Raw genomic sequence first — 72089 nt, forward strand, 5'->3', positions numbered from 1 at the left:
TACACTACCTCCCCTACACATGAAACTACCATACAAGCGTGTGGGTTGCTCTTGGCTTTTCGCCTCTTCGGGAAGTCAAACAATGATGTACTACTGCAATGGAGTGATGTCGCTTGAAGGTACATCGGTATTTCCCCAAAGAGGAAGGGATGATGCAGCACAGCGGTGGTAGGTCAGCAAAACCTTAACATCCCCCTTTAGGTTAGAAACACGATACGATTCCATAAGACTATACCAGGCATCTTTCAAATTTTCTCCTTGTCTTTGTTTGAAGTAAAGAACTTCAAAATCTGGTGACAAAGGAGGAATAGGGATAATAGCCATCGGGACTAGAGACAAGAGATCGGTGAAAAAGAGGGGCAAATAAAATGACAAATTTTTGTGAAGTGGGGGACAGGAAAACGAGAGGAAAATAATGTAAATTGCAAGGAGATGAGATTTGTGATTAGGAACCTGGTTATGTTGAAGATCCTCCCTGGCAACGGCGCTAGAAAGCACATTGACAGGAGACTCTCTTGAGGTGATCCTCCCCGGCAACAGCGCCAGAAATTCCTTTTGATGTCGCTTGAAGCTACGTCGGTATTTCCCCAAAGAGGAAGGGATGATGCAGCACAGCGGTGGTAGGTATTTCCCTCAGATATGAAACCAAGGTTATCAAACTAGTAGGAGAACCAAGAAGAACAACATAAACAGCCCCTGCACACAAAGAACAACACCTTGCAACCCGACGTTTTAAAGGGGATGTCAATCCCTTTTGGGGTACGGCGCCTCAAGATAGGCAAAGGACGTGAGGTAAATTTGTAGATGGGATAAATAGATCGCGGAACAAATAAATTGAAGCAAGGTATTTTTGTATTTTTTGGTTTAATAGATCTGAAAATAAACACAAGGAAAAAGTAGATCGCAAGGAAAATATATGAGAAAGAAGACCCGGGGGCAGTAGGTTTCACTAGTGGCTTCTTTCGAGAAAAATAGCAAACGGTGGGTGAACAAATTACTGTTGGGCAATTGATAGAACTTCAAATAATCATGACGATATCTAGGAAATGATCATTACATAGGCATCACGTCCAAGATTAGTAGACCGACTCCTGCTTGCATCTACTACTATTACTCCACACATCGATCGCTATCCAGCATGCATCTAGTGTATTAAGTTCATGGAAAAACGGAGTAATGTAATAAGAACGATGACATGATGTAGACAACATCCTTTTATCTATTGTGGCAGATATGGATCCCGTCTTTTTATCCTTAGTAGCAACAATACATACATGTCGGTTCCCTTTCCGTCACTAGGATCAAGCACCGTAAGATCGAACCCACTACCGGGCACCTCTTCCCATTGCAAGATAAATAGATCAAGTTGGCCAAACAAAACCCAAATATGGGAGAAGAAATATGAGGCTATAAGAGATCACACATATAAGAGATCAAAGAACTCAAATAACTTTCATGGATATAAAAAGATATAACTGATCATAAACTCGACGTTCATCATATCCCATCAAACACAACGCCAAAAGACTTACATCTTATGGATCTCCAAGAGACCATTGTATTGATAATCAAGAGAGAGAGAGGAAGCCATCTAGCTACTAACTACGGACCCGAAGGTCTACAAAGAACTACTCACGCATCATCAGAGAGGCACCAATGGAAGTGGTGAACCCCTCCGTGATGGTGTCTAGATTAGATCTCGTGGTTCTGGACTCTGCGGCGGCTCGATGAAAATTTCGTCAACTCCCCTAGGGTTTCTGGAATATTGGGGTATTTATAGAGAAAAGAGTCGGTCCATGGCCCGAGGTGGGCACAACCCTCCAGGGCGCGCTTGGGCCTCCTGGCGCGCCCTAGTGGGTTGTCTCCTCCTCGGGACTCCCCCCAGGTCCAACCAGGGCCTGTTGTGTTCCTTCTGGCCCACAAAAAATTATTGTAAATTGACGTGGCATTTGGACTCCATCTGATATTGATTTCTTGTGAAGTAAAAAACAGGCAGAAAACATCAACTGGAACTTGGCACTATGTCAATAGGTTAGTTCCAAAAAATGATATAAAATGACTATATAATGATTATAAAACATCCAAGATTGATAATAAAACAGCATGGAATAATCAAAAATTATAGATACGTTGGATACGTCTCAGCATCCCCAAGCTTAACTCCTGCTCGTCCTCGAGTAGCTAAGTGATAAAACAGAATTTTTGATCTGGAGTGTTGTTTATCATGTCATATCATATTCTTTTCTTCATAGCATGGACATTTGGACTTTTATGTGATTCAAAGCAATAGTCTAGTTTTGACATAATAATTTAGATACTCAAGCATATCAACAAGCAACCATGTCTTTCAAAATATCAATGCTAAAACAAGTTATCCCTAGCCCATCATGCTCAAACATTGATCCATTCATGAAACACACTCGAATATTAGCTACACCCAATACTTAAGTACGATCATATTGTCCCCTAGTTGGTGCTTTTATAAGAGAGGATGGAGACTCAATTTCAAAAATAAAAATTGCATAAACTAATAGAAAGACCCTTCGCAGAGGGAAGTAGGGATTTGTAGAGGTGCCAGAGCTCAAAGAAAAAAAAGATAAAAACATTTTGGGAGGTTTATCCATCCCACCAATGAAAATGACTTGGAGCATCCCGACACTTTCCATGCTAGATATATCATAGGTGGTTCCCAAACAGAAAATAAAGTTTATTCATTTTTCCACCATAACTTTCACTTTCCATGGCTACACGTATCCACGGGTGCCCTCCATACCAACACTTTCCAAGGAATATATTATTTGACAACATAAAGTAAATTCATTTTTTCATTTCGGCACTGGGCATCCCTAATACCTTTGCCTTACTCTCGTGCAATGACAAGTGAATAAACACTCGTCGTGAGAATAACATATCTAGCATGGAAAATATTAGCTACCGGTTACCATTCGCGAGCGAAACAAACACACAAAAGAGAAGTTCATTTTGAAAATTAGATATGGCACATGCAAATTTGCTTAGAATGGCAAAATAATACTGCAGATAGGTAGATATAGTGGATTCATGTGGCAAAACTGGTTTAAAGGATTTTGGATGCACAAGTAGAGGTCATACTTGGTGCAAAATGAAGGCTAGCAAAAATATTGAGAAGCGAGCAACCAAGAAATGAATAATCTCATAAGCAAGCATTAAGCATAATTAACACCGAATAATGCACCAGAAGTAGGATATAATTTTCATTGCATTTTTTTTGACTTTCGTGCATGCATAGGGAATCACAAACCTTAACACCAATATTCTTACTAGAGCACAATTACTCACCAACATGACTCACATATCACATCATCATATCTCAAAACTATTACTAAGAATAAAGTTTATTTTGTCCAATGATCTTCATGACATATATTTTTTCTTTCTTTATCCTTCTTGGATATCTACCACTTTGGGACTAACTTTCATGTGTTGCTTTTCATAAGCTCAAACAAATATTAATGAAGATCATGAGCATAACATATTTTATTTCTCTCAAAATAATTTAAGTGAAGCAAGAGAGAATTTCTTAAGAATTTTCTAACTCTCAAATAAATCTAAGTGAAGCAAGATAGCATTTCTTCAAAAGTGCTAAGCGCACCGTGATCCAAAAGATATAAGTGAAGCACTAGAGCAAGTCCATTGCTCAAAAAAATTTAAGTGAAGCATAGAGAGCAATTCTAACAAGTTATGACATAAATTTTGGCTTCTCAAATAGGTGTGTACAGAAAGGATTGATGACTTAAAACACAAAATAAAACAAGGAAAGACACATATGATACAAGATGATCCAAGCAAAACACATATCATGTGACGAGTAAAAATATAGTCTCGAGTAAAATACCGATGGTCGTTAGAAGAAAGAGGGGATGCCACTAGGGGGAATCCCCAAGCTTAGTTGGTTGCTCATTCTTGGATAATATCTTGGGATGCCAGGGCATCCCCAAGCTTAGGCTCTTCTATCCTTCTTTCATCCATCGTAAGATAACCCAAAACTTCAAAAACTTCAATCACACAAAACTCAACAAAACCCTTGTGAGATCCGTTAGTAAAAGAAAGCAAACCACTACAATAAGTGTTGTGTCAAACCAATTCTTATTTTGTTTTTGTATTATATCTACTGTATTCCAACTTTTCTATGGCAAAAACTCATCAAAGAAAACCATTGAGCCATCAAAATAAGCACACAACACAAAGAAAATAGAATCTGTCAAAACAGAAAAGTCTGTGGTAATCTGAAACTTTCAAATAATTCTGTAACTCCAAAATTTCTACCAAATTAGAACGACAAGCATAATTTGTATATTAAATTTCTGCAAAAAGAATCAGGGCAGAGCTCTTTTCTGTGATTTATGATAATTATTTTTGTGAGTGCAAAGTTTCTGTCTTTTTCAGCAAGATCAAACAACTATCACCCCAGAAGATCCTAAAGGCTTTACTTGGCACGAACACTAATTTAAACACAAAAAACACAATCATAACATTAGCATAATTGTGCTAACACTCAAGAACAGAAAGCAAAAGGCAAAAGTAATTTTTATTCATTGGGTTGCCTCCCAACAAGCGCTATAGTTTTATGCCCTTAGCTAGGCATAAAGCAAGGATCTAAGTTTTGTCAGGTATAGGCTTTTGTAAGGGTTTTCTCAAACCCGCAGGCTCTTTAGGCTTCCCAATTCCCCTGAAAAGAAACCATCTTAAGATCCAAAATATCCAATTGCTTGTTGCAAAGAGAAATCAAGGTATTCATGCGATTGATACTACCATTGAGGTGCTTGAGGGGTTCATTATATTTCTATATTTCGACCATATGTTTATGTAAATCACCAAGTTTGTCCAACATTTGAACTCCCTCAGGGGTAAAGGAAAACCCCTTCTTTTGAGGATGAATTCCCAAAATTCCTTCTAAGATTTCATAGGTAGCGCTTGCATCAAGCTCAATAAATTTTCCTTTAGTGGCAAACTTAAGAAGTTGTCTATGATGCAAAGCTAATGCTATGTAAAAATTACGAAGCAAAACCTTAGCATCCCCCTTTAGGTTAGAAACACGATACGATTACATAAGCCTATACCCGACATCTTTCAAATTTTCTCCTTCCCTTTGTTTGAAGTAAAGAACTTCAAAATCTGGTGACAAAGGAGGAGTAGGGATGGTAGCCATCGGGACTAGAGACAAGAGATCGGTGAAAAAGAGGGGCGAATAAAATGGCTAATTTTTGTGAAGTGGGGGAGAGGAAAACGAGAGTCAAATAATGTAAATTGCAAGGAGATGAGATTTGTGATTAGAACCTGGTTATGTTGAAGATCCTCCCCGGCAACGACGCCAAAAAGCACGTTGACGGGAGACTCTCTTGAAGTGATCCTCCCCGGCAACAGTGCCAAAAATTCCTTTTCATGTCGCTTGAAGCTACGTCAGTATTTCCCCAAAGAGGAAGGGATGATGCAGCATAGCGGTGGTAGGTATTTCCCTCAGATATGAAACCAAGGTTATCAAACCAGTAGGAGAACCAAGCAACACAACATAAACAACCCCTGCACACAAAGAACAACACCTCGCAACCCGACGTGTTAAAGGAGTTGTCAATCCCTTTCGAGGTATGGAGCCTCAAGATAGGAAAAGGATGTGAGGTAAATTTGTAGATGGGATAAATAGATCGCGGAACAATTAAATTGCAGCAAGGTATTTTCGTATTTTTTGGTTTAATGGATCTGAAAATAAACGCAAGGAAAAAGTAGATCGCAAGGCAAATAAATGAGAAAGAAGACCCGGGGGACGTAGGTTTCACTAGTGGCTTCTCTCGAGAAAAATAGCAAACGGTGGGTGAACAATTTACTGTTGGGCAATTGATAGAACTTAAAATAATCATGACGATATCCAGGCAATGATCATTACATAGGCATCACGTCCAAGATTAGTAGACCGACTCCTGCCTGCATCTACTACGATTACTCCACACATCGACCGCTATCCAGCATGCATCTAGTGTATTAAGTTCATAGAAAAATGGAGTAATGCAATAAGAACGTTGACATGATGTAAACAAGATGCCTTTATCTATTGCTACAGATATGGATCCCGTCTTTTTCTCCTTAGTCACAACAATACATACGTGTCGGTTCCCTTTCTGTCACTGGGATCAAGCACCGTAAGATCAAACCCACTACCGGGCACCTCTTCCAATTGCAAGATAAATAGATCAAGTTGGCCAAACAAAACCCAAATATCGAAGAAGAAATACGAGGCTATAAGAGATCACACATATAAGAGATCAAAGAACTCAAATAACTTTCATAGATATAAAAAGACATAACTGATCTATATAACCATATTTTCCTCTCTCATAATAATTAAACATAGTATCATAAGAAAACTCAACAATATAGCTATCACATAACATATTCTCAACACGATCCACATGCATGTGAAATTGACACTCTTCCAAAATAGTGGGATTAACATTAACTAAAGTCATGACCTCTCCAAACCCACTTTTATCAAAAATTTCATAAGATTGAACATTCTCCAAAGTAGTGGGATATAAAGTTGACACTCTTCCAAAGCCACTTTTAATATTATTTCAAACACTATTATCAAACTCATATTCATCACGGGGCTTAAATAAATTTTCAAGATCATAAGAAGAAGCACCCCAATCATGATCATTGCAATAAGTAGTGGACATAGCAAAATTAGCATCCCAAGCTTGGGGTTTTGCATATTATTAGCACAATTGACATTAATAGAATTTATAGTAAATAATTGCAATCATGCTTTTCATTCAAAGATCTATCATGAATCACTTCATAAATTTCTTCATTACAATTTTCAGATTCACGTATCTCAAGAAAAACTTCATAAAGATAATCTAGTGTACTAAAATCACTAGCAATTTGTTCATGATAATTGGATCTCTTGAAAAGATTAGCAAGTGGATGAGGATCCATATCAAGAGATATTTAGCAAGCAAAGATGCAAGCAACGATACATACGTGTTGGTTCCCTTTCTGTCACTGGGATCAAGCACCGTAAGATCGAACCCACTACCGGGCACCTCTTCCCATTCCAAGATAAATAGATCAAGTTGGCCAAACAAAACCCAAATATTGAAGAACAAATACGAGGCTATAAGAGATCACACATATAACAGATCAAAGAACTCAAATAACTTTCATGGATATAAAAAGATATAACTGATCATAAACTCGAAGTTCATCAGATCCCAACAAACACACCACCAAAAGACTTACATCATATGGATCTTCAAGAGACCATTGTATTGATAATCAAGAGAGAGAGAGAGAGAGAGGAAGCCATCTAGCTACTAACTACGGACCCGAAGGTCTACAAAGAACTACTCATGCATCATTGGAGAGGCACCAATGGAAGTGGTGAACCCCTCCGTGATGGTGTCTAGATTGGATCTCGTGGTTCTGGACTCGGCGGCGCCTGGATGAAAATCTCGTCGACTCTCCTAGGGTTTCTGGAGCATTGCGGTATTTATAGAGAAAAGAGTCGGTCCAGGGAGCACCCGAGGTAGGCACAACCCACTAGGGCGCGCCTGGGCCTCCTAGCATGCCCTGGTGGGTTGTCCCCACCTCGGGACTCCCCCAGGTGCAACCAAGGCCCGTTGTGTTCCTTATGGCCCATAAAAAATCATCGTAAATTAGCGTGGCATTTGGACTCCATATGATATTGATTTCCTGCGATGTAAAAAACATGCAGAAAATAGCAACTGACACTTGGCACTATATCAATATGTTAGTACCCAAAAATATATAAAATGACTATATAATGATTGTAAAACATCCAAGATTGATAATAAAACAGCATGGAATAATAAAAAATTATACATATGTTGGAGACGTATCATGGAGTACTACTAGCATGATTCTGGACATTTGACACCGAATGAACTGTTGCATGTCCACCGCGTGCGGGAGGGAGATCATGTTGCGAAAGCTTCTCCTAGTCCTGCGAGCCACCACGCTCATGGGCGAGGGAGAGGGTGTTGTAATCAAACTTCTCCTTTGTACTGTACGAGTTGACGCGACACATAAAAGCAGCGCACTCAATATATTTCAATAATTTGCATTTACAGATGCATTAATTACAACGCATGCATGCATGTCGTGACTTTCCTTTTGATACTATACTTGCATGTGTTGATTTAATGCACTTTGAAGTAGTATGAATATGTGATGTAATGCGCCGACCCTAAAGCGAGAGATGGTTGTGCATGAGGAGGGCGAGATCATGCCGACGGAACAGGACCCAGCGATGGAGCTCTCTCTGGTCTCTATGGACCTCACCTTGCTCCACTGCGCTTGTGCCTCCGCCCCTTGAAGCCTCCAGTGTATGAGTTTTGAATACACCTCGTCCGTTCGGCTCATCTAGCAAGGTATGTGTTTCTTGATTGGTGTGCTGTTTGATTGATTTGTGCAGTGCAAGGGAGGGCACCTGGCCTGCGTTGACTGCCGCAGCGAGCGTCCCGTGAACCAGCGGCAATGCAAGAAGTGCGAGCGTGGCGACGGCTTCGATGTGCGGAACACGATGATGGAGGCCGTCCTCTCCTCGGTGAGGGGGGAGTGCTCGCACGAAGGTTGTGGGCTCTACGTCACTTACCACAAGCTCCCCGATCACCAGAGCGTGTGTCTACTCGCGCCCTGCAAATGCCCCGTGCCTGTTTGTGGCTACAAAGGGCCGCCGCCGGCGCTCTCCCACCACATCAGCACCGTGGATCCCATGCCCGCGCACAGGATCCAGTACGGTGAGGTGCTACAGCTACAAATGCCAGTGTCGGAGCCAGGACCCTTGCTGTTCGCAGAGGAGAACGACTACGCATTTTTCTTGGTCGGCAGCATGCTCGACATCGGCGCGTATATAGTCATGCCGGTCGTCTACATCAGAGTAGAGGGTCCCCACTGCCGCACTATGCAGCCAAGCTGTGGGCGAACGGCCCGTCGGGGGATCCCAAAGGCAGGACCGATACCGTCAAGGTGGAAATCAAGGTGACAAGCAGCAAGGATACCGGCTAGGTCGACGTGCAGGAGCTGACCTTCTTCACAGTTCCGCCCAAGTTGCTGGCCGAGGCTGGGTTGTCGAGGACGGTGTCCCTCCACATTCAGATTGACAAGCTCACCTCCTAAATGATTCTAAAGTGTCTTTTGCTTATCTTAGTAATATGCTAATATAGGGGTTAGCTCGGTCTACTTTAGCTTAAGAGAAGGTGGGTTTTGGTGGCGACACAGCAATTACTTCGACATCAAATCAGTAGTTAAAGTAATTTCCAATAGTCGAACGGATACTTTGTGTCTGTTGGATATAAAGATACTTTGGGTAAGAAGTATAAGCAGCTTATATGCTTGTTTGTTCAGGAAGTGTTGCATCCTTGTGTGAGTTGATGCCACACATCAAAGTAGTACTACTACTAGTATTACTCACTCGACTGCGCAACAAGAATATGAAGCTTCGTGTTGTGTTGGTGCCGTGTGCGGCCCACACATTAACCAAAACCTCGCGCCTCCAGCATAGCCTCCGCATTTTAAACTTCTCAATCTCAAGGACAAGGAGCAACAGGAACCTATGATAGAGCCAATCGGATGGGTGAGAACAGTACAATTCGTAGCTACAGATGCGTGTGTGAGAGAGGACGAGTGCGTGAGGTGCATGATGTCTACTACACAACCTTCTCTTGTAAACGTTGTTGGGCCTCCAAGTGCAGAGGTTTGTAGGACAGTAGCAAATTTCCCTCAAGTGGATGACCTAATGTTTATCAATCCGTGGGAGGCGTAGGATGAAGATGGTCTCTCTCAAACAACCCTGCAACCAAATAACAAAGAGTCTCTTGTGTCCCCAACACACCCAATACAATGGTAGATTGTAGAGGTGCACTAGTTCGGCGAAGAGATGGTGATACAACTGCAATATGGATGGTAGATATGAGTATTTGTAATCTGAAAATATAAAAACAGCAAGGTAACTAATGATAAAAGTGAGCGTAAACGGTACTGCAATGGTAGGAAACAAGGCATAGGGTTCATACTTTCACTAGTGCAAGTTCTCTCAACAATAATAACATAGATAGATCATATAACAATCCCTCAACATGCAACAAAGAGTCACTCCAAAGCCACTAATAGCAGAGAACAAACGAAGAGATTATGGTAGGGTACGAAACCACCTCAAAGTTATTCTTTCAGATCAATCTATTCAAGAGTTCATACTAGAATAACACCTTAAGACACAAATCAACCAAAACCCTAATGTCACCTAGATACTCCATTGTCACCTCAAGCATCCGTGGGCATGATTATACGATATGCATCACACAATCTCAGATTCATCTATCCAACCAACACAAAGTACTTCAAAGAGTGCCCCAAAGTTTCTACCGGAGAGTCAAGACGAAAACGTGTGCCAACCCCTATGCATAGGCTCATGGGCGGAACCCGCAAGTTGATCACCAAAACATACATCAAGTGGATCACATGATATCCCATTGTCACCACAGATAAACACGACAAGACATACATCAAGTGTTCTCAAATCCTTAAAGACTCAATCTGATAAGATAACTGCAAAGGGAAAACTCAATTCATCACAAGAGAGTAGAGGGGGAGAAACATCATAAGATCCAACTATAATAGCAAAGCTCGCGATACATCAAGATCGTGCCACAGAGAGAACACGAGAGAGAGAGATCAAACACATAGCTACTGGTACATACCCTCAGCCCTGAGGGTGAACTACTCCCTTCTCGTCATGGATAGCACCGGGATGATGAAGATGGCCACCGGTGAGGGATCCCCCCTCTGGCAGGGTGCCAGAACGGGCTCCTGAGAGGTTTTTGGTGGCTACAGAGGCTTGCGATGGCGGAACTCCCGATCTATCTTCTTTTTCGATGTTTTTAGGGTACGTGGATTTATATAGGTGAAAGAAGTCAGTCGGGGGAGCCTCGAGGGGCCCAAGAGACAGGGGGCGTGCCTAGGGGGTGGGCGTGCCCTCCTATCTCCTGGCTTCCTCGAACCTTCCCTGGCTTGAACTCCAATTCTCCCGGATCATATCTTTTCCAAAAATCACGCTCCCGAAGGTTTCATTCCGTTTGGACTCCGTTTGATATTCCTTTTTTTAATACTGAAACAGGCAATAAAACAGCAATTTGGACTGGGCCTCCGGTTAATAGGTTAGTCCCAAAAGTAATATAATAGTGCATAATAAAGCCCGTAATCATTCAAAACAGATAACAAAATAGCATGAATGCTTCATAAATTATAGATACGTTGGAGACGTATCAGCATCCCCAAGCTTAATTCCTGGTCGTCCTCGAGTAGGTAAATGATAAGAGAAAGAATTTATGAAGTGTGAATGCTAGCAGGTGCACAAGTTTGATCAATTATAATTTCAATCACCTTTTCTAGCATGATTATATGTCATAACAGTAGTTCATCTCATAAAACTTCTTACGATCAAGTAACAAGCTATTCACTTGTTAAAGCATAGACCATAAACTTTCTTGAAAACTAGCAAACTTCATTCTTAATCATCAAACAATTGTAATTCATCTTATTTTTAGGAAGGGTCTATGTCAGAGCTTTGATTTAGCAAACTCCACATACTCAACTATCATATAGTCTTCTACAATTGCTAACACTCACACAATACTAATGGTTATGGAGTTTCAATCAGACACTGAGAAAGATAGAGGCTTATAGTGTTGCCTCCCAACGTATTCACCTTTGGGTGATGTCAACAATAATAGTTCATGCTAACTTACATCCAATTGGATATATATATCATGATCTTTCCAACACGAGGTGCTTGCCAAAGGATAAAATGAAAAAGGGAAAGGTAAAGATCACCTTGACTCTTGCATAAAGTAAAAGACATAAGGTAAAAGATAGGCCCTTCGCAGAGGGAAGAAGAGGTTGTCATGCGCTTTTAGGGTTGGATACACAAAATCTTAATGCGAAAGAACATCACTTTATATAGCCACCTGTATATGGACCTTTATTATGTAGTCCGTCGCTTTTATTGCTTCCATAACAAGATCGTACAAAGCTTATTTTCTCCACACTAATAAGTCATGCATATTTAGAGAGCAATTTTTATTGCTTGCACCGATGACAACTTACTTGAAGGATCTTACTCAATCCATAGGTAGGTATGGTGGACTCTCATGGCAAAAACTAGGTTTAAGGATAATCGGAAGCACAAGTAGTATCTCTACTTGGTGCAAGAAATTTTGGCTAGCATGAGGGGGAAAGGCAAGCTCAACATGTTTGAATGATCCATCACAATATACTTTAACTGAGATGTGAGAAAACATAACCCATTACGTTATCTTCCTTATCCAACATGAACTCTTTAGCATGTCATACTTAATGAGTTCTCACAATTATAAAATATGTCTAGGATAGTATATTTATATGTGAAATCTCTCTTCCTTCAATATTATTTCATGAAATGTTCAAATGACCAATACAATGCTTGCTAACCTTCAATAAATTTACAACCTCTACTTCTTAGATGTGAAGTCATTACTCCCAACGGGGTAAGCATATGAAACATATATAATTTTAGATTTATGATATTCAACTCATTCAACCATTTACTCGTCGGATATAAGTGAAGTACACGAGTAAATGACAAACTACTCCAAAAAGATATATGTGAAGATCAATGAGTAGCTTAATAATTATGCAACTATGTGAGGACTCTCTCTCATTAAAGAATTTCAGATCTTGGTATTGTATTCAAACAGCAATCAAAACAAAATGAAATGATATTGCAAGGATAGCACAACTCATGTGAAGAAGCAAAAACTTAGGCTCAACTGATACTAACCGATAGTTGTTGAAGAAGAAAAGTGGGATGCCTACCGGGGCATCCCCAAGCTTAGATGCTTGAGACTTCTTGAAATATTATCTTGGGGTGCCTTGGGAATCCCCAAGCTTGAGTGTTTACATCTCCTTAATTCCTCTCATATCATGGTTTCTCTACTTTTTATCAAAAGCTTCATCCACAACAAACTCAACAAGAACTCGTGAGATAGGTTAGTATAAACCAATGCAAAACCTTATCATTTTATACTGTAACAAATCACTAAAATTATTATTCAACATTGCATACTAAATGCCTCTGCATATTTAATATTCCTATCCTTAAATAGAATCATTAAACAAGCAAACATATGCAAACAATGCAACCATAACAGCAATCTTCAAAACAGTATAGTCTGTAAAGAATGCAAGATTCATCATACTTCCCTAACTCCAAAAATTATAAGAAAAATACTACGCTTTATAAGATTTGTCATAGATCATTATGCAAAAAGTTTCAACATTATATAATTCTCTGACTTTTCTAGGGAATTTTTGCAACAGCGGTAAACTTTCTGTTTTCAAACAGCAACATGTATACTAGCAAAATAAGCATGGTAAAGGCTATCCTTGAAATTTTTATTCAAAATAAAGATGAAAAACATTATTATAAATAACAGAAAGCAAATACTAAAAAAATAAAATGACGCTCCAAGCAAAACACATATCATGTGGCGAATAAAAATATAGCTCCAAGTAAAGTTACCGATGAACGAAGACGAAAGAGGGGATGCCATCCGGGGCATCCCCAAGCTTAGTTGCTTGGTTGTCCTTGAATATTACCTTGGGGTGCCTTAGGAATCCCCAAGCTTAGGCTCTTGCCACTCCTTATTCCATAGTCCATCGAATCTTTACATAAAACTTGAAAACTTCAACCACACAAAACTTAACACAAAACTCGTAAGCTCCGTTAATAAAAGAAAACAAACCACCACTTTAAGGTACAGTAATTAACTCATTATTTATTTATATTGATGTAATATATACTTTATTCCAACTTACCTATGGTTCATACCCTCCGATACTACTCATAGATTCATCAAAATAAGCGAACAACACAATGAAAACAGAATCTGTCAAAAACAGAACAGTCTATAGTAATCTGTATCAAACGTATACTTATGGAACTCCAACAATTCTGAAATAAATTGGTGGACCTGAGAAATTTTTCTATTAATCATATGCAAAAATAATCAACCTAAAATCACTCTTCAATAAAACATGGCAGCTAATCTCGTGAGCACTAAAGTGTCTGTTTTTTACAGCAAGATCATATAGACTTCACCCAAGTCTTCCCAAAGGTTCTACTTGGCACAAACACTAATTAAAACATGAAACCACATCTAACCAGAGGCTAGATGAATTATTTATTACTAAACAGGGACAAAAAAGTAAGAAACAAAAATAAATTGGGTTGCCACCCGACAAGCGCTATCGTTTAACGCCCCTAGCTAGGCATGATGATTTCAATGATGCTCACATAAAAGATAAGAATTTAAACATAAAGAGAGCATCATGAAGAATATGACTAGCACATTTAAGTCTAACCCACTTCCTATGCATAGAGATTTTGTGAGCAAACAACTTATGGGAACAATGATCAACTAGCATAGGAAGGTAAAACAAGCATAAGTTCAAAAATTGAAGCACATAGAGAGGAAACTTGACATTATTGCAATCACTACAAGCATATATTCCTCCCTCATAATAATTTTCAGTAGCATCATGAATGAATTCAACAATATAACCAGCACCTAAAGCATTCTTTTTATGATCTACAAGCATAGACAAATTATTACTCTCCACATAGGCAAAATTCTTCTCATTCGGAATAGTCGGAGTATCAGAAGAGACTTGAACACTATAAATTGTTTCCACATTACAAGAGTAATGTTCAGAAAAATGGTAATCATAATCATGACAAGTTTTATAAATATAATCATCACTACTTTTTATAGCATAAGTTTCATCACAATAATCATCATAAGTAGCAACTTTGTTCTCATCATAATCGATTGAAACCTCTCCCAAGATAGTGGAATCACTAAATAAAGTTGACACTCTTCCAAATCCACTTTCATATTCGTCACAATAAGATTCAACATCCTCCAAAATAGTGGGATCACTACTTCCTAAAGTTGACACTCTTCCAAACCCACTTTCATCAATATAATCATAAGTAAGAGGCATGTTATCATCATAACAACTTTGCATATCAAAACTTGGGAGGATAAAAATACCATCTTCATTAAACGTAGCATCCCCAAGCTTGGGAGAAACATTAATTTCAGCAAATATATTCTCAAATATTTCATCCTCATCAAACATAGCTTCCCCAAGCTCGGGCCTTTTCATATCGTAGGCATAATTACTCTCATCATTGATAGTATGGATAGCACCAATAGTATAGTAATTATCATCATCACAATGAGTAGTAGGAGCAACATCATTTGTGAGGGATAACTTTTTGCCTTTGCTTCTCAATTTTTTCTTTATCTTCCTCACATCATGTGTGGGTTCAACCCTCTTCTTTGAGCTCCTTATTGATGAGATTGGTTGAATAGAAGGCTCCTCCTCAATACCTGATTCATCATAAGAAGTAATAGGAGGATAATGGGAAGTCTCTTCCCTTTCATTAGTATTCTCTCCATCTTCTATTTGTTTTCTTTTCTTTAGGTAATTGGCAATATAAGGATTTTCAATGCAATTCACCGTACAATACATATAAATCTTCTCTAGATCAAAATCAAAGAGTTTCTCAAGGGCAAATTCTGGAAGATTCTTAGTTAAACGTTTCAAATCTTCATAACCCAAAAGCAAACTAAGTTCATTATAATGTGCAAGGGAAATCAAATCATCACAATTTTTGGACATATGTGATCATGAAATAATTTGCATCGGAGATGTAAATGAGCACGTTCATTGCAAAATTCACAAGTACGGTAAAGGAAATGTAAATTTTCAGCATTCTTATCTAGCCTTTCTTGCAACAATTTAGTTTCTAAATGCCTATGCCTCTTGCAATATCCATTTTCCCTATTTGGTATGCCCATGCAAACCCAATGTTCTCCACAAAAATCAACATGCTTATAAGAGACATTTTTATCATAACTAGTGCAATCATCATTAGTACTATGGATATTCAAGGAATTCATACTAACAACATTGCAATCATGCTCATCGTTCAAAGATTTAGTATCAAATATTTTATAGACTCCTTCTTCTAGCACTTGAGCACACTTTTCCTTTTCATCATACTTACGAAAGATATTAAAAAGATGAACTGTAATAGGAAAACTCAATTCCATTTTTTGTAGTTTTCTTTTATAGACTAAACTAGTGATAAAACAAGAAGCAAAAAGATTCGATTGCAAGATCTAAAGACATACCTTCAAGCACTCACCTCCCCGGCAACGGCGCCAGAAAAGACCTTGATGTCTTCTACACAACCTTCTTCTTGTAGACATTGTTGGGCCTCCAAGTGCAGAGGTTTGTAGGACAGTAGCAAATTTCCCTCAAGTGGATGACCTAAGGTTTATCAATCCGTGGGAGGCGTAGGATGAAGATGGTCTCTCTCAAACAACGCTGCAACCAAATAACAAAGAGTCTCTTGTGTCCCCAACACACCCGATACAATGGTAGATTGTATAGGTGCACTAGTTTGGCGAAGAGATGGTGATACAAGTGCAATATGGATGGTAGATATGAGTATTTGTAATCTGAAAATATAAAAACAGCAAGGTAACTAATGATAAAAGTGAGCGTAAACGGTATTACAATGGTAGGAAACAAGGCATAGGGTTCATACTTTCACTAGTGCAAGTTCTCTCAACAATAATAACATAGATAGATCATATAACAATCCCTCAACATGCAACAAAGAGTCACTCCAAAGCCACTAATGGCGGAGAACAAACAAAGAGATTATGGTAGGGTACGAAACCATCTCAAAGTTATTCTTTCGGATCAATCTATTCAAGAGTTCGTACTAGAATAACACCTTAAGACACAAATCAACCAAAACCCTAATGTCACCTAGATACTCCATTGTCACCTCAAGCATCCGTGGGCATGATTATACGATATGCATCACACAATATCAGATTCATCTATCCAACCAACACAAAGTACTTCAAAGAGTGCCCCAAAGTTTCTACCGGAGAGTCAAGACGAAAATGTGTGCCAACCCGTATGCATAGGGCCATGGGCGGAACCCGCGAGTTGATCACCAAAACATACATCAAGTGGATCACGTGATATCCCATTGTCACCACAGATAAACACGGCAAGACATACATCAAGTGTTCTCAAATCCTTAAAGACTCAATCCAATAAGATAACTTCCAAGGGAAAACTCAATTCATCACAAGAGAGTAGAGGGGGAGAAACATCATAAGATCCAACTATAATAGCAAAGCTTGCGATACATCAAGATCGTGCCATAGAGAGAACACGAGAGAGAGAGAGAGAGAGATCAAACACATAGCTACTGGTACATACCCTCAGCCCCGAGGGTGAACTACTCCCTCCTCATCATGGATAGCGCCGGGATGATGAAGATGGCCACCGGTGAGGGATCCCCCCGCCGGCAGGGTGCCAGAACGGGCTCCCGAGAGGTTTTTGGTGGCTATAGAGGCTTGCGGCGGCGGAACTCCCGATCTATCTTCTTTTTTGATGTTTTTAGGGTACATGGACTTATATAGGCGAAAGAAGTCGGTCGGGAGAGCCTCGAGGGGCCCAGGAGACCGGGGGCGTGCCCAGCGGGGTGGGCGTGCCCTCCTATCTCCTGGCTTCCTCGAACCTTCCCTGGCTTGAACTCCAAGTCCCCCGGATCATATCTTTTTCAAAAATCACGCTCCCGAAGGTTTCATTCCGTTTGGACTACGTTTGATATTCCTTTTCTTCGAAATACTGAAACAGGCAATAAAACAGCAATATGGGTTGTGCCTTCAGTTAATAGGTTAGTCCCAAAAGTAATATAAAAGTGTATAATAAAGCTCGTAATCATTCAAAACAGATAATAAAATAGCATGAATGCTTCATAATTTATAGATACATTGGAGATGTATCAGTGCACCTCTTCTCTTTGTAGACTCAGAGTACAAGTGTATGTGGGTGGCATCAACATAGGGAGCTAGATATGGTGCATGCGAGTTGTCCCGGGAGACTAGGTATGTGCGTGGGAAAGAGGCAGAGAGATGATATGTGTCGATGTAATGCGTGTGAAAAAATACTAGTCTATAGCTCGCCATGAGGCTATTCCTGTCGAACACCCCAATAACCATAAGATATGTATCTGAGGGTGCCAGTTATTGCACCTACATAGCAGTAGAAAAATAAGTACCATGGCATGTTATACAAAACAGCTACACCACGGCCGAGAACAAGTGCCCATGTTACGCCATCCGGGTATAGTGCCGCACTTTGAAACTAGAACCGTCAATAAATTTTGAGCTTGCGTCTCGTCACATTCCAAATTACTACTCCTATTCACACCGATCACACCGATACAGGAGTAGTATTTAATTGCAAACCTATTCATACCAATCACAACCTAAACCGTTTCCCACTTAGGAGCGTATTAGTGCTCGGTTATAAATACTGTACTATGCCAAAATGACTAAACATTCCTTCCTCAACTCCTCATCCACAAAAGCAAACAAGTCATTCAGCATCGTTCTCTTGCGTCTGCCATGGACAGATTGAGTTCTCGGTCGAGAGATTACCACCAGGGAGAGGCGAGCGTGGAAGCGGAAGCACGAAAGATGTCCCGCTTATCTGTGAAAGCAGCTGACATGTCCCGCTGCACCACCGAAGCAGCACGGAGCTCCAGCCGCGCCGTCGATGCAGCAGACTGGTCCGGTCGCACCGCGGAAGCAGCAGAGATGTCCTGTTGTGCTGCAAATGTAGCAGAGATGTCCTCTTGCACCGCGGCAGCCTGGGAAAATCTCTCGTGGGTAGGCGAGGACTCTTACAGGCACATGCATGCGATCCTCCATAGCCAGATGGATCAGATCTCCCGATGGATGAAGCTGCAGGACGAGTTGAATGCCTCGTTTGAACAACTTCGGGCCGAGTGCGACCTGCTGAGGGCGAAGATCACCGGAAGGGCGAAGTAGGCTGAGGAGGTTGTTGCCTTCTTGAAGAGGACGGGCGTCATCATCAAGAAACTTATGGATGAGAATGCCATGCTCCGCATCGAGCGTGAAAGGTTGGTGGAGGAATTCGCAGTTGCTGCTGAGCAGCGTATTAAGGACATGAAACTGATGAAAGAGATCATCGCCGCTCGCCGCGAGAACTAGTCTCCGCGACCTGCAGCGCATCAATAAAGTAGAGATCAGCGAGCCAGATCATTGTATGTGTCTTCCTTCTTCTTTTTCCCTTGTGTATTTCGGGCGTAGCCACTTGTGGCTTTTTAAATTATCTTCCTAGATATGTAAGACAATTATTATCCACTGTCATCGTCCTTATATTCATCATGCTTGCTATAAGTCGCAGTCGATGCTATATAGATCCGTCGGATCTTACATCAAGATCCATGCAAAACTTTATTTTCAGATTTTCTCTTTTCTCTCTTAAATCTCAGTCCAGTGAGACATAGCCACGCCGTGAAACAGGGGCTCGAGCACCATTAATGGAGACATTGGGAGGGAGGTGCACGGTGGATAGAGGTTAAAGGGTTGTCCTCCCGATGAGCATGTGCAGGGGTCTGATCACATGCCTCCCGTACTCAAATAGCTACCCCGCACGGCACCTCCTAGCCAATAAAAAAGGGGACGCGTGGCGGCACGTGATTGGTAAGTAGAACGCCCATAGTTTCAATAATACTTGTGTTTCCGATTGTAACGTGACAACACTTGTTCCAAAATAACTTTGTTGATTGTTAATGTGTGCGCCTTCGCAAGTCGAACAGCAAAATTACCACAGCATGTTGGTGCCATGTCATGACACCAAGCCAAGTTACATGATTTTCATGTGTGTTTTGGATTTACAGGAATTAAAAAACCAAGTTTCTCAATGTTTCCGGCTGATCCATGATGCCCAGATGTTTGAATTTCATTCTCATTTCTTGCATGGGACATACAAATTTACCCGAGGACACACATGTGATTTTTCAACCAACTTTGGTGCACTGGAGCATGTGCTTGTAGTTCAAATTTGAATTATGCACATTAAATGACAAGAAACTCAATTAATGTATAAAAAAGGCCAAAGAAACTTGGAATAATTCCAAAATTTAACACGACACTCATATAGTTCTATGTTGCCTCTGTAAAGAAAATCAAGGGGGCAGTGTATTTCATTTTGCACACAAAGGTGGCACATTCCCTCTCAGAACCACAAGCTTTCTTGAGAGAAGCTCCGGTTTGCAAGAAGCTTATACCAAAACTTGTTCCAATTCGGCCAAAAAATTGAACACAACGTGATAGTACCATGCCAAGTTTCATGATTTTCGGGCATGTTTTGGATTTACAAGAATTTTAAAACCAAGTTTCTCAATGTTCTCGGCCGAGCCATGACGCCCAAATGTTTGAATTTCATTCCCATTTCTTGCATGGGATCTAGAAATTCACCCGAGGACACACATGTTATTTTTCAACCAACTTTGGTGCACTGGAGCATGTGCTTGTAGTTGAAAATTGAATTGTGCACATTAAATGACCAGAAACTCAATTAATGTATGAACAAGGCCAAAAGAACCCGGACTAATTCAAAATTTAACATGATAGTCATATAGTTCTATGTTGCCTCTATAAAGAAATTCAGGGGGGCTAGCGTATATCGTTTCGCACACAAAGGTGACACGTTCCCTCTTAGAACCACGAGCCTTCTTGAGAGAAGCTCCGGTTTGCAAGAATCTTATACCAAAACTTGTTCCAATTTGTCCAAGTTTTTTTCCACAGCATGTTAGTGGCTCGTCATGACACCATGCCAAGTTTCATGATTTCTAGGTGAGTTTTGGATTTACAGGAATTAAAAAACCAAGTTTCTCAATGTTTCCGGCCGAGCCATGACACCCAGATGTTTGAATTTCATTCCCATTTCTTGCATGGGACCTAGAAATTTACCCGAGGACACACATGTAATTTTCAATCAACTTTGGTGCACTGGAGCATGTGCTTGTAGTTCAAATTTGAATTATGCATGTTAAATGTCCAGAAACTCAATTAATGTATAAAAAAGGCCAAACAAACATGGAATAATTCAAAATTTTAACACGACACTCATATAGTTCTATGTTGCCTCTGTAAAGAAATCAAGGGGGCAGCGATTATCGTTTCGCACACAAAGGTGGCACATTCCCTCTCAGAACCACGAGCCTTCTTGAGAGAAGCTCCGGTTTGCAAGAAGCTTATACCAAAACTTTTTCCAATTTGGCCAAGTTTTTTTATCACAACATGATAGTACCATGACATGAAACCATGCCAAGTTTCATGATTTTCAGGCGTGTTTTGGATTTACAAGAATTTTATAACCAAGTTTCTCAGTGTTCTTGGCCAAGCCACGATGCCCAGATGTTTGATTTTCATGCCCATCTTGCGTGGGACCTAGAAATTCACCCAAGGACACACATGTTATTTTTCAACCAACTTTGGTGCACTGGAGCATGTGCTTGTAGTTCAAATTTGAATTATGCACATTAAATGTCCAAAAACTCAATAAAGTATAAAAAAAGGTCGAACAAACTCAGAATAATTCCAAAATTTAACACGACACTCATATAGTTCTATGTTGCCTCTATAAAGAAAATCAATGGAAGGGGCAACATACATCATTTCGCACACAAAGGTGGCACCTTCCCTCTCAGAACCACAAGCCTTCTTGAGAGAAGCTCTGGTTTGCATGAAGCTTATACCAAAATTGGTCCTATTCGGGCAAAAATTTACCACAGCATGATAGTACCATGACATGATACCAAGCTAAGTTTCATGATTTTCAGGTGTGTTTTGGACTTACAAGAATTTTATAACCAAGTTTCTCAATGTTCTCGGTCGAGCCACGATGCCGAGATGTTCGATTTTCATTCCCATTTCTTGCATGGGACCTAGAAATTCTCCGAAGGGCACACATGTTATTTTTCAACCAACTTTGGTGCACTGGAGCATGTGCTTGAAGTTCAAAGTTGAATTATGCACATTAAATGACGGGAAACTCAATTACTGTATAAACAAGGCCAAATGAACCCGGACTAATCCCAAAATTTAACACGACAGTCATATAGTTCTATGTTGCCTCTATAAAGAATATCAAGGGGGGCAGCGTATATTGTTTCGCACACAAAGGTGGCACGTTCCCTCTCAGAACCACGAGCCTTCTTGAGAGAAGCTCCGGTCTGCAAGGAGCTTATACCAAAACTTGGTCCAATTCGGCCAAGTTTTTTGCAACAACATGTTTGTGCCATGACATGAAACCATGCCAAGTTTCATGATTTCCACGTGAGTTTTGAATTTACAGGAATTTAAAAACCAAGTTACTCATTGTTCTCGACCGAGTCACGACGCCCAGATGTTTGAATTTCATTCCCATTTCTTCCATGGGACCTAGTCAAGGACACACGTGTGATTTTTCAACCAACTTTGGTGCACCGCAACATGTGCTTGCAGTTTAAATTTGAATTATGCTCTTTAAATGTCCAGAAACTCAATTAATGTATAAAAAGGCCAAACGAACCCGAAATAATTCCAAAATTTAACAAAATGTAAACTCTGGTTCACGGAAGCATCTGTAATCATATAAAAAGGGCCATGACTCTTTCTTGTGGTGGGAATTGATTTTTTTGTTGTTGTTAAGGGAAGTGCGAATTGATTTGGTACTATACATGGTAATCTTGTTCTCCCGATTTTATTTACTTTTTTCTTGTTGTTTTTTCAATGGCATTTATAGCAATATAGTAAAAGGGACATGACTCTCTTGTGTCTTGTATGAATTATTTTTTTTTACAAATTAAGTTTGTTCTGTCGAACATGGGTTCCGCGCCTTGTTATCTCGAAATTTCAAGCTCGAGAATCTTTTGTCTCTTCTGCTGTGAAACACCCACCTCTTCATCCTGCGCCACGCCTTGTTATCCCAAATTTTCGATTCGCGTGAAAACTCCCTCCTCATCCGAAATCGGTCCCTCAGCCCAGACACGCGAAATCCCCCTTTTACTCCTCAGCCGGAAAATGCCGCCTTGACGTCGCGTGGTCAAAACCAGTGGGGGTATGTTCATAACTTCCCTACATTTCGGACAAGCGCATCCCTAAGCCATGGCTCCCCCCTATCTTCCCCCTCGCCCCCCCCCCCACATTCATACATTGAGGCCACCAAAACCAGCGAAACCCCACGCTCCTCCGTCGGCCTCCCGACCGTCGCCCAGCTGGAGACTCTTCCCGCACAACATCGTCCACCGCAACAGCTTGTCGTCCCTCATCCACTGCACCGGATGAGCATCCATCATCGTTCTCGTCGTTCGCCGGATCAGCCGCCCCGTCCTCCACCTCCAAGGAGCTGCCCCGACGTCCGCCTCGTCTATCGCGCCACCTCCACCCCCACAGCACCGTCTTAAACTGCCCGACCGGAACCGCAACACCCTCACCATTCCTCCAATGAAGCCGAGGCCTACTCGGTGCCACCAAGGAGGTTCTGCACTAACCGCTGCATTTTATGTTTTATTTGATTTTCTTCATCAGCGGCAACTTCCACGCTGACACTAGCTGCTGCTGCTTCGGTTCTCGCTCGCGCTGCTGTTGTTGCTCCGGGTCTCGCTCGTGCTGCGGCTCCGTTCTTGCTGTCAATCGCGTTGCTGCGCTGCTCTTGCTTTCATTCATGTTGCTGCTATGCTCTGCTATTACTGTCGGTCGCGTTTCTGCTCCACTCTTGCTCTCGTTCGTGTTGTTGCTCTGCTCTTGCTCTCGCTCGCACTGCTGCTGCTGCTGCACGACCTCTGGCAGCTACACGAGTTGCTGCTTTAGCACTCTCTCGGTGTGCTGCTGCACGAGTTGCTCTCTGCTAGTGCGTTCCCTACTCGAGCGGCTGCTGATTTAGATGACTGGTTCTTTGCTACTAGTGCTCGAATGCGCTAAACATCTATTGCAATGCTTTGCTACTAGTTCAATTAGTTTCGAAAGTAAAATTCAGTTTCGACTGTAAAGTTCAGTTTCTTCAATTAAGTTTAGAATGAACAATATTTACAACATTTGTCGGAGCGGCCGTGGCATGGCTGATGCATTTTACATCTAGCACTTTTTGTTGATCTATTTTGTATCATCTATTGCTGATGATATTAGAGTCCCACATCAGATTAACATTGTATGTCTTGTCCTGCTTCAGCCTCGCCGTCGTACACCTCATTGGAGCTGCTCCAACGAAGAAACCATCCATCACAGCCGAGCAGTACCCTCGCTGCCGTATCCAGAGGCCTCAGATCTTCTTCCCCACCTCTGACAGTAAAACCAGCATCACCATCCTCCACGTCCAACCCAATGATGTTGAGGTCGACAAGGCTATGCCAAAGAGGTTGTACACTCGTCGCATCACTTTGTTACTCTGCATTCATGTCGATCCCTCAGGGATCCTTTGGTTCAAAGCAGTTGCAAATATAGAAATAAATGAATCATGGTCACAAAGTTAACAGGGAGAAAACTAAATGATCATTTGAACCACAATTTTAATCGGTTTAGCAAGATAGCCATTATATGATACTAATGTGGACCAAATGTAAGCTCACAAAATATTTGGAGGTCAGGCTTCATCCTGTTGAAGACTGCCTACTAGAATCGCCACTGGTTCAAAGAAAAAGTGAAGGAAAACATAGGAATTGGAAACTTTACTATGGTACTACTATTCATGCATTAGGTTAGAAGGAATGAGCAAAGCAAAACTGGACGATTTTTTCCTTTGGTGTCTCTTTCAAACAAAAAATGTAGGAATTTTAATATCCACTTGGACGTCCTTTTCAAATTAGTATGCATGGAGAACAGGACTAATTGCATTACTAGCATATTAAGATTCTTATTATTTTTTTCATTTTCACATGGTTTGACTTTAATTTGACAATGTTTCTCCATTCCTGTGTTCTTCCAATTCATGTGAACCAAACACCCAAGTTAACAGAAATCCTATGTTTGCAAATGCTCTTTTTTTTGCACGTGCATTCCTATCCTATTCCTGTGTTTTTCCTGTTCCTACGTTTAGATAATCCTCCAATTCTAAGGAGCCCTTACAGATTTACTTTATTGTCATATAGGTGTCAAAGAAAACTCTGTGTGTTATGTCCTGCTCCTACCGTGTCGTCATCCACCCCACCTGAGGTGCACCATTGACGGAAGCAATCACTACAGCAGAGATTCCCCCTGCAGACTTCCTTTCGCTGCCTCAGATCATCTTCCCCGTTGTCGGCAGCCATGCCAACTGCATTACCATCATTGACTGAGCAGATGAACCCGAGGACTACACAGTTCCGGAAGAGAGGTCGCACTCTTTCGTGTCTACTTACGTTATACATCCGTTATTATTACCTGCTACTTTATTGTCCTATTCACCTCTTAGACTCCGAGTCAGGTCCAAACTAATGTTCAAAATTGAGTTTTAAAATGCCTGTGGGGCACATATCGAGGTAGCAATGAATAGTATATGTCTACTATCTGATTCATCCAGGGTCTTCTATGTGGTTCATGTTGGGTGGGCAACAAACAGTAGATGATCCATCGTCTATCTTTTTAAACTGAAGCTATAATCTACCCGCTATCATTGGTTTTGGATCTATCCACTCGTTTGCTACCATCTGTCTTGATTTCTGCATGCACCCTTTAGGCCTTACATAATCTAACTATGTTTTTTTATTATGCATGCAGTTATTGTACACAATCCTACTGAACATGTAGATAAAAAGAGAAGACCGTTGCGTGGGAATATAATGTCATGCAGATGCCGCTCCATGGTGGGCGAAGTGCCCCCTCCCGCCATTCCAGATTGTATTCTAGAGGAAGATAACTGTTCAGAGGGGGATTCAGAGGGAGCCGACCACTCCTATTTCCCCCCTGAGGTGTTTGCTCTAACATGGCATGCTGATGTTGGTCATATCATGCATATGGCGCCTCGCATTGGTTACATTATACATCTTATGTGTCATCAGCTTAGTTTAGATTTGCTTTGTGTGAATGCCACCTGTTAGGTTTCTATATCATACTCCCACCCTTCCTAAATATTTATCTTTTTAGAGATTTCAACGAGTGACTACATACGGAGCAAAATGAGTGAATCTACACTCTAAAATATGTCCATATACATCCGTATGTGGTAGTCCATTTGAAATCTCTAAAAAGACAAATATTTAGGAACGAAGGGAGTATATGGGAATTATGCAATGCCATATTCTTTAGCCAGGCACCATATACGTGAATCATGAAATGACATCCTGTTTAGCCAGTCATCGTATATGTGAATTCTATTGTGCCATATTTATTTTTCATAATGTATTCCAATTGTCAACAATGTTTATACATTCATCTACTCTTCATGTGCATCAGCCATTTGAGTCGGTCATGGGAAAATCTGGAGTGACAACAAGGTCTTCTGAGAAGTCAGTGCTACCTGTCGATGCAGATTTCGTGTTGGTTACAGATAGCTCCTTAGAGGAGGATTCAGAGACAGATGACCAGTCGCATCCCCCCTGAGCTGCATGCTCTAACTTGGCAGGGTTATATTGCTCATATCATGCATATGGTGTCTCGCATTGCCATGCCATCTGCTTAGATTGGACATGCTTTGTGTAAATGCCTCTTGTTTTCTTTATATACCAGATATGCAAATTATGCAATGCCATGTTTTTCAGCAAGTTATCATATTTGTGAATTATGCACCGCCATGTAGCCAAGCATCATATATGTGAATTATCTCATGCCATCCTTTTTTTTACATTACGTATTCCATTTGTCGACAATCTATGTATATTGAACTACTCTTCATGTGAATCAGCCATTTGAGCCGGTTATGGAAAATCAGGAGTGAAAACAAGGTCTTCAGAGCAGGCAATTGTACCTGTTGAAGCATATATCTCGATGGTTACAAGTAGCTCCTCGGAGGAGGATTCAGAGACAGTTGACCAGTCCTATATCCCACCTGAGGTGTATGCTCTAATTTTCAATGTTTATATTTCTCATATCATGCATATGGTGTCTTGCATTGCTTAGTTTGGACATCATATGCACAATAGTCAATTCCATCTGCTTAGTTTAGAGATCATACATGTGAGTGCTAGCTGCTTAGTATATGAATCAATTATGTCAATTATATCATGCCATCCTATATACTTAGACAATATGTATGTAAATTATTTCATACCAAACTATTTTAGAAATACATCATATAGTTATGTCATGTCATCTTGTTTAGATACTCATCATATGTTGAATTATGCCATTATATCCTGTTAAGCTATCCTTCATATATCTGAAATTGTGTCATGCTATCCTATTTAGTTAGCCATCATATATGTGAAAATGTGTCATGCTGTCCTATTTGGTTAGACAACATATATGTGAATTACCACATCTGTCTATCATATAATGTCTGTATGTTCAATTTCTTTTCTTGTTTATCAGCATGTTTTAATTGGAGGGGGTGATGGCAATATCTAAGGGAGCAAAACCCTGTTCTTCACAAAAGATGGTGCTACCTGTCGATGCAGATAGAACCATGGTTGTACTGGCCCACGAACTCGCCCCACCACACATAATTGAGACTCTTCCAGATTGCACACTTACACCGTTGGACAGAGAACCAGCTACAACCCATCTAACCCCAACCCCAGCGGATAGTAACCCACTTCTAGATGACACAACACCATATCCACCGCAGAGTCCCCCCACATGAGCAGTTTGTAAAGCAACTGCAGTGCCCAAAGCACGAAGACCACCATAGTGAACCCAATCTCCACCTTTAAAGCAGAAGAGCAACTATTCTCAGGTCAGATTCCATAGCTATGGTCCATACTCCTTTCTCTTGCATCATTGTATTTACTGATACCAAGTAATTTCCAATTTGAAGGATCCAATTGAAACTACAATGGCGCAACAGGTATGTTTTAAACCTATTTCTTTAACTGGTTGCTGTTCTAACTTCTTGCTCTATGTTGATTTTAGCTTTAGTTGTATAAACAGTTATGTTCTCATGTGATGCACATTACAAGTATTGACAGTGTTGTGTAGTTTCTCACACTTATATTTTGTCTATGTTGTTGTATCTTAAAAATATATGATTTAAACTGTGTCTCTATCTTGATTTGGCAACATAAACTAGAATGATATGGACAATACAGTGACCATAGTATATATATATATATATATATATATATATATGTTTGTTTCATGTTGTTATCCTGTCCACCCAACTACTAAACTGGTTTACCAAAATGAGTTTCGTATACTACATGCTAAACCTATGATGTTTCTGCTTGTTTCTCATGTAGAATGCGAACAGAATATTGGAGAAGAGCACCCCACTATGCGCTGGTAGAGAAAGTAATGCAAATAAGGTTCAATATAGTGAGACGACCCTGTTGGTCTCCAAGAAAGGTGATAAAAACGATCTTATAGACAGTGAGACAACCCCACAGTCATGCGTTGATGTAGTGTTCGAGTTACTGGCCAGTACCGCTGGCACAAACTCTTCGAACTCGCTGCCTGAATCACTTCGGCTTCTTCCGTCTCAGCTATAAGCTGAAAGGCATCAGTCAGTTGTGCTACATCAAGTAGCCGAAGGACTGAGGAAGTCCCTGCAGAATTCAGAAGCATACTTTCTGGTGCAACAGCAAGTGCTGGAGGATTTAAGCGCCAAACAAGAGAAAGTTAATAAGCTTGCTGAGCATCTTGCGAGCATTATGGGTACCCAGGATATTGTTTATTGAGCTCTTCTGAAGTGGTTTTTGTTCTGGACTTGTTTTGTTGCGGCGTTTATTTTCACTGGTCGTCAACTTTGACAACCGGTGTATGCGATATGCTGCTTTGTTCCCTATATTTGCACTGGTGGCGAACTTTGATGCCTAGTGGATGTAATATGTGTAATAGTCGTGATATCGCAGCGTAAGTTGCTTGCTTATTTATTTCCTTGTTGTCTTGTTTGTTTATTTTCTTGTAGTCAGTGCAGTTCTTTTTCCACGGTTTGCTAGTGGCCGCAATAACCTATTTTTAAAAACCAGCCCACAATAACCATGGGCTACATATTTACAGTAGTGACCCTAAGCCACCTACGGGCCGTAGGAACAATGGGCCTTCTATGGGCTGTAGAAACAATGGGCTTCTACGGGCGTAGAAACAATGGGCCTTCTACGGGCCGTATCATCAATGGGCCTTCTATGGGCTGTATGACCGATTGGCCAAATATGGGCCAGTAACAAACCGCGTTATGGGCCATAAATAGGCTAGAGTTGGAATCACCTGTTCATGGGCCGACCATAACGGGTCGTCATTAATCGGCTGTATTTGATGACGCTATGAAAATGGCCCAACGGATTAACTGGCCACAAATGGGCCGACTGTAACCGGGGGCTGAATTTGGCCCACAAGCAGAAAGGGACAGTAACGTGCCGTATGTAACCGAATGCTGGAAATGAGCCCAAGAATAAATGGACCCTAAGAAGGCCGAAAGATAACATGGGCTGGAAACAGCCCAATGGAATAATGGGCCGTTAATGGGTACAAAGTGATACACTATTCATTACGGGCCAGTTTCACCACAGGTCGTTAATGGGCCAAGAGTTACAAAGGGCCCCATATGGGCCGAAAGAATCATGGGCCATACATGGGCCGGAAGTAAAAACGGGATGGAATCACACTACTAGAAAAAGGGTTGTTAGTGGCGCACCTGTTTTTGCTATTAATGGCGCACTACAGGTGCGCCATTATTAACACGCCACTAGTAACAAATAGTAATGGCGCACCTCTAGTGCACCACTAGTATCCCAGATAATAGTGGCACACCACATAGTGCGCCATTACTATGTCCACTAGTGCGCCATTACTATGCCTCCTAGGGGGACATATTTACCTTGTGCTCTGGGTTACTAATGGCGCACTTTTAGATAATGCGCCACTGGTGTGTTTATTTCAGTGCGCCACTAAAGTGCAATATGGTGCGCCACTACTATGAATATTAGGATTTTTTTTTCTTTTCTGATATTTGCACAAGTTACAAAATACATTACAGAACAGAATATAAACAACACAACAAATAAAATAGCAGATTTATCGAATACAATATAAGATTAGTCTCCGAATACAATTCATCATATTAGTCTCCGAATTCAAAATACCGAACAAAGTTAGAACATTACAAGTCTTGAGACCGCGAGTAGCGAGTTTGTCTTCACATTACAAGTCAATATCGATCATCTAAACTACCATCACATAGAAGAGAGTTGTGGTCACGATGAGCATCATCGCGATGAAACTGGTCTTCATCCGGTTCCTCCACGCTCCCTCCTCTCTCCCGCTAGATAGCGTGCGTATCTAGCTTCCGCCTCCGCCCTAGTGGTGTACCCTTTGTAACTGTTACCGCTGAAATGGTGAACCTGTCTCTGACACTCCTCCCAGTCGCCGTAGACTCCGGGAACCTTACCCTTGTACACGACATACGACGGCATCTCAATGCACTAGACAAACAAAATGTTAGTAGCAATTCACAGACAATACATAAGCAATATAGAAGTATGCAACAAAAGGATCGGAAGAGAAAAGCAACACATTAATAGCACGATTCATGGTCCTACTAATAAATAGCATCGATTACATATAAGTTGAACAACTGTCCAAACTAAAGAGACATACAAGTTCATTAAAGTTTAACTACAACATGAGATAATCAATATTTCAGAACTACATAGCATCATTACTTTCGACTCGACTCAGGGACCAGAGCGTGGATGAAGCCGTCATCTATTGTAATGGTCATGAAATCGCGGTCGTTATCAGCCTGCATTGGTAGCGTTGTTTCTATTTCACTTTTGGATGGTTGATATCTAAGGTAGAACTACCCCGAGGTACGAAGGACATCTTGATGGATGATTTCTGCAAACTCCGACTAGATGCGAAAGAATTCTTGTCTGATGTCCGCGTCCTGGATTCCCGATAAGCTTGTGGCCCAATCTTTGAGATTAGTTGGTAGCAGAAGGTGATTATGGTCCCGTACGATCGCCCGCATGTGATGGAGGGCGTAGTAGGAATCCTTCTGACCGCCAGGCGGCTGCTTGACACAGGGGAACATCGTTACGTGGGTGAACACGTGCCTGCCGTACCTACGAATTGGCCTCCTGAAGTTGCCTCCAGATTTGGCATAGCTGGGGAGACATCATCATGAACTTTCTTGATATTTGTGTAGTCTTTCTTCGACTGATGGTCTGAGTCGAAATATGTGGCCATGGAATATATCGGGCTTAAGAGGATGAGTGTGCAATGTGTGTCACTTCACAAAACACGGAATGTTAGAAAAAAAAGAACGATCGAAATCTAAGAAATCATATGTTACGGGGCGGTGAGGGGATGACTTACTCGGGAAAGTAAGGCACGAGGAAGTTATCCTTATTTGGGTTCGCCAGAATGACGCCTTCGAGGTATGAACTCGTGACTTGCCGGTCCCCAGCGCTGCCCAAGATCTTGGCACGCATGTAGAAGGGATCGACTATCACGATGTCCGGGGTCTTGTCTCCAATGATCCGCATCTCCATACTAAGCGAAAATAGCCGAATGAAGGTGTAATGCAGCAGATGAAGGTTAAACATAGCGAAGATGTCATCAAACTACAGGATGATCATACCCCCGATGGTGCTATCGACAAAGCCCTTGCCCTCTGGCACCTTGGCCGCGAAAACCGGGTATGCCACATCATTCTCGAAGAGACGCCGCTTCTCCAAAGAAAGAACACTATCATGCAGACTCCGCATAGCACCGGTTCCAGCATTGAGCAGATTAGTCGGTAGCATCGGCCTACCCGCCACATGCACCCTCCTCGAGATATCCTTTGGTGAAGGTGGCCCGTCCTGAGCACGGATCGTACTCGGTGTTGGCTGGCTCGCACCCTTGTTATTCTTTCTTTTCTGTTCCTTCTGCTTCTTCTGCTGTAATGGGATCGAGTTCTGCTCAGAGACCGCCTTCTTGAGTGTGTTGGGGCTGATAATATTTCGCACCTCGGCTATCTGAGGCTCGGTGAAGGCGGCAGCTGGAGGCGTCTCCTGAGAACTGAACTCTAGACGACGCCAGTTGCAATTGGGTTTCTCCGCGGTACCAGCTAGATCGCGATCGTCTTTTGCGGGGTTGGGTTCTTGAGAAGGAGGCCCCAAGAATTTGTCACCGTACCCATGTTCATTGAAGTACTTATCAATGTTGGTAAATGCACTATCGTCGTTGTCCGGATCCTGTGCCATATGCATGTCTGGATTAGCTAACGGCGGTAGCGTTGCAGCGGTCTTGCCATGGCTTGGTGCCGGCACGACTGGCGGTGTTGTTTGTGGGGTGGTGTCCCCCGCCCCCGAACGAATATGGCTCTTCGGAAAAAGCAGGGGCCAGCTTAAGCAGGCGGTGAGGGTCATCACATCATCTTCGTCAACCCCATGGGGTCGAAACGGAGGTAACAAGTCATCGTAGCCCCGCAGCACCCGAACCAGTTGAACCCTATACACGGTGGGTGGCATCGGATTACCGTGGAACACGCGGTTGCCCGGTTGAACGATTCTGGCCTTGGCAACATCGATCAACCCACTGCCCATGAAGTGCAGGAGAGTGCATGGAATGTCAGCGGCGCCCTGCTAAAACATGTAGGGCGTCAGGGATGCCCAGTCAAAGGTAAGGAGATGAAGTCATCGGCCGAGAGTTTTAGTTACCGTGATGGCGTTGAGCTCGGCTAATGTCGAGGCACCGCCAACGGCGGGCGTGCAAGTGACGGAGGGGCCGCTTGCTGCCGAGGTGTCGGCCGGCGTATTCTTCCCACACCCGGGTGCATTAAGCTCCAATGCCGGCGCCGGCGCCGGAGACACCAATACCGCCTCCACCGGAGACACCAATGGCACCGTTGGCGCGTTGTGTGGGTTGCTGCCCATGAAGCTGGGAATCAGGGGTGGCCCCTGTTGGCCGCCCGCAATCCATGCCTGCAGCCCCTCAATCAAGTTAGGCACAATGGCGGTGATCGTCGTTCCTAGTTGGTCTCGCACTTTCTCTTCGACTATCTTCGGAATCCGTGCCACTTGTGCCTTGAGTTCTTGAATCTCGCACTCCTGGCTTTCCGAGCTGGTCTTTCTCTCCTTTCGCCCAGCATTATAGTATTCCGACCATTTCGTGGACAAGCTTTGCCGGCCACACGACCAGCTGACGGCGGCTTACTAAACTTATCCTTGTGTTTCATTATGTTGAACGCCCTATTTAAAGTGGTGTCCCAAGGGGAGCTCTAAGATGATCCCGTGCTACTACTTTCAGTGTCCTGCGGAAGGAACGTGAACCATTTAGAAATTTGGCTTCATTAATTAGAATGCAACCATATGGAGCTAATTACGCGGGGGTGTATTCCTTACCAGAACAAGCTCAAGTGCCTTGGTCTTCGGATCCGTGGTAAGCTCCTTTGTTACCGGGTCCACCTTGTACCGGGCCCTGACATAGTTCCTGGTCTGCTTCTCACGGTATTTATCGAAGAGGGGCGGTAGGCCTTGCTCGGCATGCTCCCCGTCCTCCTTGTCCCATATAGGTTCCGTCACTCTGTAACCGCCGGGACCGAGTTTGTGGACCCCTAAGTTCAAGTCCCACATATCTTTCCCCCACTAACTTGATTCCGCGGATGCGTTGCTCTCGCACTTGATCTTGAACTCGCGGTAGTCAGCTTTGCTGATCGAAGGATTTGTCTCCCTGATCTTCTCATAACTATCACTTCTTAGAATCCTTCTCCTCGCTGCGGCTCTCCAAGTAGCCAGGGCCGTGCTCATCTTCGTGAGGGCGGCACTGTTCACTTTATTCCCTAAGAGGCATGTGTTTGCGAAGTCACCGGGGAACTTGTATCATTTGTGCAGCTTCGTGAAGAGGAGGTTGCACAAATTCCCTCAGTCACGATGCCTTAGGTTCTCGGTGTTGATCGAGATGGTGCTCCGGAGAATGCACCCCAGTTGTCCCGAGTACCCACTGACTAATTCTTTGGGAGCCGTTGGATACCCACTGGAGAACACTTCAGTAAATTCCTCCTTGACGGTGCCGAGCACGTTCGGGCGCCGGTCCTTCCGTTGCCTCTTCGGTTGGCTGCCATCTGTGCATGCGTTGCCATCATCAGTGGTGGCATCCTTGGCGGCACCATCAGTGGTGTCATCCCCGACGCCAATAGGGGTGGTGTAGTCGGGATCGGCGTCTTCCGCGGCGTCCTCGTAGCGGTGAGGTTCTTCCTCCATCTCCTGGGACAGCTCCCAGAATTGCTTGCCTGAACCGCCGGCCTCATCGTTGTCGTCCATGTTCGCTCTAAATAGGAAAAAAGCTACTAGAGTTATTTCTTAAATGCAGTCTAGTTTGTTAACTGAATACCTGTAGTATAATTCAAAATAAAGGCTACTAGCGTTGACAAGCATTTCCTTTCTGCTTGTCTAGAAAATATTTAACATGAGTACACTACTAGAGTTAACAAATTGGGCATCTTCTAGGTCAAACTATAAATGTTGATTATTTTTTGTTTCGGTTGAGAATCGGGCACCTTCTAGGTCAAAAAAATTGGGCATGACCTTTGCTAATTTTCTTGACCTAGGAGTGCCCCATTCTCAACTGAAACAGAAATTAATCAACATTTCAGGAGAAAGGGGTCATTTCAAAAGATCACAAGTTCAGAAGATCTACAGTAGCAGCAGCATCACTAGTTGACAAAATTCAGTGAGATTGACCACAGAAAGATTGCATCCTTTGTTATTGACCATAGAAAGATTGCATCACAGTTTACAAAGTTAAGAAGATCTACAGTAGCAGCAACATCATTATGACATATCAGGGCTTTATAAAACATTTGCAAAACAAGATTGCATCCTTTGTTATTGGTTTCCTTGCAATGAGATTGACCACAAAAAGGTCAATTTCCAATTTCTGAAGTCACTACAAATAAAGAAATCAAGGTCATTTGAAAATACAACACTGTATCCTTACATTGCATCACACGAACAGAATAAGTCATACAAATGAGTGCTTCAACATAATTGATGGAAACTACACAGGCAGTACAAACAACCTACAACATGCTGTCTAGATGCTTATAGTCACAGTAGTCTTAAGCTACTAACCCTCTCTTCTCAAGCTAAAACTGAAGAAGATTGTATGTACAAGGACCACTACATAGATTTAGAGAACAAACATGACGAGAATATACAGGAGACTGAAAAAAACACCATGGACAGAGGAGTGTGTGTGTGGTTAAAGAGAACAAAAAGAAAAGCAAATGGGTCAGAGAATCCATCCTTGTTTGCTTGCTTGCTTGCCTACCTCAACTGGCCCTATCTAAGCTAGCTGAAGAGAGCAACATTGTACTAGTGTAGTGACCATGTCGCAGTTTACTTAATTACCTTGCTTAGAGTAAGAATTTACCACATACTGCTATGAATTATAAAAACTAAGTGTAAAACAGCTAGCCAACACTTAGTTTCTTGACCACTATACTAGCATTATTATGTCAGTTGAGAGCAAAATGTCATTGGTGCAGTCTGAACTGATTAAAGAACAGTTTGGTTTTGGTTCGTGTAACATAATTTACATGGGACAATGGGGCTTGATGAATGTTGTAATATTTGGCTCTTGACAGAGAAACTTATGTACATATAAAGCGTATGCTTCATGCTTGTATTCCCCGTGACCGGGAGAAATAGCTCGCCTCAGCCTATCCATCGCTTCATGTTTAAAGCGTGAAGTATGGTTCGCCCTAAAACTGGCAATTTGTGCTACAAGTGGGAGTTAAGGTGGATACAACCACTTCAGAATGTCCCTTGTCTGCTTCTGCTATAACAGTTAGCAACACCAACCCATCCTAAAACCGATACCAAATACTCCAACCAGTTGGTGCAGCCATCATGCTGTGATGACCGCAAGCGCCACCTACAGCTACAGCTCCTAAACTGGTAGTATCATGGGCACCTGTCAAATTTGAAAACATTTATGAAAAAATATGAATATGAAAACATTTATGAATATGAAAAAATATCATCAAATTTGTTATTTGAAAATATTTTTTTGGATTTTTAGTTGCATCTAATAATTTTTTAGAAAACATTTATGAATATGAAAAAATATCATCAAATTTAAAAAAATATTCATGAATTCAAAAAGTGCCCATGAAATTTTAAAATATTCATAAGTTCAAAAAATATTAACAAATTCAATACTTTTTGTGAGTTAGAAAAATGTTCGTATTTTCAAAAAAATGTTTGCCAATTTAAGCAGGAAAAGGAACACTGAAAAATAAAATACCAGAATAAACATAAATAAAAATTTGTATATCAATGGCGCACCTCCTAGGGGTGTGCCATAAATACCTTCATAGCAATGGCGCACCTTCCCCTACGCCATTACTAACTTTTTTTTGGATTTTTAGTTGCATTTAATAATTTTTTAGAAAATGACAATCAAATTTGAAAACATTTATGAATGTGAAAAAATATCATCAAATTTGAAAACATTTATGAAAAAATATGAATATGAAAACATTTATGAGTATGAAAAAATATCATCAAATTTGTTATTTCAAAATATATTTTTTGGATTTTTAATTGCATCAAATATTTTTTTAGAAAACATTTATGAATATGAAAAAATACTCATGAATTCAAAAAGTGCCCATTTCCATATGTCGAAATACAATCGAGAAATGAAGGCTACAATTTAAATACAATCGATCTTAGCTATCTTTTCACAATCTTCTTGCCCTTCTTTTTCGCAAATGGAGTTCTTCTCTTGAACGGACGTCCTTTAGGTATGGTGGTCCTGCTTCTTCTTGTGGTGTATGCTGGTACTTCATCGTTGTCGTCATGTTCCATCTTCGGGTCGCCGTACTTGTCGAAGTCTTGCTCATTGGAAACTCCATCCATTCCGATGATCTTCCTTTTGCCTCTCCTCACAACAACACGATTGGGCTTTGACGGGTCGGTAATGAAGAAGCATTGGTCTACTTGGGAAGCCAGTACCCATGGCTCATTTTTCGCAGTGATGTTTGCACCCGCGGTCTTGGATTTGGCTTCGGGTATAACCATGGTGGTGAAATACCGGTCTTCTTTTAGGACGGTCTTGGCCCATCTGACACAGAACATCGGGGCCTTCTCTCCAGCATAGCTCAGCTCCTAGATCTCCTTCATCCTTCCGTAGTATCTGTCCTTGTTGTTACTGGTGTAGGATTCCATCGTTACCCCAGAGTTCTGATAACCATCGCTCTTCATGTCCTTTTCCTCAGTGTAGAATGTGTAGCCGTTGATATCGTACGCCTCATAGGTCATCGGGTTGTGCTCGGCGCCTTGTGACAAGGTGAATATGAGTTTTTCTTCCGTGGAAGAATCCTCATGTAAAGGGTACGACAGAAGCTTCTCCTTGAACCAACGCATGAAACATGAGTTTTGCTCTTTGATTATATCTCCGTCCATCCTCTATTGGCCTCGGTCATTGTACGTCTTCTCAATAAAGGTTTTGTGATCTACCACCCAAGGATCGACCAGTCTATGTGTTGTAGCGCGACTAGGTTTGCTCTTTGAAAGTCGGCGAGTGGACCCTTGAAGTCGACATGCATTTCGCGGCGACCCTCGCGGTGACCCCATCCAGCGAGCCTGCCGAGGTTCCTGTTGACGGGCAGACCAACGGGGTTCTCGATGCCTAGATAATTCATGCAATAGGAGAAGCACTCTTCAGTCAGAAATCCCTTGGCTATGCTTCCCTCTGGACGTGACATGTTGCGAACGTATCCTTTGATGTCACCATTCATCCTTTTGAACGACATCATGCTGTGCAGGAACGTCGACCCGAGTTGGATGATATCCTCCACGATATGGACCAGCAGATGCACCATAACGTTGAAAAATGCTGGCGGGAAGTACATCTCAAGCTCGCATAGTATCACCATGATCTCTTCCTGTAGCCTTTTGAGTTGCCTCACGCCAACCGACTTCCGAGAGATGACGTCAAAAAAGTTGCATAGGCCAAATAGCGTTTCACGGACATGCGCTTCCATGATCCCACGGGTTGCAACTGGAAGTATCTGCGTCATCAGGACGTGACAGTCGTGAGACTTCATCCCGCTGAACTTCTGCTTCGCTGAGTCTAGGTATCTGCTTATCTTCCCCGCGTAACCGTAAGGAAGTTTTACTCCTGCGAGGCAGGTGAAAAACTGCTCGATCTCCTCCTAGCTTAGAGTGAAGCATGCGGGAGGGCAGTCATTTCCGATCTTCTTGGCCTTTTTGCCTTTGCGACGTCTTTCCGTGTCCTTCGCCTCATCATCATCATTAGCATGAAGCTCCTCCCTGATGCCCATTGATTTCAAGTCTGCCCTTGCTTTTGGCCCATCTTTCGTCCTCTCTGGCATGTTGAGTAGGGTACCAAGCAGACTCTCGCACACGTTCTTCGTGATATGCATGACATCAAGGCTGTGAGGCACACGGAGGATCTTCCAGTACGGCAAGTCCCAGAAAACAGACCTCGTTTTCCATACCTTCAACAGCGGCTCTGGCGCATTTCGCTTCTTTCCCGGCGATGGGCACTCTTTCCAATTTTTCAACAGCTTGTCTATTTCCTCGCCGCTCCTCATACGCGGGCGTCTTCAAGGTTCGGTTTCACCATCGAACAGATCCTTGCATTTTCTTCATGAGTCATCGTCGCGAAGCCACCTTCGATGTCCCATGAACACGGTTTTCAAAGACCTGGGATCTCTATCTAGCTGGCGATACGTTGTGTCATCCATGCACCTGACGCATCCAGAAAATCCGTGGACCACCTGCCCCGCGACATATCCGTAACCGAGATAGTCGTGCACCGTTGTGAGCAGTGCGGCTCTCATAGGGAAATATTATTTCTCTGCAGCGTCCCACGTATTCGCTGGCATTTTCCACAGCGTGTCTAGCTCCTCTTTCAGCAGCCCCAGATACAGATTGATGTCGTTCCCTGGTTGTTTCGGCCCTTCAATTAGCATACTCGAGTGAATGTACTTCCTCTTCATGCACAACTATGGGGGAAGGTTGCACATACACACAAACACAGGCCAGGTGCTATGTGTGCTTCTCTGGCTGCCAAATGGATTGACTCCATCGGTGCTCGCGCCCAGCATGATGTTCCTTGGATCGTCCCCAAATTCTGGGTGTTCGAAGTTCAACGCTTGCCACTGCCTCGCATCCTTAGGGTGACTCAGCATCTTGTCTTTTTATTTATCTCCGGATCATTTCCGTCATCTTCTCGCATCTTCTCCTCCCGATCCGCGTGCCAACGCAGGAGCTTTGCTACCTTAGAGTCCGCGAAATACCGCTGCAGACAACGAGTGATCGGAAAGAACCACACCACTTTTCGAGGAGCTTTCTTCCTCTTCTTGTATCGAGTGACACCGCACACCAGACATATGGTAGACTCCGCGTGCTCGTCCTGATAAATGATGCAATTGTTCATGCACACATGGTAATTCACGTGCGGTAAATCCAGAGGACACACGATTTTCTTCGGCTCCTCGAAACTGTTCGGCCACTTGTTCCCCTTGGGAAGACGTTCGTGCCAGAATGACATGTTCTTGTAGAAGCAGGCGTCAGTCATTTTGTGTTTTACCTTCATCTCCAGAGCCATGAGCATTACTTTCAGGCGGGTATCCTCGGGCCTGCATCCTTCATACAATGGAGTAACCTCGTCTATCTCCAGTTGATCCAGCTTGGCTTTCTCTCGGGCGGCAGCTCTTGTGTTATCCGTCTGCTTGAGAAGCAGCTCTTGAATATGAGGGTCCTACACCCAGCCCATCGATGGTCCATCGTTGTCTGCTCTGGCATCTTCATCTTCATGATCATGCCCTTCGTCTTGATCTTCCTCATCATCATGTCCAACATCTTCTACATGATGACTGTGTACTGCATCTACTTCATGATCATGTCCTGGAGATTCTTCGTCTTCTCGCCCGCCCTCGCCGCGGTTGTCTTGCTGCCCTTCCTCATTTCTTGCCCGCCCCCATGGACGACTTCATAATCATCTTCATCACCTTGCCACCAATATCCATCCATGAAACCATGCAAGAGCAGGTGGTCCCGCACCTCTATGGAATCCGGGTACATAAGGCTCTTTAGCTTGCATCTTCGACACGGACATCTTATCTCCATCTCGTTCTTTTGAAGCATCTCGGCCTTCTCGGAGCTTAAAAACCTATTCACAATGCCTTCGGTCATCGTGCGGACCATGGTCGCCTGCGGGGTAGAGCAAAACGATATTTTAGAACCAAAAAAAAATTGGCATGACTTTGCCTAAAAATAGGACCAAAAAGAATGCATAGTGCCAAATTCTCGCTGAAACGGAAATGAATCAACATTCCGGCAAAATATTGGCAACTATCGCATTTCAAATACCGGTTCCTGCAAACACAAACATATGTATATCTAGGCCATAAAAAGTGCATGTGCATGTTGTTGGAGGGAGAAAAAAGTAGATCTAGAACATAAACAAAGCTTTCTCCTTACTTACCTATCAAAAAAAGGAAATTTAACCACTTAATTTGGGTGAATCTATGATGCAAATGAGGTGAGGAGGAGGAGGCAGCCGAGACAAGATTGGAGGTGGAGGTGGAGAGAATGAAGTGGGGAAGTGAGTGTGGTAGGTGGCTGTCCAAAATATCTAGCTGCTGTCAGGTTACCAATGGCACACCTCCTAAGAATGCGCCATTAGTAACCCTGGTTACTAATGGCGCACCTAGTATGTGGTGCGCCATTACTAGTTTTGAAAAAAAATAAAAAAAATAATTGTTAGTAGTGCCGCACCGTGGTTGTGGTGCGCCATTACTAGTTTTAACTAGTAATGGCGCACTATCCCCAGGTGCGCCATTACTAGTTTTGAAAAAAAGAGTGAAAAAAATTGTTAGTAGTGGCGCACAGAGTGTGTGGTGCGCCATTACTAGTTAAAACTAGTAATGGCGCACTATCGCCTGGTGCGCCATTACTAGTTTTGAAAAAAAATTGTTAGTAGTGGCGCACCGTGTGTGTGGTGCACCATTAGTGATATGGACATTAATGGTGTACCTATACACGGTGCACCGCTGCTATATAGCAGTGGCGCACCACATACGTGGTGCGCCATTAATGTCCATATTAGCTATAGCCGTTTTCCTAGTAGTGACATATTGGACGACCCAGATGATGCTACTAGGACTAATTCGAATAGGCCTTAACGGGCCCTGGGTTAGTGGGATGTAAATGGGCTATATGCGAACAGGCCGTTAACAGGCTTTCTGTGGGCCGGCCCGCTACCTTTTGACCAAGTCAAACGGGTCGGCCTTTTCCCAGGAATGGGCCTCTGTTGGGTCGAGCCACGTGTCGACGTATCATAGGCGTCTTTGGTCCAATGAGTTTATGACATCTGTCCCAACGGTGAGCCCACATGTGGTTCCTCCGGCCAATGACAAATTTACACATGGAAAATCCCCATTGGTCGTGGCTGTTAGCGGGTTATCGGATCCAAAACCGGACCCGATAGCTTAACGGCAACCCGTTATGGTGGATGCCACATGTCAGTCACCCTTGACGAAAGCACTTCCATGACACACGATTTATTGTCATGGAAGTGGACACTTCTGTGATGATAATTTTGGTAATGTCATGGAACACTTCTACCACAGCATAGGTATGACTATCTTGATTCTGTCATAAAATCATCATGGATGTAGATGCATGTCAAAAAGTGACCTATTGTGACAAACACGTATCATCACGGAAGTGTATTTTTTTGTAGTGTTCTTTTAGGTTTCGTGCTTGACAAATTAAACGCTAGTTTTATTCCGCTTTTGTTCATGCCTAAACTGTAATTATTTTAAAGCGCTTATTCACCCCCTCTAGGCGACATCCACGATCTTTCAATTGGTATTAGAGCCTCGTCTCTATTTATTACTCTCAACAGCCTAGAGAGTAAAGATGCCGACTAGGGGATTAGGATTCTGACACTCTTAGTTCTGATGGCACACATTTTGATGTTTGGGTAATTCGCATGGTTAATCTCTTTAGGATCATGGACCCAAATTTAGAGCAAATTTTAGATATGGGTTTTGATCCTCCAAATGATCCTCAGAGATTATCTCTAGAGGATGAGAAAAACTCTTATCTCAATACTCAAGATTCTAATGTGCTTTTAGATGCTTTGAGCAATGTAGTTATATTTCAATTCGTGATGTTTCGGGATGCTCATGAGTTGTGGGCAATGCTTGAAGATAAATAAGGTGTGTCCAAGATTTGTGGGAATGGTTGTTCTCCCTCCACCTCCATTCGTATACTGTTCTCAACTTTTTTTACCTCACCTACATGTGGATTTCAACAAGGTAATGATATGGTAAGTAGTGTTGGTCACTTCAATGATGATAGTAGGCTTATTGTTGATGATCCTTCATCAATATCTAATTGTGATAATCCTTTGGACTTCAACACTTCGAGCTCTCTAGATGTTTCACATGCTTGTGTTGATAGTCCTTGCATATCATGTACAAATTTGTTGACTAAATCTCATGATGATATGCTTGCTATGTCTTGTTGCCATGATAAAAATGCCTCTATTCCCTCAAGTTGTTGTGCTAACAATGTAGATGAAACCCAATGCTCCATGGAACAAGGTGTGGTCTTGAATTGTTCTTCACGGGATCCAACATCATCATCTATTCTTTCTCACTTTTGCCTTATGGCTAAGGCTTCAAAGGTATCTCTGATATGTATCCAACGTATCTATAATTTTTTATTGTTCCATGCTATTATATTACCTCTTTTGGATGTTTATGGGCTTTATTTTACACATTATTATCATTTTTGGGACTAACCTACTAACCGGAGACCCAACCCGTATTGCAGTTTTTTTTGCCTATTCCTGTATTTCGAAGAAAAGGAATATCAAACGGAGTCCAAACAGAATGAAACCTTCGGGAGCGTGATTTTTGGAACGAACGTGATCCAGAGGACTTGGAGTGCAAGTCAAGAAGCAGCCGAGGCGGCCACGAGAGGGTAGGGTGCCCCCCCCTACAGGGCGCACCCCCTGTCTCATGGGCCCCTCGGGCGGCCACCGACGTACTTCTTCCTCCTATATAAGCCTACATACCCCGAAAACATCCAAGGAGCACCCGAAACACAATTTCCACCGCCGTAACCTACTGTACCCGCGAGATCCCATCTTGGAGCCTTCGCCGGTGCTCCGCCGGAGGGATAATCGACCATGGAGGGCATCTACATCAACACCATAGCCCCTCCGATGAGTTGTGAGTAGTTTACCATAGACCTTCGGGTCCATAGTTATTAGCTAGATGACTTCTTGTCTCTTTTTGGATCTCAATACAATGTTCTCCCCCTATATTGTGGAGATCTATTTGATGTAAACTCTTTTTGCTGTGTTTGGTGAGATCCGATGAATTGTGGGTTTACGATCAAGTTTATCTATGAATAATATTTGAATCTTCTCTGAATTCTTTTATGTATGATTTAGTTATCTTTGCAAGTCTCTTCGAATTATTGGTTTGGTTTGGCCTATTAGATTGATCTTTCTTGACATGGGTTAAGTGCTTAGCTTTGGGTTCAATCTTGCGCATTCCTTACCCATTGACAGAAAGGGTTGCAAGGCACGTATTGTATTGTTGCCATCGAGGATAAAAAGATGGGTTTTATATCATATTGCATGAGTTTATCCCTCTACATCATGTCATCTTGCTTAATGCATTACTCTGTTCTTTATGAACTTAGTACTCTAGATGCAGGCAGGAGTCGATCGATGTGTGGAGTAATAGTAGTAGATGCAGGCAGGAGTCGGTCTACTTGTTGCGGACGTGATGCCTATATACATGATCATTCCTAGATAATCTCATAATTATTCTCTTTTCTATCAATTGCTCGACAGTAATTTGTTCACCCACCGTAATACTTATGCTATCTTGAGAGAAGCCTCTAGTGAAACCTATGGCTCCGGGGTCTATCTCTTATCATATTTGCTTCCAATCTACTTTTATTTGCATCTTTACTTTTTGCATCTATATTATAAAATACCAAAAATATATTTATCTTATCATACTATCTCTATTAGATCTCACTTTCGCAAGTGGCCGTGAAGGGATTGACAACCCCTTTATTGTGTTGGTTGCGAGTTCTTTATTTGTCTGTGTAGGTGCGTGGGACTTTTGAGGAGCCTCCTACTGGATTGATACCTTGGTTCTCAAAAACTAAGGGAAATACTTACGCTACTGTGCTGCAGCACCCTTTCCTCTTCTAGGAAAACCAACGCAAGCTCAAGACATAGTAAGAAGGATTTCTGGCGCCATTGCCGGGGAGGTCTTCGCTCGAGTCAAGACATACCAAGTACCCATCACAAACCCATCTCCCTCACATTTACATTATTTTCCATTTGCCTCTCATTTTCCTCTCCCCCACTTCACCTTTGCCGTTTTATTCACCCTCTCTTTCCCAATCTCCTCCTCTCTTTTCGCTTGCCTTTTTCTGTTTGCTTGTTTGTTGGATTACTTGTTGCCATGGCGCAAGATAATACCAAATTGTGTGATTTCTCGAATACCAATAATAATGATTTCCTTAGTACTCCAATTTCTCCTCTTAATGATGTTGAGTCTTGTGAAATCAATACTGCTTTGCTGAATCTTGTTATGAAAGATCAATTCGTCGGCCTTCCTAGTGAAGATGACGCTACTCATCTAAACAACTTTGTTGATTTGTGTGATATGCAAAAGAAGAAAGATACAGATAATGATATTGTTAAATTGAAGTTATTTCTGTTTTCGCTTAGAGATCGTGCTAAAGCTTGGTTTTCATCTTTGCCTAAAAATAGTATTGATTCTTGGAACAAGTGCAAAGATGCTTTTATCTCTTAGTATTTTCCTCCCGCTAAGATCATCACTCTTAGGAACGATATTATGAATTTTAAACAACTTGATCATGAGCATGTTGCCCAATCTTGGGAAAGAATGAAATTGATGATTCGCAATTGCCCTACTCATGGTCTGAATTTATGGATGATCATACAAAAATTTTATGCCGGTTTGAACTTTGCTTCTAGTAATCTCTTAGAATCGGCCGCGGGAGGCATGTTTATGGAAATCACGTTAGGAGATGCTACAAAACTTCTTCATAATATTATGGCAAATTATTCTCAATGGCACACCGAAATATCTTCTAGTAAAAAAGTGCATGCTATAGAAGAAATCAATGTTTTGAGTGGAAAGATGGATGAACTTATGATCTTGTTTGCTACTAAAAATACTCCTCTTGATCCCAATGATATGCCTTTGTATACTTTGATTGAGAATAATAATGAATCTATGGATGTGAATTTTGTTGGTAGGAATAGTTTTGGAAACAATGGTTATAGAGGAAACTTTAATTCTAGACCGTTCCCTAGTAATTCCTCTAATAATTATGGAAATTCCTACAATAACTCTTATGGTAATTTTAGTAAGACGCCCTCTGATTTTGAGAATAGTGTGAAAGAATTTATGATTTCTCAAAAGAATTTTAATGCCTTGCTTGAAGAAAAATTGCTCAAATTTGATGATTTGGCTAGGAACGTTGATAGACTTTCGCTTGATGTCGATTCTCTTAAACTTAGATATTCTTCCCCTAAGCATGATATCAATGAGTCTCTCAAAGTAATGAGAATTTCCATTGACGAGTGCAAGGAAAGAACCGCTAGATTATGTGCTAAGAAAGATAGATTTATAAAGGCGTGTTATTCTAGTTTGCATGAAAATAATGATGAAGATATTAAAGTTATTGATGTGTCCCCTATTATATCTTTGTTTTGCAATATGAATCTTGATAATAATGGGACTGGAGATGAGTCAACTTTATTTTGAAGGCATCCCAAAATTTCGGAGTTTTTAGATCTTGATGCTAAATTTGGTCATGACTTTAAATAGTATTGAACCCACTATCACGGATTTCAAGGATTTTGATTATGATAATTGTTCTTTAGAAAGTTGTATTTCCTTGTTGCAATCCGTTGTTAATTCTCCACATGCTTATAGTCAAAATAAAGCTTTTACCAAACATATCATTGATGCTTTGATGCAATCTTATGATGAAAAACTCAATTAGGAAGTTTCTATACCTAGAAAACTTAATGATGAGTGGGAACTTACTATAAAAATTAGAATTAAAGATCATGAGTGTTTTGCTTTATGTGATTTGGGTGCTAGTGTTTCCACGATTAAGGAAACTTTATGTGATATTCTAGGTTTCCATGATCTTGATGATTGCTCTTTAAATTTGCACCTTGCGGATTCCACCATTAAAAAGCCAATGGGAAGGATCAATTATGTTCTCATTGTTGCAAATAGAAATTTGGTGCCCGTAGATTTTATCATTCTTGATATAGATTGCAATCTTTCTTGCCCTATTATTCTTGGTAGACCTTTCCTTAGAACGATTGGTGCGATTATTGATATGAAGGAAGGGAATATTAGATTCCAATTTCCATTAAAGAAAGGCATGGAGCACTTTCCAAGAAAGAAATTCAAATTACCTTATGAATCTATCATGCGAGCTATGTATGAATCAAGTGCCAAAGATGGCACTACTTAGATCTATATTCGCTTTTATGCCTAGCTAGGGGCGTTAAACGATAGAGCTAGTTGGGAGGCAACCCAATTTTCTTTATGTTTTTTGTTTTTGTTCCTGTTTAGTAATAAACTTTGCATCTACTTTATGTTTAGATGTATTTTTACCTTTTAATTAGTGTTTGTGCCAAGTAAAACCTATAGGATAACCTATGATGATAGTTGATTTGATTCAGCTGAAAAACAGAAACTTTGAGCTCACGATAAAAAAATTCAATAAATCACAGAAACGTGCTTTTTCATTGATTCTTTTTTGCTTCTGATGAATAAACAAATTTTCCACTACGTCCTATTTTGTTAGGATTTTCAGAGTTCCAGAAGTTTGCGTTAGTTACAGATTGCTATAGACTGTTCCGTTTTTGACAGATTCTGTTTTTCGTGTGTTGTTTGCTTATTTTGATGCATCTATGGCTAGTAAGTAAGGGTGTGAACCATAGAGAACTTGGAATACAGTAGGTTTATAAATAAAGAATGAGTTCATTATAGTACCTGATGTGGTGGTTTTGTTTTCTTTCACTAACGGAGCTTATAAGATTTCCTGTTGAGTTTTGTGTTGTGAAGTTTTCAAGTTTTGGGTAAAGCTTTGATGGACTATGGAATAAGAGTGGAAAGAGCCTAAGCTTGGGGATTCCCAAGGCACCCCAAGATATTCAAGAATAGCCAAAAGCCTAAGCTTGGGGATGCCCCCGGAAGGCATCCCCTCTTTCGTCTTCGTTCATTGGTAACTTTACTTGGAGCTATGTTTTTATTCGCCACACGATATGTGTTTTGCTTGGAGCGTCGTGTATTATATTAGTCTTTGCTTTTTAGTTTACCACAATCATCCTTGCTGTAACACACCTTTTGGTAGAAGCCTATTTTATTGAAATTTACTGGAATATGCTATGTGCTTCACTTATATCTTTTGAGCTAGATAGTTTTTGCTCTACTGCTTCACTTATATCTTTTAGAGCATAACGGCAGATTAATTTTGAAGAAATTGTTGATCTCTCATGCTTCACTTATATTATTTTGAGAGTCTTTTAGAACAGCATGGTATTTGCTATGGTTATAAATTGGTCCTAGAATGACGAGCATCCAAGTTGGGTATAATAAAAACTATCATAAGAAGTGAATTGGATGCTATGATCAACTTGATACTTCATAATTGTTTTGAGATAGGGAGGTAGTGATATTAAAGTCATGCTAGTTGGGTGATTATGAATTTAAAGAATGCTTGTGTTGAAGTTAGCAAGTACCATAGCATGCACGTATGGTTAAAGTTGTGTAACAAATTTGAAACATGAAGTGTACCTGGCTTGTGCATCCTTATGAGTGGCGGTCGGGGATGAGCGATGGTCTTTTCCTACCAATATATCCCCCTAGGAGCATGCGCTTAGTGCTTGGTTTTTGATGACTTCTAAATTTTTGCAATAAGTATATGAGTTCTTATGACTAATGTTGAGTCCATGGATTATATGCACTTTTACCTTTCCAACATTGCTAGCATCTTCGGTACCGTCCATTGCCCTTTCTCACCTTGAGAGTTGGTGCAAACTTCGCCGGTGCATCCAAACCCCGTGATATGATACACTCTATCACACATAAACCTCCTTATATCTTCCTCAAAACAGCCACCATACCTATCTATTTATGGCATTTCCATAGCCATTCCGAGATATATTGCCATGCAACTTTCCACCCGTTCTGTTCATCATAATCATGACATGCATTACTTTTGTCATATTGACATTGCATGATCATGTAGTTGACATCGTATTTGTGGCAAAGCCACCATGCATAATTTTTTATGCATGTCACTCTTGATTCACTGCACCATCCCGGTACACCGCCGGAGGCATTCATATAGAGTCATATCTTGTTCTAGTTTCAAGTTGTAATTCATGTGTTGTAATCAATAAAAGTGTGATGATCATCATTATTAGAGCATTGCCCAAAAAGAGAAAAAGGCCAAAAGAAAAAGGAAAAAAAAGAAAGGCCAAAGAAAAAAGAAAAAGAAAAAAAAAGAAAAAAAATAAATAAAGGGGCAATGCTACTATCTCTTTTTCCACACTTGTGCTTCAAAGTAGCACCTTGTTTTTCATGTAGTGAGTCTCATATGTTGTGCTTCAAAGTAGCACCTTGTTCTTCATGAAGAGAGTCTCATATGTTGTCACTTTCATATACTAGTGGGAATTTTTCATTATAGAACTTGGCTTGTATATTCCTACGATGGGCTTCCTCAAATGCCCTAGGTCTTCGTGAGCAAGAAAGTTGGATGCACACCCACTAGTTTTCTTTTGTTGAGCTTTCATTCATTTATAGCTCTAGTGCATCTATTGCATGGCAATCCCTAGTCCTCATGTTGACATCAATTGATGGGCATTCCCGTGGCCCGTTGATTATCCTCGTCAATGTGAGACTTTCTCCTTTTTTGTCTTCTCCACACAATCCCCAATCATTATTCTATTCCACCGTAGTGCTATGTCCATGGCTCACGCTCATGTATTGCGTGAAGGTTGAAAGAGTTTGAGATTATTTAAGTATGAAACAATTGCTTGGCTTGTCATCGGGGGTATAGAAGTTGGGAAAATCTTTGTGTGACGAAAATGAAGCATAGCCTAACTATATGATTTTGTAGGGATGAACTTTCTTTAGCCATGTTATTTCGAGAAGACATGATTGCTTTTATTAGTATGCTTGAAGTATTGCTATTTCTTTTGTCAATATGAACTTTTATTTTGAATCGCTTGGATCTGAACATTCATGCCACAATAAAGATAAATTACATTGAGAATTATGCTAGGTAGCATTCCACATCAAAAATTCTGTTTTTATCATTTACCTACTCGAGGACGAGCAGGAATTAAGCTTTGGGATGCTTGATACGTCTCCAACGTATCTATAATTTTTGATTGTTCCATGCTATTATATTACCTCTTTTGGATGTTTATGGGCTTTATTTTACACATTATTATCATTTTTGGGACTAACCTACTAACCGGAGGCCCAGCCCGTATTGCTGTTTTTTTGCCTATTTCAGTATTTCGAATAAAAGGAATATCAAACGGAGTCCAAACGGAATGAAACCTTCGGGAGCGTGATTTTTGGAACGAACGTGATCCAGAGGACTTGGAGTGAAAGTCAAGAAGCAGCCGAGGTGCCCACGAGAGGGTAGGGCGCCCCCCTATAGGACGCGCCCCCTGTCTCGTGGGCCCCTCGGGCGGCCACCGGCATACTTCTTCCTCCTATATAAGCCTACGTACCCCGGAAACATCCAAGGAGCACCCAAAACACAATTTCCACTGCCGTAACCTTCTGTATCCGCGAGATCCCATCTTGGAGCCTTCGCCGGCGCTCCGCCGGAGGGGGAATCGACCACAGAGGGCTTCTACGTCAACACCATAGCCCCTCCGATGAGTTGTGAGTAGTTTACCACAGACCTTCGGGTCCATAGTTATTAGCTAGATGGCTTCTTCTCTCTTTTTGGATCTCAATACAATGTTCTCCCCCTCTCTTGTGGAGATCTATTCGATGTAAACTCTTTTTGCGGTGTGTTTGTCGAGATCCGATGAATTGTGGGTTATCTATGAATAATATTTGAATATTCTCTGAATTCTTTTATGTATGATTGAGTTATCTTTGCAAGTCTCTTCGAATTATCGGTTTGGTTTGGCCTACTAGATTGATCTTTCTTGCCATGGGATCAGTGCTTAGCTTTGGGTTCAATCTTGCGCTGTCCTTACCCATTGACAGAAAGGGTTGCAAGGCACGTATTGTATTGTTGCCATCGAGGATAAAAAGATGGGGTTTATATCATATTGCATTAGTTTATCCCTCTACATCATGTCATCTTGCTTAATGCGTTACTCTGTTCTTTATGAACTTAGTACTCTAGATGCAGGCAGGAGTCGATCGATGTGTGGAGTAATAGTAGCAGATGCAGGCAGGAGTCGGTCTACTTGTTGCGGGCGTGATGCCTATATACATGATCATGCCTAGATAATCTCATAATTATTCTCTTTTCTATCAATTGCTCGACAGTAATTTGTTCACCCACCGTAATACTTATGCTATCTTGAGAGAAGCCTCTAGTGAAACCTATAGCTCCGGGGTCTATCTCTTATCATATTTGCTTCTAATCTACTTTTATTTGCATCTTTACTTTTTTCATCTATATTATAAAATACCAAAAATATATTTATCTTATCATACTATCTCTATTAGATCTCACTTTCGCAAGTGGACGTGAACGGATTGACAACCCCTTTATTGCGTTGGTTGTGAGTTCTTTGTTTGTTTGTGTAGGTGCGTGGGACTTTTGAGGAGCCTCCTACTGGATTGATACCTTGGTTCTCAAAAACTAAGGGAAATACTTACACTATTGTGCTGCATCACCCTTTCCTCTTCAAGGAAAACCAACGCAAGCTCAAGACATAGCAATCTCCCACTTTGAATCCCAATATATCTTCTGATGGTAATGTTAATGATGATGATAATGAGGATAATGATGAAGAGAATGATAATGCTGCCTCCTTAAAACTTAATGGGGAAATGATTTTTAAAGTTCTTCATAAGAATAAAATTGCTTGTTCCAACTTTATGGAAATCATCTCGAGGAGCATGAGGTCACCATTGATAAAATGGAAGGTCATGAACGTGATTACGCTAATGAGATCGTGGACCTCTCTCAAGCTCTTGAACTTGAACAAACCACCAAGGAATCTCTTAAGGGGACTTTTGCTCTAGAATTATCTAGAATAAAGGAATCCTGGGATAGTGCCCTTGAGGTGGCCAATTATTTCAAAACTAAAAATGATAAGCTTGAAGTTGCACATGTCAAACTCCTTGAGGACTTTGAACACCTCGAAAATGGCTCAAGGGTCATTAAGAGAGAGCTCATCGGACTCATCGAGTCTCATGCACAACTTAAAACTTCATATTTAAAAGATCTTGCCAATTTGCCTTCTCCTCTTGTTGTTAATGATGATTCTTGTGCTACTAATTCTATTTCTTGTGAAGCATCCATTTTGAAGTAGAATGTTGAGCTAAGGTCTCAACTTGAGTTGCTATCTAGCAATTATGGGAAATTGGAAGAAAGCCATGTAAAGCTCACAAGATATCATGATGATCTCCTAGTATCCCATAATGTGCTAATGATAGCTCATGAGGCTATGATTACTAAGGTAACATCTAGTCAGCCTCATGTGGATACTAGCACTACTTCAAGTCAAAATGCTATATTGCCATGTGCTAGTCCTTGTAATTTATCTACTCGCAATGTTGCTACATCTTGTGATGAATTTCTTTCCTTGCCTTGTTTCTCTATCGACGAAGCTTATAATTCCTATAATACTTGTGTTGATACTAACCATGTAGAGGAAATCAAAGAGCTCAAGGCCCAAGTCACGTCTTTGAAGAAAGACTTGGAAAAGAGTCATGAAGGAAAGTCCATGCTCAACAATATCTTGAGTTGAAAAAAATCTCCCAATGACAAGGGTGGACTTGGATTCAACTCCAATAAGAAGAACAAATCGAAGAGCAACAGGAAGAAGGGCCAAGAACAAGTCAAGAATTCGGCCAATATTATTTGCTTCAAGTGAAAACTTGAAGGGCATCATGTTATATCTTGCCATTGAAGAAGGTGACCATTAGTGACAAGTAACAAGGGAAGAGGCCTCAAATCCAAACTAAAGTTGAAGAACGGCCACTTCCCAAGAAGACTAAAGTTAATGCTTCTCATGTTGAGAAATCAAGTGAGAATAAAGTGAAGAGTAGATGTTTCTACTTGTGCCATGAGAAGAGTCACCTTGCTTCTTCATGCACTAATGGTACCGTATCCAACCCTATTATGATTGATGATATTTATTCTCTTTGGAAGGATAAGGTTGGCAATGTGTTTGCCAAATTTGTTGGTACTCAAAATGACGTTAAGAAAAGAACCATTTGGGTTGCCAAGCCTATTGTGACTAAACTTTAAGGATCCAACTTGGTTGGTGACCAACAAGCTCAAACTTGACTAATAGGTGTTGTTGGAGGGCACTGGTGTCTTGGCTAGCTTATGAAAATTAAGGTGTCTTCGTCATTCACCTTGTCTCAAGCCAAGTCATTTGGATTATCAAGTTTATATCTTATATCCAATGTGCCTCCTTGCAGTAACTTGTACTTAAATTGTTTACATTGAAAGTAACTTGCCCCTTTAAATGTTTTGGTTTTGTACCAAGCATGTGTTTGTATATGTTGTGCATCCAATTTCTTATCTTGAGTAATCAAGTTTGTTTATGTTGGTTTGCACATCATGTACGTGTGAGTGTTGTGTTGAGCCTTTTTCGCATCTTGGTTGTATCTTAGTTGGCTCTTGTGAGAGATTAACGAATCAGCCCATTTCGTGGGAGTGATGTGCTTTGTGCACTTCACGATCCTACAAATATGTGTACATGAGGAATACCACCTAGTATTGATATTGCTAGATTATCTAGTCTCTACGTGATATGTCTTCTCATGAAAAATTCAAATTCCAAATGGTCCATTAATTATCTCTTGTTCAATCTTATTTGCCTCATGTTAAGATTCTTGGGTTATCACATTATGGGGGAGTAATATGCTACATGTATATTACAAGCCTAGAAAATGTGTACATTTGACGTATTGTCACCTAGAGTTGATATTATACTATCTCATTCGTAGGTGGCATGTTAGCTCTACAAGTTCAATTTGCTTATGTGTTGAGTGTGAAGATGACGTTGGATACCTTTACTATCTACCACCGGGAACCATTTCCAATACTCCTTGTCACTTAACAATTGGTACTCACTTATGTGGTAGAAATTGTTGATCATCTTTACATTGGCTTCTGTTTTTATTTGCCTTATCTCTTGCCAAGGAATGTGTCAACTCCCGTTGTCTTCCATGTCACTTGTGGATCTTATTAATTTCATGATCTTGCCTAAGTGTTTCTCTATATATAGTGAAAATGGTGATCCCATCTTGTGCATTTTGTATTCAAATGCAAATTCTCTATAATGCACAACTCTTGGGGGAGCTATCATATGTTCTTTAGAACACTCATATTGTGATCCTTATCAAGTTTGTGTTGGTGGAAGGCAAGTTGGTTCTTTTTGGTACTTTGTGCCATCATGAAACTTTTTAGAGGGTTTGGTTTGTTTGGAACCTTCCTCTCTTTTTGGGAGCTTGATATCCTTCAATTAGTGTGTACTAATGGATATCACTTTCCTTGATGTATTTTTAATTAATATCCTTCAAGTGAATATTTCTTCATTTGGTATCTCTTTTTCACTTGGTATCTTTTCGATTGGTATCTTATCAATCTTGTGTTGGTTTGGCTCTTGAAAGTCTTGAGCATTCATATTTACTATATGTAACTTTTTTGGCATGCTTTCTTTCTTTGACCCAATAAATAGGGGAAACTCCACCAAGTCTCTGATTAACTAAGATATGCGTGAAATTCAATTTCATATATATATATATAGGGTAACGCTATTCTAAGCGTGAGTGTAGAATAGCTTATTCTACACCCCAGTAACGGTATGTACAAAATCTAGTAAAACGCTATGTAAAATGTAGTAATTATGAGATATATATTTTACTATCCAAGTTTTTGATTTCTTACATGGTCAAAAAAATTACTATATTTTACATGTTACGTTACTATATTTTGTATAGAGCGTTACTAGGGGTGTAGAATAAGCTATTCTACACTCAAGCTTAGTTTAGCGTTACTATATATATATATATAGGGTAACGCTATTCTAAGCGTGAGTGTAGAATAGCTTATTCTACACCCCAGTAACGGTATGTACAAAATCTAGTAAAACGCTATGTAAAATGTAGTAATTATGATATATATATATATATATATATATATATATATATATATATGCACATATTTATGTGGAGTTTGTCCTATGTATTGTTGGTTCTCTAACTCTTTGGTCCCAATGAGTTTGGGCACCATTTTGTTTATGATGTTGTTCTAGGAACAATTGGAGATGCATTGGATGCTCGGCTCACCCACAAGGAATGTGTTGTCACCATGTGCTTACTGGAGCCAAGCTTAGGATGATCAATGCATCATTATCTACTACATCACTCCAATGCTATCCTGGTAACAAGTATCATTACCTACTTCATGCGTACATTTCTTGCTCTCAACCTTGTGTAGGTTGCATCATGGCATGAAACTCATTCCTTATTGTGATACTTGTTTCCTTTCCCAAAGCATCCCAACAATGATCTCTTGTTGCTAGTTGTGATGTACTTGAAGTTTGTGTGTTTGGAGTTCATTGATATACAATAAGATAATATTAAGCCATGTTCTATGCTTTCAAGCAAAGATCTTATTGGTATATTTATGACTTTCCTTTGGATAACTTGTTATTTCTTGTTGTAACTATTTCATGTGTACGTCCTTCTTTGTGGGTATATATCATCATGATTCTTATCTACCCAGAATCTTATACACTTGGGAGAAATTGCATCTCTAGTTGATATCCTCTTTCTTTCGCATCCACCTTTTCTTTGGCATGTTATTAGTTCCTTGGTGGCTTCGCCAAAGAATTTTCCTTGAGTGTGGTTCTTATATCTTTGCATCTTGATGCACTCTTTTGTGGTGAAGTTTGTTTTAATCATGCTTGTCTTAAAGAGGCTTTTGCCATTTCGGTTAGTACCCTCCTCTTGAGAAAGCTATCATTCTCTATTTTCACCATGGGTTGTCACAAGCTTTGTTGTTCTTATTGTGAGCTTGTGAACCCATTTGGTTGTTGAATGTGTGTGGTAAGGACATATATTGCACCTTGTATCTCATTCATTCAAGACTATGTTGATACTTAATGTTCATCCCTATATTAGTCATCTCAAGTGATTTGCCATGACTCAAACACATCGTTTTGGTTGAGCCTATTCCTAAGTTGCCTCTTTTACATATTGCTCAACCATGTGCTTTTTGCAAGTGTTATGCCTTGTTTCTTATCTTTGCTCACTTGCCTGCTATGAGTTTCTATTGATTTTGGGGGAGTGATGATCCTATTGTGTGCACGTTGTATCCAAATATAAAAATAAATAATGCACAAATCGTGCGGAGCTTCTCTACATTTTTTAGAACACTCCTATGCTCATATCATAATACCTCTTAGTTATGTGGCTTGTAGAGTTACTTGATTGATGGGTTCAATTGGTTTCTTTCGATTTCATAGTTCACTCTTTGGTATGTCTATGTGCCACATCATCCTTTTGCAATCTTTGCATCTTCCCTATAATTTATCTTCCTCCAACTATGTCAGGGGAATTACCCACGGCTAGACCCAACTCATGAGGATAAGTCATCTCTAAGGATAAGTCATCTTTGGGGTCATCTCTGAGGATAAGTCATCTCTGGGGTTATCTCTAAGGATAAGTCATCGGGGTTATCTCTGAGGATAAGTCATCTCTACAGTTAAGTTCATTCAGTGAGATGAGCGGGACATAATGACCGGGACATAATAAGAGGGACATAAGGAGCCCATGATCCAGAGATAAATTGCCCAGAAGATGTATCCCGGAAGATAAGCCGCCTGGAAGATGAGTTGCCCCGAAGATGAGTCCCGTCGTAAGAAGCCAATGACAAGAAGCCTACGATAAGAAGGCAAAATAGACTAAGTCCTAATCCTATTAGGACTCTACATGTAAGCCGACCCCTTCAACTTATATAAGGAGGTGCAGGGCACCCTAAGAGGGACAAGTCAAGATAGACAGGTTTTAGATAGACAAGTCTCGAGACAGATGTTTTGATAGCTCTCAAGATAGAGGCAGTGAAATAGCGCCCTTGTAATCGGGACCATGCTCATCAATAGAAATCAAGCACGATGTAGGATTTTACCTCCACCGTGAGGGGCCGAACCTGGGTAAAAACTCGTGCGTCACTTGATTCCAACCAACTCCGTTCAAGCTACTACCTACTTGTGATGGCCTAAGTCTTTCACGAGGACAATGGTGTTGTGTTCTTGAAGGGAGATCTATCAGGGATCGAGAGGCTTGCAATTGGCCGGAGGTTATGGAGCCAACCTGGAAGGAATATACATTGAGTCCGTTTTTTGATCAGCTGACATTGAAAAAATTTCGACGTCAATATAAATCAAATCTGAGTCAAAAGGTAACTTCGACGGTAGTGGAGTACATTAGATGAACCTCATCTCTGATCAACTTCAAATCTAAAAAAATCAATACATGTCAAGAAGCTACATGCATGGCTGTTTACAACAATAAGCATCAAGCTGATGACCCGTTTCTCGAGGGAAAGACCCGGTTGACTGCTACTCATTGAAGTGAGAAAATATTACTACGTGAAGTGCAGAGCAATTTAAAAAAACTGCTGCTCGATCTTGCAAAAGACAGGCCTCATCATACACGCCCATAACTCCAGCCACGGAGGACTGGCTCTGATAGATACATAAGGGATACATGCCGCGAGGACGGACCCACACGGCCTGGGGATAATGCAGCCCAAGGGGCGCCCCAAACTGAATGAACTAAAGAGATGTCACCTGGTACCGTTGCTGAAGAGGTGTTGAAGTAGCCAAAAACGCGCGCCGCTGGAGCCATTCCTCATGAGCCGCTCTAGTGCCGAGCCTCAGGAGACTCGGAGGGACCTAGAGGCTCCTGAAGTTGCTCCTCCATCTCCGCGAGGACCGCTTCGTGCCTGGCCTCGCAGGCCATCTAAGCATACCTCATGCAGCGCTGCAACGCCTCAGCCGCGCCCGCCAGGCCGAATGGCATGCAGACATAGCTGTGAGGCGGACCCTCGCATTGGCCGACACGAAACTGCCACATGAGCTGCCCAGACGCGGCCCTGTTGAGCCCGGGGATGTCGATGCAGACGCGGAACTCCTTACCCTCGCTAGGGCAGTGAGTTGTGCCACGCGGCACGCGGCGATCGCCTTGTAGTAGCCCGTCCTTCCCGAATCTCCTCGATTGCCTTGCTGATGAACTCCCGAACGCCTGATGCCTCACGTCTGCTGCCTTCTCCTGGGAAGTGCACTCTAAAGAGCGCCTCCACATGGTGCCCGAGCGCCCTTCTCGCTACATCGGCTAGATCTGAGGCCCTCCAAAGGAGAGCCCCGGAGCCCAGCCTGAGAGGAGCGTCGGGTGCGCCTTCCTACGTGATGGGTGAAGGTGTCGCATCTGGAGACGCGAGGCTCAGCGCTGCGTCCTCGAGTGATGCTTCCTCACGACACCCCTGTCCCAGTTGTAGCTTCTTCGTCTTGGGGGCAACCTCAGGAGGGAGGGAGCCGTCCTCATCTTCAAGGTTCTCAACTGCTGCAGCTTGGGAGGCGCGCTCGAGGGAGCACACCGCATCCTTCTCTTGGTAGGCGATCGTGATGACGTCACCGCTTCCTGGCATCTTGAGGATGTTATAGTCGTGGTGCGTGGCCGCCATGAACTTGGCCAGTGTTGGGTACCCTAGGATGGCATTGTAGGGCAAGCGGATGTCGGTGACGTCGAGGTCGATGAGCTCAGTGTGGTAGTTGTTGTGCTCGCCGAAAGTGACAGGGAGGCGAACCTGCCCAATCGGGTGTGTCGAACCGTCGGTCACTCCTGAGAATGGCTTGGTGGGGTGAAGCTGGTAGTATGGCACCTGGAGCCTGATGAACGTCTGAACAGATAGAACATTGAGCCCTGCTCTGCCATCGATGAGAGTATTGGTGACTACCACGTTGCTGATGACGGGGGAGCAGAGCATGGGCAGCGCTGCATTCACCTCGCGCGCGAACTGCTTGAAGACGCGGTGGGAAGCTGGGGCCTGTGAGCCGCCCAAGATGCAGGCAATGGCTCGAGGCTCCTGGAAGCCCCCAGCCCCCTCGTACTAGTGGTGATCTTCATTCCTTCTTGGCGGTGGAGGCAAAGGAGGCAAAGCTGCGTTGCCCTGAGGGCGATCCTCACGAGGCTGCTCCCACCAGTTGCCCTCGCGAGGCTGGCCCTGCCAGCGGTCCTCACGAGGCTGGTCGCGCCACTCCTAATGATGGTCTCGCCCATCCCAGCGTCCTCCACCTTGGCCGCCTCCACGACCATAGCCTCGATCATTGCGCTCGGGCGTCGACCGAGGCGCCCGTCGCAGAGGGCCCTGAGCTCCTGGCAGTCGTTGGTGTTGTGGATATGAATGTTGTGGAAGACGCAGAACGGTTGGTTGCTCTTGGATGACTTGGGGTGTTCACAGCCGCGCTTCATCTTTGGCTCGACCGCAAGCACGGATGGCCCCTTGCACTTCACGTCTTTCATCTTGGTCTTCTTGTCTTCTAGATCAGCTTTGGGGAGCTCGAGGAGGGAGAGGCATCCCTCCTTAGCCCTTGCACACTTGTTCGCCATGTTGAACACCTCCAGAGCGGTGCAGAGATCTTCGTGGATGGCGAGCTCCTCCTTCATCTTGACATCACGGACATCATAAGTGAATGTAGAGATGATGGCCTCGTCCGACACCTTGGGAATCTTGAGGCGAACGTTGTTGAAGCGCTGGATATACTTCTGCACGGTCTCTCCAAGTTGCTCCTTGATGCGGCGCAGGTCACCCGCGGCCGGCGGACGGTCGTGAGTGCCCCGGAAGTTGGCGACGAAGCGGCTGCGCATCTCCTCCCAAGAAGAAACTGACCCCTCAGTCATGTTTAGGAGCCAAGAACATGTGCCATCCTTGGGGGCCATCAGGAACCAGTTTGCCATGATCTTCTCGTCGCCAGTGGCCGCCTCGATGCTCAGCTCGTAGAGCTGCAGGAACTCGGCGGGGTCGGCTGTGCCATCGTAGCGTGGAGGCATGTCAGGCTTGAACTTGCTTGGCTAGACGACATTGCGGAGCTCTGGAGTGAACGCGTGGCATCCTGTCGTGGCAATTGGAGGTCTTCTAGGGGGTGGAAACTGATCCTGGTGCACGCGCACTGCCACCTCCTGCGGCGGTACGCGGGCCTGGTGCTGGGGTGCTGGAAGCACGCGCGCTTCCCCCTGTGGCCGCTACACCACCTGGAAGCTCACATCATCCCGAGATGGCACGGGGCGAGGCGGGTCACACCGCAGAGCCACATGCCTTGGCTCGACGATGGCGCCCTGGGCCGGAGGTGGTGGAGGAGCCTTGTGCGCCACGTCGCCCGCTGCAGGTGGATGTTGAGGCAGCGAGCGAGCCGGCTCGGCGGAGCCCCCGTGCACGATGCTGACGAGCTCAGCGATCCGCTCGAGCCACTCCTCATAGAGGTTGTTGATCGGGCGGTAGCAAAGGAGCTCCCGCACCATGAGCAGAGTGGCCTGCGCATCCCCGTGCCCGCAACACACGTGGGATGACGAAGCTATCGGGGTTAGTAACGGAGTAGCGGTGTGCCCGGCACGGTGCACCGACGGGTGCAGCAATAAAGCTTGCTGCTCACGGCCGGCAGGGCCTGTGACGGCATTGGCCACCGGAGAAGGAGCGCGACGGGCACAACCATCACCCACCGGGGCCATCTGAGTGACGCAGGCGGCGAATGCAGCCCGACGCTCGGCGCGAGCCCGGCGCGCGTCGGCCATGGAGGTGTCGGAGTGGTGGTGGATCAATCGATGCAAGAGAGGATCCAACGCACCCCTACCTAGCACGCCAAATGTTGGATTGAGGGATCTGCAAACCCTTGAGAGGTTCGAACTCTGGGGTGCATGCGGAGATATCAACCTACCCAACCTGCCTACTCGCGATCCTCCTAAGCCTAGCGCGTCAAGCTCAAAGGGACAAAGGGACACGGCAGTTTATACTGGTTCGGGCCACCGTTGCGGTGTAATACCCTAATCCAGTGTGGTGTGGTGGATTGCCTCGAAGGGCTGAGGATGAACTAGTACAGTGGATGAACAAGCCTCAGGAGCTGAGGTGTTCGTAAGCTAGTGTGGTGTATGCTAGCTCTACTTGTCTTGGTTCCGTCCCCTTCTATGGTGGTGGCTAGTCCTATTTATAGTGTCCTTGGTCCTCTTCCCAAATATGAGCGGGAAGGGATCCCACAACAGCCAGATTTGAAAGGGGACAAGTAGTACAGTCTATTCTGAAAAAAGTAGTCTTCGTCTGCGAAAAGCCTCTGGTCGTGACGCTGCGGTGGGCTCGTCGATGACCTTCGTCCTGCCATCCTGGCGGTCTTGGTCTCGTTGCACGAGAATGGAAACCTTTGGCTGATTCCTCGGGACTCCGCACATGTGCCCTGCCTCCTTTGCACAAAAGAGGAAACCTGCGCTCTGCGCCCGCCTGGCACCCGCTTGGCGCCCTCCTGACCTTGGTCATCATGGCTCACGTCAGCTGAGCCTCGCAAGGTACGTTGCATAGAACTCTTTGCCCCTCTGGAGCCAGCCTAAGGAGGCCGATCCCTTCAGGGGTGTTGGCATCATCCGCCTTGCGAGGCTTGTCCCCTCGCGAGGGTCTTGTGTTATTGATGTTGAATTCAGGCCGTACCAGGCCGTCGAGGGAGCGATGTGGTGGGCCGCAGGCAGGCAGGGCTGGATACCCCCGAATCCAGTATGCCGACAGTAGCCCCCGGGCCCAAGGCGCACTCGGACTTGGCTTCCAGGTGAAGCCAAAGGGCAAGGGTGGAGCGCCGCGGGCCCTAACTTCCTGCGGCCTTGATGACGCGTGGAGATTGATTGGACGTGGGTGGCTCCGCTTGCCCATGCTGCCTCGGCAACTGTTTCCATCTGACAAAAGGGCTGCCGCCTGCCGCCAGGCCTTCATTGCCCCTTCTTCATCCAACTCCATATCCCCTTCTCCCAGCAGCGGAAGAACTCACCAGATCTGCCGATTTTCCCCCCAATCTCCTGCTCCATGGCCACTGAGAAGACCACGGCTTCTTCCTCGGCTGCCGACCCTGCCTAGTATGAGCCGGTGCTGTTGCCGCCCTGCGTGGCCGGGAGAAGCTCCAGACCATGCTCCTCCTGACGGCGAGCGACGACAACGAGTGGAAGGAGATAGCGCTCCGGGTCGCTACCGCTGTGCCGGAGCCCGTGAACAGCACCTTCTTCCCCTTCTTCATGCACAACATCTACTCGGGGCTGGTGCCCCCATTCTCCCACTTCTTCTTCGCCATCCTTCCCCACTATGGTCTTCACGCGCTCCACATCCATGCCAACTCCATCCTCCTCCCGTCCATTTTTGCCTTCTATTGTGAGGTGTTCGTGGGGGTGATGCCCCCATTCTCCTGCTTCTTCTTTGCCGTCATTCCCCACTATGGTCTTCACGCGCTCCACATCCATGCCAACTCCATCCTCCTCCTGTCCATTTTCGCCTTCTATTGTGAGGTGTTCATGGGGGTGATGCCCTCCGTTGCCCTGCTCTGCCATTTCTGTTTCCTTCGCATGACTGGTGACAATCCGGTCGGGTGCATCGGCTTCGTTGCGGTGCGGGGTGGTAATGCAATCTCTCGCGATGGGAAGAAGGTGGAGGATGGCGTGAAGAAGTGGGTTCTCATGGATGCCAACTGCTCCCAAAGCTCGCTGGCGCTGCCGACCGCATTACCCGTCTCCGAGAAGGGGTGGCGTTCTAAGAAGATCACCGACCCTTTCCTGATGAAGCTGGTGAAGAAGATGGAGAAGGACCTGAAGAGCGAGAAGCTGACGGGGGCCATATTCATCAAGGAGTTCCTGAGGCAGCGCATCGCGCTGCTCCAAGACCACTCCCGCCCCGTGTGAAAGCTTGGTGGTGATGAAGACAAAATCCGCCTGCGCCAAGAGGCCCTTCCCGAGGAGGAGCTCAGCAAGATGTTGCTCTACTTGATGGGGAAGGACCCGAGTGATCCTCCGGAAGATTGGCTTCTGCTGTACTACCGGGATGCCGGTGAGGAGGTTGCTGCTGCTATGCATGTCTTCGATGAGTTTGTGCTTGTGCGGTCGGGGCCTCCCCTGCTGTCGGTGTCAAAACCGGCGGATCTCGGGTAGGGGGTCCCAAACTGTGCGTCTAAGGCTAATGGTAACAGGAGGCTGGGGACACGATGTTTACCACGGTTCGGGCCCTCTCAATGGAGGTAATACCCTACTTCCTGCTTGATTGCTCTTGATGATATGAGTATTACAAGAGTTGATCTACCACGAGATCAGAGGGGCTAAACAATAGAAGCTAGCCTATGGTATGATTGTTGTTGTTGTCCTACGGACTAAACCCTCCGGTTTATATAGACACCGGAGGGGGCTAGGGTTACACAGGGTCGGTTTATAGAGAAGGAGATCTACATCCGAATCGCCAACCTTGCCTTCCACGCCAAGGAGAGTCCCATCCGGACACGGGACGAAGTCTTCTATCTTCTATCTTCATAGTCCAACAGTCCAGCCAAAGTATATAGTCCTGCTGTCCGGATAACCCCTTATCAAGGACTCCCTCAGTAGCCCCCGAACCATGCTTCAATGACGATGAGTCCGGCGCGTAGATTGTCTTCGGCATTGCAAGGCGGGTTCTTCTCCAAATCCGGTGCACCTGTCGCAGCGGATAGTGTCCGGCCTCCCAGTAAGTTTGAACTCCTCGGCTTCTATGCTTCAATAATGGCCACCTCCACGTGTCGATCGAAGACGAGGGGCCGGGGCAGTTTTACACTTGCCACCCTAATCCCGTAGGTAAGCTGTCTATTTGAGGAGACGGAGATCCTCAGATCCAAATCACACCACCTTCTCCCAAGCAAGCATTCCGCAGAGCGCGTCCAAAGGAGGCCATCCCATCATGACCGGTCGCTGCAGCCCTTCTCGCCGCTCCCCTAGCTCGAAGCCAGGGGATTGGGAAAAGTGTTCCATCCCTCACAGCCACCTAATAGAGTTGCAGGCCAAAGGGTTCCTTCCGCCCGCATACATGGTCCCCGTCTGATCCGGACTAGCCACCTATAATGGCGGGAAGCAAGCGGAGAGATTCCCTAACCCATCTCGGGGGGAGCGAGTATGCCTCATCCCATATCTGCTAAGAGGCGTCGGGTTTCCAATCCACCCATTCCTCCGCGGGCTCCTGGAGTTCTACAGTCTCTAGTTGCATAATCTTACCCCCCCCCCCTGCCTCCATACTGCACATCGTGGGCTACGTCGCCTTCTCCAAGTTGTTCCTGAGCTGCGAAGCTCATTTCGAGCTATGGAAGAGGTTATTTTGCCTCGTCCCCCGCAACCAGGAGGGATCTATATATCAAGTGGGCGGAGCCGAAATATGGCGCATCGCCCAGACCGGATACCTATCTGGCACTCCAAAGAAGGCGTCCGAAGACTGGCCCTAGGAGTGGTTTTATGTTGATGACGTTCCCCTTCCGGACCCAGTCCGGACGTGCCTTCCCGAATTTAGCAATACTCCGCTGAAGAAATGCCAAAGCTGGCACCCTCGGATCCCCCAGGAGGAAGAAAACAGGGAAGTATTCTATCTGATGAGCCGGATACAAAACCTGGCCAAATCAGGATTGACAATAAGCGAAGTTATGTCAATATGCGTAATAAGGGGAGTGCAGCCACTTCAATATAGGGGAAAACCCATGTGGCACTTCAATGGAGAAGATGATGCCTCCCGCTGCGGTTGCAAAGGTCCAGACTCCGCCACATCTTTGGCGAGGATACTGTCCAAATTGTACAAAGGAGAAGAAGAGGAGTTCCTCCGCATTAAACCGCGGGATGGATTTTCCATGTATAACCCCCGAAGCTGGGTAGGTTGTGATACGTCTCCGTCGTATCTATCATTTTTTATTGTTTCATGCCAATAATCTTCAACTTTTATATACTTTTGGCAACTTTTTATACTATTTTTGGGACTAACATATTGATCCAGTACCCAGTGCCAGTTCCTGTTTGTTGCATGTTTTATGTTTCGCAGAAAACCAATATCAAACGGAGTCCAAACGGGATAAAAATGGACGGCGACTTTTTTTGGAATATTTGTGATTTTGGGGAAGTAAAATCAAAGCGATACGGTGCCCGAGGAGGCCAGGAGATAGGGGGCGCGCCCCAGGGAGGCAAGCGCACCCTGGACTCTCCTGCCCCCCCCCTCCCCCCCACCGTAAGGCGGTGGATGCCCTTCTTTTGCCGCAAGAAAGCTAATTTTATGAGAAAAATCTGGGCGAAAGATTCACCCCAATCGGAGTTACGGATCTCCGGATATTTAAGAAACGGTGAAGGGGTAGAATCCGGGAACGCAGAAACAGAGAGATAGATCCATTCTCGGAGGGGATCTCACCCCTCCCACGCCATGGGAGCCAAGGACCAGAGGGGAAACCCTTCTCCCATCTAGGGAGGAGGTCAAGGAAGAAGAAGAAGAAGTGGGTATCTCTCCCCCTTGCTTCCGGTGGCACCGGAACACTGCCGGAGGCCATCATCATCACCGCGATCTACACCAACACCTCCGTCGTCTTCACCAACATCTCCATCACCTTCCCCCATCTATATTCAGCGGTCCACTCTTTCGCATCCCGCTGTACCCTCTACTTGAACATGGTGCTTTATGCTTCATATTATTATCCAATGATGTGTTGCCATCCTGTGATGTCTGAGTAGATTTTCGTTGTCCTATCGGTGATTGATGAACTTCTATGATTGGTTTGAGTTGCATGTTTTATTATTGGGGTTGTCCTATGGTGCCCTCCGTGTCGCGGAAGCGTGAGGGATTCCCACTGTAGGGTTTGCAATATGCTTATGATTTTCTTATAGTGGGTTGCGTGAGTGACTGAAACACAAACCCGAGTAAGTAGGTTGTTGTGTATGGGATAAAGAGGACTTGATACTTTAATGCTATGGTTGGGTTTTACCTTAATGAATCACTAGTAGTTGCGGATGCTTGCTAGAGTTCCAATCATAAGTGCATATAATCCAAGTAGAGAAACTATGTTAGCTTATGCCTCTCCCTCAAATAGAATTGCAATAGTGATTACCGATCTAGTAACGTAGTCAATTGCTTAGGGACAATTCCACAACTCCTATCACCACTTTTCCACACTCACTACATTTACTTTCTTGCATCTTTATTTAAACAGCCCCTAGTTTATATTTACGTGCTCTTTATTATCTTGCAAACCTTTCCAACAACACCTACAAAGTACTTCTAGTTTCATACTTGTTCTAGGTAAAGCGAATGGCAAGCATACGTAGAGTCGTATCAGTGGCCGATAGGACTTGAGAGAGTATTTGTTCTACCTTTAGCTCCTCGTTGGGTTCGACACTCTTACTTATCGAAAGAGGCTACAACTATCCCGTATACTTGCGGATTATCAAGACCTTTTTCTGGCGCCTTTGCCGGGGAGTCATAGCGTGGGGTGAATATTCTCGTGTGTGCTTGTTTGCTTTATCACTAAGTAATTTTTATTTGCTATTCTTAGTTTTTTTTCTATCTTTAGTTATGGGTAGGAAACGTAAAATACCAAAAAAATAGGTGTACCTACTGCACCAATGGTTGAAGAACCACTCAAAATCTATCACACTATTGAAGCCTTTTACTTGGATCATCTTCGATCCCTTTGTGCTCGTGCTGAAACCCCAACTAGCTTAGTTGAGGGAAAATCTTTAGATGAGCATGCCTGTTATGTGCGACACCGTATATCTGAAAAAGGGAAACTATTATGGGATCAAATTCAACGTTTGCAATGCTATGCTTGGACTTTATGTGAATTATATGATGTTACTTGTTGTTCTGAAGACCCTAAGAAACACCTTCCCTACCAATGCTTGTTTAGAGATAATGGAATTGCATCTTCATATGCTAAGGGTGTTTATAATTACTATGATGTTCAACAAATTGAAGAATTTGTTGCTTTTAAGGGTGCTTTTGAAATTGCTTCTTTGATTGAAAAGTATGATGCTACTCTCTACAAATCTGAAATTTTTTCCATACTTGAATATTGCTATGATAATTATGCTTCTAATGCCCATGTTAAACTATATATTGAGGCCTACCCCGCTGTCCAAGAAGAGACTAATATTTTGGAGGAAGCTATGGAAGAATAAATTGATGAAACTGTGAGCTCATTGGATGAAAAAGATGATGAGGAGAGCGAAGAGCAAAAGGAGGAAGAGCGGATTAGCTACCCGTGCCCACCTTATAATGAGAGTAACTCCTCAACTCCTACATTGTTTAATTCCCCTTCGTGCTTACCGAAGGATGATTGCTATGATCCCTTGAATTTTCTTGAAATATCCCTGTTTGATGATGCTCGCTATGCTTGTGGCCAAGATGCCAATATGAATTATGCTTATGGAGATGAACTTGCTATAGTTCCTTATGTTAAACATGAAATTATTGCTATTGCACCCACGCATGATAATCCTATTATCTTTTTGAATTCTCCCTACTACACTATATCGGAGAAGTTTGTGCTTATTAAGGATTATATAGATGGGTTGCCTTTTACCATTGCACATGATGATTTTGATGAATATAATATGCATGTTCTTGCTGCTCCTACTTGCAAATATTATGAGAGAGGAACTACATCTCCGCCTCTTTATGTTTCCAATATGATGAAATTGCAAGAAACTGTTTATACTATGCATTGGCCTTTACTTGGTGTGCATGAATTGTTCTTTTATGACATGCCGATGCATAGAAAGAGAGTTAGACTTCATTGTTGCATGATATATGTTACTTTGTGCTCACTACTAAATTACAAATCATTGTTAATTAAAATTGGCTTTGATATACCTTGGGATCCGGGTGGATTCATTACTTGAGCACTATATGCCTAGCTTAATGGCTTTAAAGAAAGCGCTGCCAGGGAGACAACCCGGAAGTTTTAGAGAGTCATTTATTTCTATTGAGTGCTTTTATATAGTTTAAAAACAAAAATAAATAAAGAGGGGAACCTAAAACTTTTCAAAAAGGAAAGCGTAAGTGAGAGAGACAAGCATTGTCGAAGTCGGAGAGCTACTTTAACTTTGTTCATGCTCACGGAAACTTTGTGAATCTTGATTACAGAAACTTTTCAATAAAAATAATTATCCCCTTGTACAATTCCATTGTATTATAAAAATAATGTGCCGAGGTTTTCCTTTAGGATGTTTACAATGCTTGTTGGTTTGTACGGTGCTGGACAGAAACTTTCGCTGTAGTGCGTGATTTTACGTTTTTAACTGGAAGGTTAATTGGTTCTGATTCCTTTTTGAACTGTCTTTCTATACAACTTGTTTATTTTTCCTAATTTTGGTAGATTTGTTGGGGTACCAGAAGTATGGTGAGTGTTCAGATTGCTACAGACTGTTCTGTTTTTAACAGATTCTGTTTTTGATGCATAGTTTACTTGTTTTGATGAAACTATAAATTTATATCAGTGGATAAAGCCATGGAAAAGCTATATTACAGTAGACACAATGCAAAAACAAGATATGAATTGGTTTGCTACAGTACTTAGAGTGGTGATTTGCTTTATTATACTAACGGATCTTACCATGTTTTCTGTTGAAGTTTTGTGTGGATGAAGTGTCTAAGCGAGGATGTCTCGATATGAGGAAAAGGAAGAGAGGCAAGAGCTCAAGCTTGGAGATGCCCGAGGCACCCCAAGTAAATATTCAAGGATACTCAAGCGTCTAATCTTGGGGATGCCCCGGAAGGCATCCCCTCTTTCTTCAACAAGTATCAGTATGTTTTCGAATTTGTTTCGTTCATGCATTATGTGCAAGTCTTGGAGCGTCTTTTGCATTTATTTTTCACTTTCCTTTTATGCACCATGCTGGTATGAGATAGTCCTTGGTTGATTTACAGAATGCTCATTGCACTTCACTTAAATCTTTTGAGTGTGGCTTTATAGAATGCTTCACGTGCTTCACTTCAATCTTTTGAAGTTTGGATTGCATGTTTCTCTTCACATAGAAAACCGCCATTTGTAGAATGCTCCTTTTCTTCACTTATATTTGTTAGAGCGTGGGAATATATTTTGTAGAAAGAATTAAACTCTCTTGCTTCACTTATATCAATTTAGAGAGATGACAGGAATTGGTCATTCACATGGTTAGTCATAAAATCCTACACAAACTTGTAGATCGCTGAATATGATATGTTTGATTCCTTGCAATAGTTTTGCGATATAAAGATGGTGATATTAGAGTCATGCTAGTGGGTGGTTGTGGATTGTAGAGACACTTGTGTTGAGGTTTGAAAGTCCCGTAGCATATACGTATGGTAACCGTTGTGTGACAAATTTGAAGCATGGGGTGTTTCTTTGATTGTCTTCCTTATGAGTGGCAGTCGGGGATGAGCGATGGTCTTTTCCTACCAATCTATCCCCCTAGGGGCATGCGTAGTAGTACTTTGCTTCGAGGGCTAATAAACTTTTGCATTAAGTACATGAGTTCTTTATGACTAATGTGAGTCCATGGATTATACGCACTTTTACCTTTCCATCATTGCTAGCCTGTTCGGTACCATACATTGCCCTTTCTCACCTCGAGAGTTGGGGCAAACTTCGCCGGTGCATCCAAACCCCGTGATATGATACGCTCTATCACACATAAACCTCATTATATCTTCCTCAAAACAGCCACCATACCTACCTATCATGGCATTTCCATAGCCATTCCGAGATATATTGCCATGCAACTTCCATCATCATCATATACATGACTTGAGCATTTATTGTCATATTGTTTTGTATGATCGTAAGATAGCTAGCATGATGTTTTCATGGCTTGTCCGTTTTTTGATGCCATTGCTACGCTAGATCATTGCACATCCCGGTACACCGCCGGAGGCATTCATATAGAGTCATATCTTTGTTCTAGTATCGAGTTGTAATATTGAGTTGAAAGTAAATAAAAGTGTGATGATAATCATTATAGAGCATTGCCCCATAAAAAAAGAAAAAAAAGGAAAGGCCAAAGAAGCCTAAATAAAAAAAGGGGCCAAAGAAGCCCGCAAAAAGAAACAAAAAAAGGGGGCAATGTTACTATCCTTTTTCCACACTTGTGCTTCAAAGTAGCACCATGTTTTTCATATAGAGAGTCTCTTATGTTATCACTTTCATATACTAGTGGGAATTTTTCATTATAGAACTTGGCTTGTATATTCCAACGATGGGCTTCCTCAAATGCCCTAGGTCTTCATGAGCAAGCAAGTTGGATGCACACCCACTTAGTTTTCAGTTTGAGCTTTCATACACTTATAGCTCTAGTGCATCCGTTGCATGGCAATCCCTACTCCTCACATTGACATCAATTGATGGGCATCTCCATAGCCCGTTGATTAGCCGCATCGATGTGAGACTTTCTCCTTTTTTGTCTTCTCCACATAACCTCCATCATTATATTCTATTCCACCTATAGTGTTATATCCATGGCTTGCGCTCATGTATTGCGTGAGGGTTGAAAAAGCTAAACACGTTAAAAAGTATGAACCAATTGCTCGGCTCGTCATCAGGGTTGTGCATGATGGGAGCATTTTTGTGTGACAAAGATGAAGCATGGCCAAATTATATGATTTTGTAGGGATAAGCTTCCTTTGGCCTTGTTGTTTTGAAAAGACATGATTACTTTATTGGTACGCTCGAAGTATTATCGTTTTTTATGTCAAATGATAGACTATTGCTTTGAATCACTCGTGTCTTAATATTCATGCCATGATTAGACATATGATCAAGATTATGCTAGGTAGCATTCCACATCAAAAATTATCTTTTTTATCATTTACCTACTCGAAGACGAGCAGGAATTAAGCTTGGGGATGCTGATACGTCTCCGTCATATCTATCATTTTTGATTGTTTCATGCCAATATTCTTCAACTTTTATATACTTTTGGCAACTTTTTATACTATTTTTGGGACTAACATATTGATCCAGTGCCCAGTGACAGTTCCTGTTTGTTGCATGTTTTATGTTTCATAGAAAACCAATATCAAATGGAGTCCAAACGGGATAAAAACGGATGGAGATTTTTTTTGGAATATTTGTGATTTTTGGGAAGTAAAATCAACGCAAGACGGTGCCCGAGGGGGCCAGGAGATAGGGGGCGCGCCCCAGGGAGGCAGGCGTGCCCTGGACTCTCTTGGGCCCCCCGTAAGGTGGTTGATGCCCTTCTTTTGCCACAAGAAAGCTAATTTTATAAGAAAAATCTGGGCGAAAGATTCACTCCAATTGGAGTTACGGATCTCCGGATATTTAAGAAACGGTGAAGGGGTAGAATCCTGGAACGCGGAAACAGAGAGATAGATCCAATCTCGGAGGGGCTCTCGCCCTTCCCACGCCATGGGAGCCAAGGACCAGAGGGGAAACCCTTCTCCCATATAGGGAGGAGGTCAAGGAAGAAGAAGAAGAAGGGGGGATCTCTCCCCCTTGCTTCCGGTGGCGCCGGAACGCTGCCGGAGGCCGTCATCATCACCGCGATCTACACCAACACCTCCGTCGTATTCACCAACATCTCCATCACCTTCCCCCATATATATTCAGCGGTCCACTCTCCCGCATCCCTCTGTACCCTCTACTTGAACATGGTGCTTTATGCTTCATATTATTATCCAATGATGTGTTGCCATCCTATGATGTCTGAGTAGATTTTCATTGTCCTATCGGTGATTGATGAATTGCTATGATTGGTTTGAGTTGCATGTTTTATTATTGGTGATGTCCTATGGTGCCCTCCGTGTCGCGCAAGCGTGAGGGATTCCCGTTGTAGGGTTGGCAATATGTTTATGATTTGATTATAGTGGGTTGCGTGAGTGACTAAAACACAAACCTGAGTAAGTAGGTTGTTGTGTATGGGATAAAGAGGACTTGATACTTTAATGCTATGGTTGGGTTTTACCTTAATGAATCATTAGTAGTTGTGGATGCTTTCTAGAGTTCCAATCATAAGTGCATATGATCCAAGTAGAGAAAGTATGTTAGCTTATGCCTCTCCCTCAAATAGAATTGCAATAGTGATTACCGATCTAGTAACGTAGTCAATTGCTTAGGGACAATTCCACAACTCCTATCACCACTTTTCCACACTCGCTACATTTACTTTCTTACATCTTTATTTAAACAGCCCCTAGTTTATGTTTGCATGCTCTTTATTATCTTGCAAACCTTTCCAACAACACCTACAAAGTATTTCTAGTTTCATACTTGTTCTAGGTAAAGCGAGCGTCAAGCGTGCGTAGAGTCGTATCAGTGGCCGATAGGACTTGAGAGAGTATTTGTTCTACCTTTAGCTCCACCTTGGGTTCGACACTCTTACTTATCGAAAGAGGCTACAACTATCCTGTATACTTGCGGGTTATCAGGTTGTCATCTTTTACTCGACTCTATCCGTTCTTACCTTCTTTGTCACAATCATTTACCGTGCCATTTCAAAACAGGAACTAAGGAAGGTCATGAAAGAGTTTAACAGCCCCTCTCCGCAGCCAGAGGATCCCGGTCGGGGTCTCGACCCCGGACTTGAAGAAGATCCGGACATATCCGTGGAATTTGTCGATGGGACTTTCTACCAGGCAAATAGTGGCGGCTCTTTAGTGGCCATCATCACGGATTATCCCGGACTGCTTCCCG

Source organism: Triticum aestivum, chromosome 2B (genome assembly GCF_018294505.1).
Source record: "Triticum aestivum cultivar Chinese Spring chromosome 2B, IWGSC CS RefSeq v2.1, whole genome shotgun sequence".
Taxonomy (NCBI): Eukaryota; Viridiplantae; Streptophyta; class Magnoliopsida; order Poales; family Poaceae; genus Triticum; species Triticum aestivum.